The sequence below is a fragment of the Vombatus ursinus genome, unplaced genomic scaffold (genome assembly GCF_900497805.2).
Source record: "Vombatus ursinus unplaced genomic scaffold, bare-nosed wombat genome assembly UNPS02014807.1, whole genome shotgun sequence".
In the NCBI taxonomy this organism is placed as follows: Eukaryota; Metazoa; Chordata; class Mammalia; order Diprotodontia; family Vombatidae; genus Vombatus; species Vombatus ursinus.
Window position 1 is genome coordinate 22,948,367 of NW_020954585.1, and position 72,089 is coordinate 23,020,455.

The following is a 72,089-nucleotide window of genomic DNA, read 5'->3' on the forward strand; positions in this document are numbered from 1 at the left end:
TAGAAGCAAAGTCTTAAAGGAGAGGATCAAAGAATAAGCCACAGGAAAAAATACACAACTTTATCAAATAAAATTACAATAAGAGGAAAACATTGATTTTCTTTAAAACTGTGAAGTGACCAATTAAACTATGTACTCTTTTTTAAAAAAAGCTAATAAAACAAGTCATTAGCTAACTTCATTTTTTTTTAAAGAAAAGCATTATTACCAAAATGAAAAAGAATTTACAACAGATGAAGAGGAAGTAAAAGAAATTGTTAGAAACTACTCTGTCCAGTTACATGCTGACAAAACTGATAACCTGTTGAAATGAACAAATACTTAGCAAAAAGAAGATGCCAAGATTAACAAAACAACATATGGAACATTTAAATAATCTGAACTCATAAAAAGAAATTGAACAAGGTAGGAAAGAACTCTTAAAGAAAAAAATCCAGGTCCAGGTGAACTTAAAAGCAAATTCCATGAAACATTAATAATTAACTCTAATATTACCTAAATTGTTTGTAAAAACAGAGAAAAATGACATCCTATCAAATTCCTATGTGACAAATATGGTGCGGATACCCAAAGCAGGGAGAAAGAAAGCAGAGAAAACTATAGACCAGTATCTCTAACGAACAGTAATGCAAAAATATTGAATAAAATATTAGCAAAGAGGCTACAGTAACACATTTTTTAAAAAAATTATTCCCTATGACCAGTTCGAATTTCTACAAGGAACGCAGTATTGGTTCAACATTAAGAAAACTATAAACAGAGTAGACAAAATTAATTTTTAAGAATAACAATAAAATCCAAATTATTTTTGCTTCTTGCAAAAATGAGAAATCATAACTTCGGTAAAATAGCAGTACTTAAATCCATAAAAATGGCCAGCCTTTCTGCATATTATTAACAAAACTAGGAATAATAGAAAAAGAAACTTCATTCAAAACAACTACAGATGCTCTAAATCACTATTGATTAGAGAAATGCAAATCAAAACAACTCTGAGGTACCACATCATACCCATCAGATTGGCCAACATGACAAAACAGGAAAATGATAAATGTTGGAGAAGATGTGGGAAAATTAGAACACTAATGCACTGTTGGTGGAGTTGTGAAATGATCCAACCATTTTGGAGAGCAATTTGGAACTATGCCCAAAGGGCTATAAAAATGTCCACACGCTTTGACCCAGCAATAGCACTTCTAGGGCTATATCCCAGAGAGATCATACAAATGGGAAAAGGACCCACATGTACAAAAATACTTATAGCATCTCTTTTTGTGGTGGCAAAGAATTGGAAATTGAGAAGATGCCCATCAATTGGGGAATGGATGAACAAGTTGTGGTATATGAATGTAATGGAACACTATTGTGCTATAAGAAATGATGAACAGGCTGACTTCAGAAAAACCTCGAAAGACTTGCATGGTCTGACACTGAGTGAAGTGAGCAGAACCAGGAGAATGTTGTGCAATGACTAATACTGATAGACTTTGCCCTTCTCAGCAATACAAGGATCTAAAACATGATGGAAAATGCTATCCACAGCCAAAGAAAGAACTATGGAGTTTGAATACAGATTGAAACATACTATTTGCCATTTTTTTTCTTCTGATGTGTTTTGTTTCCTCTTTCTGGTGGTTCCTCCTATTGGTTCTAATTCTTCCTTACAACATCACTAATGTGAAAATATGTTTAATAGGAATGTATATGTACAGCCTATATCAGATTGCATGCCCTCTTGGGGAGGAAGGTAAGGAGAGAAAAATTTAAAACTCAAAAGCTTATGGAAATGATTGTTGATAATTCAAAATAATTTAAAAAATAAATAAAAAAAAAAACTACAGAAGGTATAAATATCTGGGATTCAACCTATAAAGCCACACTCAGGACTTCTATGAATATAACTATATAACATCTTTCAGAGAAATAAAGGAAGACTAAGCTTTTTTTAAAGATATTAATTGTTCACAGTTGGGCCATCAAATTAAATTATAGTTTTAGAACTGTAACAACTAAACTACTAACGGTTTCTTCTTTAATAGAACTAGAAAAATAATATAAAAATTCATATAGAAGAACAAAAGATCAAGAATTTCAAGAGAAATAATGAAAAAAAAGAAGACATGAAGGGTATAAAACAGTAATTATCAAAACTATTTGGTACTGGTTTAAAGAGTTGATCAGCAGAACAGATTAGGTACTTAAGACCCCAGTAGCAATTGAACATAGCAGCACAGTATTTGATAAACCCAAGAGCAACAATTCTTGTGGTAAGTTTGAAAATATACTGGCAAACTGGAAGCAGGCCAGCTAAAATTAGGTTTAGACCAACATCTCATACCATATATCACAATAAGCTCCACATGGATATGACCTAAATGTAAAAGGCCACATCACAAACAAATTAGAGGAGGACATAACCTTTCACAACTATGGATAGGAAGAGAACTGTTAAGTAAACAACGAACACAGGTGATTAAAGAAGATAAAAATGGACAATTTAAGATTACACAGAACCAAAAACCTTTTGCATAAGCAAAATCAATACAGTAAGAAATAGAAGAGGAATGAGGAAACTGGCAAATTTCTCTGATAAAGAACTGATATCCAAGATACATGTGGAAATGATTAAAATATTTAACAACCCAGGACATTTCCTAATAGATTACTGGCTATTGTATATGAAAAGGCAGTTTGAAGAATGAAGAAATGAGACCTAGCAAACCCTATATGAAAAAAAGCTTCAAATCACTAGTAAGAGAAACATAAAGTAAAACAATTCTGTGATTCTGACTCATACTCATTAGCTGGCAAAGACTGCAAAGGTTAACAGCAATTGTTGGTGGGTCAAGGAGGATAGGTACACTTATGAACTGTTGTTAGAACTGTAACCTGGTCTAGCCATTTTAGGAAGCAACACGGAAATATAATCAAAAAGTTACTGAACTGTGCATGACCCGTGACATAGCTATATCACTATTTGTCATAGACCCAAAGGAGGTCAAAAGCAGAGGGAAAGGTCTAATATGTACAAAAATCTTTCTAGCAGCACTTTTTGTTAAAGAAAAAAGAAAATGTAAATAAATTGCTTACCCATCAACTGGGGAATGGCATAACAACTTGTAGTGTACATATGTAATGGAATATTTATTATGTCATAAGAAATGATGAATATCATTCTGAAAATCAGAGATTTGCGAAGACTTACATGATCAAATGTATCATGAAATGAGAACCAGGAAAAGAATTTGCATAAAGCCCATACAAAGGAAAACAACACTGAAAAGACTTCAGAACTCTGTCCAATACTGTGACCAATAATGACTTCAGAGAACTGATGATAATGTTTACCTCCCACCTCCTGGCAGAAATGTGATAGGTGATGGCTAGAGGGGCAGAATGGTAAAGTACATTTTCAGACACTGTACGTTAATTTGTTTTGCTTAGCATTACATATTTGTGAAAACGGAGGGCTTCAATTTGTGAAAGTGGGAGGAATCAGTGGGTAGTGGTAGAGATGCAAAAAGAAAGAGTTGCAATAAAAATTTTTTAAATACACAGAAGAGTTCAGATGAGGACAGAAATGACAGTTATTACTATTCTATTAAAATAAAAATACTTTAAAAAAAACTGCATGAACATGACTAACATGGAAATGTTTTGCATGATTGCACACATATAAACCTATGTCAAATTACTTACCCTCTCAGGAAGAGGAAAAGGAGGAAGAAAGAGAATTTGGAACTCAAAATTAAAAAAAAAATGTTAAGAATTGTTTTTACATGTAATTGGGAAAAATAATATGTTCTAATTTTTAAAATACATAAAATAAAATCTTAAAAGCTCTCCATCATACAAGTCCCCAGTTTCCTGTGTAATCTTGTTTTTTAATATATTGTTGTGATTCCATTAAATGATATACGTTCACAATTAAAAAAAAAAATTCCCTGAAAGAGAACTGGTTAATCCTTTCCAGTGATGTGCCTTAAAAGAAAAGGATGGAGAATCTGCTAAGACTTCACCCCCAATCCTCATAGCAGTAAAAGAAAAGGTGGTGAGGTGAAAGATCTCTGGCTGCAGAAAGGCCACGACTCTGCAATGGAGTAAGGTCATTTGGTTCCCCCACCCTGACACCAAAGTCAGTTCAAGCAACCTCTTTATCTCACTCCCTCCAAATCACTATCTCTTATCTGCTCTCTGTTCCTCCCGGTCCCTAACCTCCCCAAACTCTCCTTTCAGGCTCTGACTCATCCATCCTCCCTCCAACACCCTTTAGTTCAACCCTCACCGATCAATGCCCATCCTCAGCACCCCCACTGCTCAGCACCCCAATCCTGATGCCCTTAGGGAAGCACTTTTGGCTGCGGCAAAAGACTGGAAACAAAGTGGGGTCCCAACAATCAGGGTTCTCAGACCCTAATCCTGCTTCCCCTTATGACCTCCCCTTCACAATCCCCCCTTAACCCCCTTCGCCCAATGACCCCTTCAGGCCCGTCCCTAGTGACTCCCCCATCCGATGACCTTTACCCTCAGTCGCCTCCATTCACCGACCCCTCCCCTTGTTCCCACCATCGGATGACCCTTGCCTACTCAATCGCCCTTCCAGCCGACGACCCCTCCCCTTGTCCCCCCACTCGATGATCCTTGCCCTCGGTCGCCCCATCCGATGACCCTTGCCCCAGGTTACTCCCATCTGATGACCCTCCCTAGTCTTCCCCCCCATCCAGCGACCTCCCCCCTTAAACACAATCTCCTCCACACACACTCAAACACGCCCACCCGAACCTGCACTCCAGCACAGCCTCCGATCCGGCCTCCAGGCCCTGGCTTGCCAGAGGCCCGGTCCAGCCCCGCCTCGCCCCCACCCCCGCCGCCCCCCTGCTCACCAGCTCGCTTCCTCTCCGACAGCAAAGATCGCCCCCGCCCGCGACCCCCCAACGCTCACCTCCGGCCACAACAGCAGCTGTGCTGGGGGAGCCCGGGCCAGGAGCGCCTGACACGAGTGAGACACACCATTCGCCAACCCGCGGGCGTAGGGAGAGACGGCTTATCGAGGGAAGGGAAACTGCCCTCACAAAGGAGTCCCACGACGCAGAGGCACCCAGCCCCCTTTTATGAAACTTCTAAAACCTAGAGAGTCAAGACATCTGGCGGAAGCAAATTTCTGTTGTTATCTTCAATGTCTTAGCCTTTTGAGCACCCCCCCCCAAAGAAAATGCCAAAATGGTTCAGGCCACCCATTCCTGGCAAAAATAGCAAGAGGAAACCGTTTCGAGTCCGAGGGGAGAACAGGCTTTAAGAAGAAAAAAAAGGGGGGGCGGCCGAAAATTAAAAGTCCGTCCGTATATCTACCCCAGTTTTAAAAAGATAGGCAAAAGGAAAACGTTTCTAACTGAGACGTGCACTCCCACTTCTTTTACTTGTGGAATTTGACTTGCACTGAATACCGAAGAGCCTATTTCCCCAGAGTGGTGAAATGGTATGATCCGAAAGGGAGGCGATGTCGGAGGCGGGGAGGCGGCCGTCATGTGATGCTGCTTAGAGTTTCCACTCTGCCAGATTCTGTAACTCGTGGCTGGGCGGGGTGAATGGGCTTGTGGGTGTGGGCACAGCTGTTCAGCCTTCCAGCATCCCTTCACGATAGCTTGAAGGAAAGATGTAGTCATCATCTTTCAGCCTATGCTGTCAAATCAACAAGCACTTATTAAGTGCGCTCTATGTTCCAGGCACTGTGCTAAGGCTGTGCAAATGCTTTTTAAAAAAATAAAATGTCATTTATCCTGGCTTCCCGAGTCACAGAAGTCAAAAAAAGGAAGTTCACCACCTGGGGTGGGAATAGGGGGGAGAGAAGGGGCAACCTTGTGTTGAAAAGCCTCTGCAACATCTCGGGGCTGGTTCACCGTCTGCAAATAGAACTGCAAACACTAGCGCGGCTTTTGAAATTCCAGAGTCCCCCATATGCCAAATGAAAGCACGCGGAGTAGGACTCTCATTTAGTCAGAATTTAAACCACTTATCCAGAATCGCGAAACTAACAATTTAAATAAATACTTGTAGAACTGAGCGCTCCCGGGAAAGGCCTGGGGTGGAGTCAAATTTCACCTAATGTCTAAGAATCTGGATTACGCTGCCACCCACTGTCCACAGCGGAATTGTGAATCCTGTCTCATCTTCAGCCATATGCTCTTTAATAGCAAATTTTGCCTTGATATTTGAATGCATGGATTATTAACATTTTTGTGGGTGTGTGTTATGTGCCCCTCTGGCGGACTTAAGCCTATGGACTCCTCAGAATAATGTTTTAAAATGCATTAGATTACAAAGGAAAACAATCATATCGACATAGCTATGTTTTAAAAAAATTCACAGACCTCAGGTTAATAACCTTCTTGCTTTAAAGTTTCGTTAGCTACTAGTTTAGAATTCCTTTACCTCCTTGCACATGCATGGTCCGCTACTTGCGAATCCTCTTCTCCGGGAAACATTCACTACTCAATTTCTACACTATTGCTTCAGGGCTGATAGATATTAAGACGATTATGTTAAAATCAAATTGATTCCTTGTTTGCTCCACAATATCTTGCTGCTGCTTAAAGATTCTCTTATCCTTTTTTCCCCCATGCTTCACCAGTGTTCCAAAACTTCCCTTCTCCCCTCTTGCCACCAAGCCTCTTTTTTATCACTGATGGAGAGGTCGTCTAGCCTGAACTTCCCCAGCTACTTTCTTCCAATCCTCAAGCATCCTTACCAGAAGTAGAACTTACCATTAGTCATCCAAGTGTCTTACCTGTGTTGATTCCATCTACCATCTCCTCCAGTACCTTAATCCACTGGTTCCTTCTCGTCCACCTACAAATATACTTTGGTTTCTCCAAACTTCAAAAAGCAAAACAAAACCACCACCACCACCTTAACAAAAAACACCTTGCCATAATCCTCAGTTACTGCTAAACTTCTCCCACTTTTTCACTAATTTGTCTTCTCAATCCTTCGAAATTTGCCTTCTGGATTGATTGATCACTTGATTAATCGCCTAAATTAAATCTGATGACTTTTTTTCAGTCCTCGACTTCTTTGAAGACTTGGACATTGTTGACCACCCCATCCTGAAGAACCAGGAAAGGAGACAAAAGGTGAAGTTGGAGATTTCATTCCCTTTTTTATTCCCAGAGCAGTCATTCTAGCATATAGTATATACTAGTATGTAATCTCTTTAAAGGTCTTCTTTATCTTCATTCATTCTACTATCCAATTCATACTATTGGCAGTTAATCTTTCTTATGTATTATTTCTGGTCTGTCTTTCTATTTAGATATTTTTCAGGCCTACTGTTTCCTGAGTAAAATTCACACTTCTGTTGGCCATTCAAGTTTTCCACAAGTTGAAGCACCTTACTTCTTGAGCTTGATTTCATATTTCTATTAATTTCCATACACTTTACACACCAACAGGAAAATTCTGCATCTCAAACAGACATGCCCTTGGCTTTGCTCAGGTGAGGCTGTCCCCTGTGTCCAAGATGACTTCTCCCTCTCTTTACTTACTGAATTCCTACCCATTGTTTAAATGACAAATTAAAAACCACATCTCACCAGTAGCCTTACCTCTCCTTTCCCTCTTTCACTTTTTTAGTGATCTTCCTTAGACATTACACATTTTGTTTTATAATAGCTGGAGTGTATGTAATGCTTTAAGGTCTGTAAAACATTTTACAAAGATTATCCCATTTTATCCTCACAACAACCCTGGGAGGCAGATATTATTCCTATTTTACAGATGAGGTAACTGAGGCAGACAGAGGTTATGACTTGCCTGAGGTTGTATACAGCTAGAGTCTAAAGTTGTATTTGAATTCAGGTCTTCCTGATTTCAAGTCCAATGTTCTATCCACTTAGCTGCCTCTATAAATAATGTGCCTATCCTTTCACATTGTGTATTAATCTCTATTGGTATCTTACCCCCTACTAGCTCCTTAAGGGTATGAACCATTTACTTAAATTTTATCTCCTCCAGTTCTGCATCTAGTCTCCCCTTAATATGTTCCCATTGAGCTTTCCTGGGCAAAGATTTGCTTCAAAATCAATTAATGTTAAATAAGTGCATATTATACTTTTCTCATAACAGTTTGGACAGTGCCAAGTCCTTAGGGTGATTAATTACTGAATTCGAAAACGTAAGATCCTTGAGAATAGGGATTGTTTCATTCTTTGTATTCATATTCCAAGTGCCCAGCCCATAATAAATACTTAATAAATGCTTATTGATTGATCTCCTAACCATTTAATCTAATGACAAGGTTTCCCTGGCATACTGAACTTGAAATAAGATATAGTTTGTGTTGTACAGGACTATAAAATGATGTTTACTCTTGAACTACCAGATGCAGGATTAGCAAAAAGTGTATCACACAAAGGGACACAAAGAGGGACATATTACTTTTTAAAATGCATGTTTTAATGCCTAAATTCTTTTTCAATGGTTCATAGATTTTGCAGTGTCAAATGCAGTAGAAACTCAATGTCCTACACTTGGCCCAAAGTGCACAAATGCCTTCTTTTGGCTCCAAAATCTATTAACCAGAAAGAGGATTTTTCTGTGGAGGAATTATCCAAGGCAAGATTCTTCTTTTCCTTTTGCTTTCTTTTTATCCATTTCATTGCATTTTTCTTCATGGGCAAGAGAAACAAAAAGAACCCCTTCAACTTTTAAGACAAGAAAATCAGGGCCCAGAGAAATTCAGTGACTTGATTAAGGTCACACAGCTAGGGCAGAATTCAGACTAAAACTCAAATCTTAACTCCTGGTTAGTGTTCTAAAACATCTAAGAAACATATTGTTATTTTGTTACTTAATAGCTCTAGTAAATGATTTAGAAGTTTGAAGTAAGCTCCTTGAAGGACGATATTATTTCCAATGCTTAACAAATGCCTGTTGAAGTAAACGGAATTGAAGGAAGATTGAAAAATTTTAAATGAGGTCTGGAGTTAGTGATTTCAATTATTCTTACTATTTTCTATTCCTATCCTTCCTGGCCTTGATTTTTGGTGAACAAAAACAAAAAATAAATGTAGATCTCTAAAAAGATACTTTTTTGGAAAAAGCATAAAAATAAAAATTCTAAATGTTAATAAGTGCTAAACCTAGTCACCAACCTTTATTGCTATGAGGACCTTATTAAAAACTCAGAGTACAGTGAGACTTAAGGGTTTGTAAAGTGCTTTGAGATCCTCAGAGTCTCATTTTATGAGACAAGCAACCTATCTGTATTTTCTTGCATCTTTCCAACAGATTGTATCTCTCAGTAAAAGTGAAAGTGTGTTGTGCCTAAAATTATATTGGGTAGATACGTCAAACCTAAGAAGGGCTTTTAGAGATCTAGTTCAGTTGCCTCATTGTACAGATGACTTGTCACCCAGGGAGGGTGACATACTCACGGTCACAAACTGAGCTAGAACAGTGGAAAACTAAGAACCCAGGTCTTCTGAATCTCATGCACAGAAATTCTGATAAAACAGATTTCTACTCTTATAAGCAAAACAATACATCTTAGAATTCAAAAATCCACAATTTTCAATTAGTACGTGTTCCTATGGAGTTTAACAAGTTGATAGAGGCATGTAAAAAACTCAATCCTACATCATATTGTCTTCAACAAGTAAAACATTCCATCAAATTCTAGACAGATAAAAGCTTCACTTACTATGATACCAATATGCGGAGCAAATTCCATATAGTACAATAGGTAGTCTTTAAAAAAAATATTTTCTAATAAATTTTTTTAAAAGAAGCAAAGGTTGGCAATTATGTATCTTTTTGCATTTCATTTTTATTTTCCAAGGTTACAATTAGATTTTTCTTTCTTTTTCTTTTTTTTAATCTCAGGACTGACTATCCCTGTCTGTTTGCCCATGCAGGTCACCATTCCTAAGCTAAACTATTTTCTAAGAACAAGCTATGAGGGCACAGGTTAAGGTTTAGTTAGTCACTGCCAGTTATAGTAAAACCCAACAGTATGCATACCACAGATGGATTAAATTGACAAATCATACTTCTTGAGATGGCACGTTAACTGTCATCAGTTATTTCTTATAGATCCCTTCTTTTTATTAATCTAGCTACTCTGGATGTATTCTCTTAAATATGCTGTTAAAATACAATGGTATGTTGACCATTTAATCAATGGTTAAACATGGGGTTTTGTTACATGAAATTCCAAAAGTGCACAATAATGTGGACACTTTCCAGACAACCTAAAAGTTTGAAAAAACCAAAAAACTATACAAATGATTAGTGCAAATTAAGATTTAAAGACACTCCCAACTCCAACATTCATAACACGAAGTTAATGACGTTCACTAACACACACATTGAATTCTATTTTGAAATACCCTTAAATGCCAAGAGCTTTTGAACTGCATTAGGGATTTGTTGAAACATTAAACACAGAAAGAGCATCAAAAAAACTACCACCTTGCATTTATTTTATTACACTTTTCCTTCAGTGATGAACCCAAAGTGTTTGGAAATGGACACTACATTCAATAACTGCTTGGAACTGAGATTGTTTTCAGCTAAACCATCCTTTCAAAGTATTGCATTGCTATAATACCAAGTGGGGCTCAAGTGAATGAAGACCCATTTTTGAAGTCTTCATATTGAGAACAAGCGTTTTAGGAATATATGGATCTGTTGTCAAGACTGACATGAGGGCAAGGTGAAAAGCAAAGAGGAATTACACCCTAAACTATCAGGGGTATTAATATGGATCTTTGGTTATTTCTTTATTCAGTCAATAGCCCACAAGCACCAGTACTTATATTTCAGACCAAAACCCTATAGCCCTGGATTACAACTCCCAAATTAGGAAGGGGGATATCCTGTTGTATGAAATAGTAACAAAGCTTCTAGAAGTTCCTTTATTTCACACTAATTTTCCCAGAAGTATTCTGATCGGCTTTGTAAAATTTTTCTCTGATATGACTAAGTTTTGATGGCTGTCACCCATGAAAATGTCTCCTTATAAGGTTTTATTTATTTTGGGGGGAAGGAGGGGGCAAGGCAATCATGGTTAAGTGATTTGCCCAGGGTCACACAGCTAAGTGACTATCATGTGTCTGAGGTCGAATTTGAACTCAGGTCCTCCTGACTCCAGGGAGCCAGTGCTCTATATACTGTGTCATCTAGCTGCCCCTTTCCTTGTAAGGTTTTAAAAACAGACTGACAGGTTTAAGTCAGCTGATGGATGGATATCAGAAACAAAAGCAATAAACTTTGTTTCACAAAGCAAAAAGAATTTCTGACCCAAGCTGTTTTCAATATGATCAATCAATCAACTATTCCTATCTAGAGGAGTTTCCACAAACACAATTCTGGAAATAGTAGACTGATAATTTTCTTCAAAAACAAACACACCTAAATAAAACAAGGAACAATGAATACATTCTTCTTTTTTGGTCCAGATTTGTGATTTCATTAGCATCAGGACTCTCTACCACTGGAGATCTGCAATTGCTTGGCAACATCGAGTATTAGAGAGTTGTTTGTTGAGTGGCTTGGCCAACAACATAGGCAGTTATCTTTCAAGACAAAACTTGAAGCCAGGTCTTTCCGACTCTGAGGCCACGTTTCTAAGTACCAAACACCAAGCTATCTTTCAAAGTATTCAACCAAAGCAATTTCAGAAAGCTATTTTTTCAGTTACTTGGCTTTCATATTTTTGTTTTTTGGGGGAAGGTCCCAATGCAATTGATTCTCACCTAACACCATGTGGTCTGTCTTTCACTGTAATATTATTTATAAGATGAGTTTATTGTATCCCTAGAGCCAGCAGCTAACAAAAAATATATATTCTGATTTTAGCTGTTAGTTTGACATAGGTAGGTATTTTTGTTTATCATCAATCCATCTATCTTAAATGCATTTGTCATATAGGTGCAAATACTCTCATGTACAGAAATAGCTGATCTTTTCTAGTCTTTTTAAAAAATAAACGTTCAGTTGTTCAAATTTATGTATATGTAGCTTTTTTTCTTACAATCTAATGTTCAAGCTGCAACACAGACATAATTCTTTGTTTATAATACAATGATATCTTTGAGAATTAAAGGAAATTCAGAATTACAACTTTACCGTAGGACCTAACAGAAAGAGAAGGGAACCTGGACATATCAGGGCAATTGGAGTACTGACAAGACTAAATAAGCAAGCAAGCAAAGTTTTAAAAGCAAAGATTTAGGGAATTTCCCCACTATAAAACCCCCTATTGAAGCAGATTCTTTTCTTTAGAACACTGGTTCCCAACCTTGGGGTCCATGGTATACTAATTGATCAAAAGGGGTTTCTATGACTCCATATGTGCAGAAAGCATTATCATTCTGATCTCTACAAAGTATGCAACATGAATAATATTTCCAGTGACTATTTTTGTTATCATGTGTCTGAGTGGAATTTTTTTCAACTTTTGGAATGAAATATGTTTTCTTTTGCTATTGTGACTAATAAAATACAAAATCATCCAAAGTAGCTTTTTGCCATTCAGCCTTTTCACAATCAACAGGTAGTAAAAAGACAAATACTATCATGTGGGGAAGCTTTGAAAGTTTTAGATGTAAAGAGGGTGCTTATATGTGAAAAGGCTGGGAACTACTGCTCTATTACAAAGGCTATTTCTTAGTATCCTTCATGGGAATGCTCAATTCCAATAGCTTTAGAGCAATATTTAATCAATGAAAAACATAATTATTTTAAATGATGCCATCAACATGGGACAGAAAATTCCCACTATTTTATTGCTCTGTGATGACATTCTCTGGCTTAAAAACATCTTCCCATTGTCATTCCTAGAACGTTTACCTAAAAATTCTTTAAGTAGTACCTGAAACACCATGGCTGTATATATGCTTAGTTCTGGCTCACATAAAATTCTACAGGTGTTAGATAGGCAAGAGTTTTCACAAAAGTATCTTACTGCTGAGCTTTAAACCAATCAAGAGGTTACTGTGGCATAGTTAAAAGAGTGCTAGACTTAAGAGTAAGGAGACCTGGGTTCAAGTTCTGCCACCCACTAGCTATTTGAGAATGGGCAACTCACTTAAAACTTCTTAGAGCTGATTTCCCCAAATGTAAAATGGGGAAGACAATACTTGCACTAACTACCTACTGTTATGAGGAAAGTGCTTTGCAAACCTTAAAGTGCTATGTAGATGTGAATTATTATTAATGAAATAACATGCATAACTCATGCTATTTCAACCACCATGTTGGAAGATTTGTTGGTTAAAAAATTGCACATACTAATAGCTCGAACAATATACTTCTTAGACAGGCACCAATGTCCTTTAAGTTCAATGATCATTTCCTCTACAAGACTTAAAAGATAACCCCAAATAGATGACATATCATTAACTAATTCAGAAGATGGCAGGATAAAACAGGGAAAAGGCAACAAGGGTGAAATGGCATTTTTTTTTATTGGACCCACTGTAGAAAAGAATGAATAATCTCCACAATAAGGAGAGTTATTCTATCAAAATTCTGACCTGTCTACCATCATGTTTCAGATGGCTTTTACTGTAGATCCTGGTAATTCAGATACAGTTAATTTTGGATTAAAAAAAGACATCAAGGGTCATTGCTTCATACTGAAGAACAAAAATATATTTCAATAGTTTATTTTTCTCTCATCACTGGAAGAAGCCAAAGACCATACTGAGCCAAGGCATAAGTAGCTCCTATAGGCAGGAATGAAACACCGCAAACTGTTAAGAGTGATACTTGTTTCACATCTGAGCAGGTATTTTTTTTTCTTTACTTTTGTTTCCAAAAACTGAGTCTTGGATTATGAGAGTGCTAATCTTATAAAGTCATAGAATTCAGAGTTGTAAGGGATCTTAGAGATTTAATCCAACCTCCTCAATTTACAGATGAGAAAAAAAAGGCCCGGGGAATTGATGCCTTGTCCAAAGCCACAAAACTGGTTAGGGTCAGAACCTGGACTAGACCCCAGATCTCCTAAAAACCAGTCCAGTGCTCTACAACAATGAAAAGTTTCTCTAAGATGTAGAGTGTTTCACTACTAATTGCTTAATTTTACTTATGTTTAGGCGTTCCAAACACACAAAGAAAATACTTTAGATTATGTCCCTTCTCAATAACTGACTTTCAACAACAGGGCATCATTATTTCCATCACAAAAAGGTCAGTAATTTAAGTCCATTTCAGAACTATAAATTTAAGACACTTCAGCTAAAGGAGCACAAAAGCACAACCTGGTTAAAAAACAATGAAGCAAAAGTAGAAATGAGAAATACTAAAAAAGGGCTATGATGCTTTACAAAATCCTTCATCGCAAGCAACGGCCTACATTTAATCTATAATATGGGTAATGACAATGAGGCTCTTGAGTTTTAAAAAATGAAAACCTGATTTGCTAACATCTTACACTAAAAAAGGCACACGAAAGCATGTCAACATTTTAAAAAACTGAATGTTGTTAGAAAAAACATATATCTTTTAGTTTGAGATCAAACCAATTTTGATGTTTTTTTATCTGAAACTTTTCATTATAGCAAAATTCAAAAGTTATAATTTATATAGGCCCTAAAACATTGTAGGGTGAACTCAGAGAAACTGATAGCCAAGTTAATCTCAGAACTCTGTGAATGAGATTCACTGAGTAATCAAAACAAAATCATGCTAATTGCAACCTAATTAAAAATGCTACTAACAAGGAGTAAGAACATAAAACAAATCTGGTGCATACCAAACGAAGAGACTAAAATGGGCAGAGAAAAAAAAAAAGCTATGTTCAAGACTATAAAAGGGTATTGCATGCACCATTATTCTGGAAAGTGCTTAAAAACTTTTGATAGCCTCCCTTTAATTCTCAATTCTACACCAGTACCAGCAGACTGTGTAAATATTTTGGTTCCTCTGAAAACTAAACACTAATTTTGCCAAATCTAATAGGCAATGTCCAAGTCTACAAACTCCATAAAGTCTTAAATAGCTCTTGTCCTTCAAGTAATCTCCCTTCCACCAACACACCCCCTGCCTTTTTTTTGTAAAACCAAACTATCACTGACTTTAAGGAGCCAAAAAAGCTTTCAAATAGTAACTAGTACTCTTATGTCCCTGTTTCTCACAGAAGAAAATTGTTTCCAGAAGGGGAAAAAAGTGCTACAGGAACACAGCAACATTCAAGCTATTTAAAACAAAAGGTAGATTATTTAATGCATTAACGATGTTAATCTGAAGATAAATAAATCCACAAGAGACTTTAAAAGTTTGAGATCTTTTCCTTTCTTTGCAGAGAGAAAACTTTTGAAAGTATATAGGACTGTAGATGTCAAAACAAAATTTAATTTCTTAATGTCCAGATAAAACAGTCTCAGTCCTCCCTGCCATTCTCAAATTTTCCAATGGCAAAAGTGGTGGTTCTTTCAGTTTAAAGCACAGAAAATGTTAATTTCAAGAATAACTGGATGGCTTGCTTCCTGAATCATCTTCTTGTGAGCCCATACTCTGCAGAACAGGAAAAGAAAGGTTATTTTTTCATTATTTCCATTGATTTTTGTCATCTATACAAAGTTACAATAATCTTTCTCATATAGTAATCTCACTTGTACAAAAACTTCATTTCAAGGAATCAATCTTCAATCTTTCCTAAATAAAACTAATAGTCATGATGTCAAGAACTGAAAGCCCTACTACAAAGCTACAAGAATATTTCTCTTTCACAATACATAATAGGATGGTTTGGTATTTAAATATTATAATAATCTGAAATCCTAATTATATTCCAGATGTAGCAATTTATATACCTTTCGCCTCCAGCCTCCCATTCCCCACTTTAAATAAAGAGAAAAAGTAACCACCTTTTGCACAAACTGAGGATTCACTGTGATTTCTTGATCCATGGCCTTGAGCCGCTCATCAAGCTCTATACATTTCAGCATCTGAGATATATGAATTTATACTTAATATGATAAAAGTAAAACTGGCTTACAGTTTGCTCAAAATATAAAGACAAAACGTGTATTTGCCAAAACTACATTGCAATTAGGATCTCAAGTCTCAAAACAAATCTTTTTTCTTACACAAATAAACATAGAATACACACTTTCGTCCTCCCATCATCATCACTTCCACATCTAATAATGTCTACAATTTCAAATTCACTATGAAATTTTGCTAGGAAGATGGTAGAGAAAAGCCAGGAAATTGCCTGAGCTCTCTCTAGTTTCCCAAGGAAACAACATTAAATCAAGCCTCTAAACGGATTCTGGAACAACAGAACCTACAAAAAGATGAGGTGAAACAATTTTCCAGCTTAAGATACCTTAGAAGGACTTCAGGAAAAGTCTGTCTCACTTGGATAAAAGGGGAGGACAGCTCAGCACAGGCAGTGTCTGGGATAAAATAGCAGAGGCTCTTAGCCACGGCACAGATCAGCAACCAAGGCTCCTCGATCTTGGCTCAGCGGGCGAGCTGAGGCCTCCAGCCCCAGAATCCAGGCACAACAGGCACAAGTAGGCCAGGCTACCCCAGTACAGTGGGCAAGCTGCCAGTACCTGAGGCCCCAGAGCAGTAAGCCAGTAAGCAGGTCCCCAGGCCCCAGCACAAGAAGCTTCAGAGAGTGTCCCCTGTGCCCCAAGAGCAGAGCTCAACTTTAAAAGACACAAAATAGGTTAAAAAATAAGCAAAGATCAGAAAAGAGGTCTGACCATAGAAGGTTATTATTGTCACAGGGAAGATCAAAACACAAACTCATGGGGGCAGCTAGGTGGCGCAGTGGATAGAGCACCGGCCCTGGATTTAGTAGGACCTGAGTTCAAATCTGACCTCAGACACATAACACTTACTAGCTGTGTGACCCTGGGCAAGTCACTTAACCCCATTACCTAGCCCCCAAAAAAGCAAAAACACAAATTCAGAAGAGGACAACAGTGTCAAAATGCCGACATGCAAAGCCTCAAAGAGGAGTATGAATTAGTCTCAATCCCAAAAAGCCTTCTTGGAAGAGCTCAAAAAGGATTTTAAAAATCAAATAAGAGAGGTAGAAGAAAAAGTGGAAAAAGAAACGAGAGTTATGCAAGAGAAAGTCAATGGCTTGGAAAAGGAACGACAAAAATTGACTGAAGAAAACAATTTCTTAAAAAATACAGCTGGCTAAATGGGAAAAAAAAAATCCACTGAAGAAAACAACTCCTTAAAAAGTAGAATTGGCCAAATGGAAAAAGTGGTACAAAAGCTAATTGAAGAAAATAATTCCTTAAAAATTTGAACAGGGCAAGTGGAAGCTAATATCTCTATGAGACATCAAGAATCAGCCAAACAAAATCAAAAGAATGAAAAAACAGAAAAAAATGGAAACTTTGCTAGGCTTATATTTAACATTTGTATCAGCTTCCCAAGCACCTCTAAGATTAAAGTGTTTATAATTTTAATGCATTCAAAGACTTGAATGAGTGGTGGTAAAGAACTGGAAATTGAGAGGATGCCCATCAATTAGGAAATGGCTGAACAAGTTGTGGTATATGAATGTAATGGAATACTATTGTGCTATAAGAAATGATGAGCAGACAGACTTCAGAAAAACCTGGAAAGACTTGTGTGATCTGATGCTGAGCAAAACCAGGAGAACATTGTACACAGTAACAGCCACACTGTGCGATGACTAATACTGATAGACTTAGCCCTTCTCAGCCATACAAGGTTCTAAGACATCTCCAAAGGCCTCATGATGGAAAATGCTATCCACATCCAAAGAAAGAACTATGAAGTTTGAATGCAGATCGAAACATACTATTTGCTATTTTTTTCTTCTGTTTCCTCTTTCTGGTGGTTCCTCCTATTGGCTCTAATTCTTCCTTACAACATCACTAATGTGAAAATATGTTTAATAGGAATGTATAAGCACAGCCTATATCAGATTGCATGCCCTCTTGGGGAGAGAGGTGGGGAGAGAGGGGAGAAAAATTTAAAACTCAAAAGCTTATGGAAGTGATTGTTGATAAATCAGAATAAATTAATTAAAAAAAAAGACTTAAATGAATGAAAAAGCAATTTGTACAAGAAGCTCCCTCTGTTTCCTACTCCCTCTAACTACAGGTAGTCCTCAGCTAATGAAGATTAGTACATATGAAAGGAAATAGGGAAGTTGCTATGAAGTCAATTGCCCCTTGTTTCCTAATTCAAAGCATACAAGATATTAGTAATTAATCTAATATACTTTATCCTGGGTAGATTCAGTGAGCTATTAAGTTACTCATGCTCAGGAATGCTGCCACTTAAGAGTTCCTGCTCCTGGGGAAGATACTGACGACAATGTCACCACACATATCAACTCCAGCCTTTAACAATGCCACCCCCATAGGAGGTGCTCCTGTTAGGAGCAGGGAGAGAAGAATGGGAAGGATAGAAGTTTATGTGTTCCTAACATTCTGAGTTAGAATATAAAATGCATTTTTGCCACTGAAACACTATAAATGATATTTAGTTATAGTTATAAACGGTACCAAGCACGATGTGAAATGAATAGGCAGGCATGGGAACCTAAACACCATTTTTATAAGCCTAGCATCTATGAGAAAATGTATGCTGAACTACACATTTATAAACAAACTTTTGGAACGCAACCCATTAATAATCTGGGAAGTGCCTGCATTTGGTTCTAAGAATGAGTTCTTAAGGTATAGAAATACTGAAGTCTTCTAACCCCTGAAACTCTCAATAACCAAACTAGAATATTTTACATTAATATTTACCTCCTGATCAATGTTATGAAGCATAGCCGGATTGTTATATTTTTCAGGATTATCATGGAAACTGACCATACCATCCTTTTGATTAATACTTGCAAAAATTTCACCATCTTCTATCTATAGATAAGAGGAATCACAGAGAACAGAGTTTTATTAAACATACAATACCTGCCATCAAGGTAAAAATCAGTGACTCTTCAATTACAAGCCTGCTCATAATAGCTGGACTGTTAATTTTGACTGTGTTTTTTAGAGGAAAAAAATCTTAAACACCTTTGCTAAATGTATTGCCAGGGTTAAATGTTCCAATTTGACAGGAGAAGGTAGCAAATTTCAGTAACTATAATTCCATTAGGGACTGTGATGGATGGCAGAAAAAAATTTGGGAATACTAAAATTTCTATGTTTACATGTGAACACATTTAGAGTATGACTTTAATGGAAGCAAATCTATAGGTACAGGTGTACATACATACAAAGCTGGAAAGGCTTCACTTATGGGCCTACTGATGGATGCCATGTGTTGTGGAAAGGCTAATTTAGCTTAATTTGGAGAAGTTCATCTCCAAAAAGCTGTCAAACAGATTATGAATTTTTTGGGTCACAAGACATAAAATTGTCTGGGACTGCAATCTGTTATCAGTGTAGGGAGTCCTCTGCTCTCCCTTCCTCTCCTAGATTCCTTCAAAACTCACCTAAAGTCCAACCTTTTACAAGAAACCTTTCTTGCCCTGCTCTTAATGCTCTCTCTGTGTTGATTTTCTCCAGTTTATTCAGTATATATTTTGTTTGTTCAGTTATTTGCTTGTTATCTCCCCCATTATACTGTGAGCTCTTTGAGAGCAGAGAGTGTTTCTGACCTTTGTTTGTATCCCCAGTGATGACCACCAGGCCTGGCACGGAGTGCTTAATAAGGGCTAGTTGACTGACTGACGCTGATGAAATCTTTTGAAGTACTATGGTTCATATGTAAACACATGAATTTTTGCCTATTATTTAGGCAGCATGAATATTTTTAGTAAGAAGTAGCCAAATTTCATCTACACAATTATCTCAAGAATGATCTTGCTTACCATGTGAAGGACATATTTTTCTGCCTCCTGAGGTCCTGACAACTGTACACGACTTGCCATATCTTGTAATGACAATGTTAAAAATGTCTGAAATTGAGAAGCAGAATTTGGACATAAGTAGATACAACAGCTATGAGGAATGTATTTATCAGATAAACAATTTCACTTATCTTAATAGAAAAACTATTCTACTTTCTACTAATATATTAAATTATTTCAAAATGAAATCTGTGTATAGTGGGATTAGAAACTGAAAAATCCATACCCCCCAGTGGACAAAGGCATATGGGAGAGTAGAAATTTCAAAGAAAAAAAAGCAATAGGTCATTTATTTTTGGTGATGCACAAGAAACCAACATCCCCACTTTCTCTCCCTTGAAATTAATGAACTATCTCCTTCTGATGTCTAACATTGATAAAATGGATGTTGGAAAACTCCTTTTACCACTGGCTAGATTTCTAACATTTGCACTTTTAGAGTTGGGTATACATACATATAAGTCAAGGTTCTCTCCAAGTCACTCACCAAAACGTCTATTCATTTATTCTATGGCACTGCAACCATTTGAGTTAACAAAATCAAGAACTACACTTGACAAAATGGGGTTATTTTTGGTCCAGAACAGTGCTTTTATCAGTGTAAAGAGCTGCATGGTAAGGGAACTCCTTCTACCAATTACAGATCTATAATAGTCCTGTAATTTTTAGTCTCAGAGAGCTGTGTTGAGGCACTAGAGTTTAAGTGACTTGCCCACGATCGTAAAAACAGTAGAAAGACTGACATAAAGTCAGAGTCAGTACATAAACCTAGGTTGTCCAGGTTCCAGGCCATCTTTCTATCTTCTCTATGTCACAATGTTTCTCTTAAAAAAAAAAACAGAAAAGTAATTAAAGGATTAAAAGTGAGCACACTTCAAAACAGCTAGCAGGGAAAATTTTTTTTTCATTATTTATCCATGTACCACAATTTAGTCCCACAGTACTAATGACCTCATCTCACATAACAGAAAAGCTTGTTTCAATGACAAACATTAGAGCAGTGTCTCTTATACCAAAGGTCAGCAAACTTACAAATTTCAAGGGAGTAAAATATGGAAACTGGTCCTAGTTCATTAAAACATCTATTGATACACCTCCATCTTCAACGCACTGTCACTTGATTTATTCCTCAGTCCTTCCAGTCATTCTGTACCTGCTTTTCTCTCTTCTCCTGGCTACCCAAATCCAATCCTAAAAAAGTGAAAATCCAACTATTTTCCTAACAAATAAACTCCTACCACACTACTTTGGAGAAGAGATTTTGTAGAAGCCTCAGAAAAATCATGAGACAAAGTATGAGAATTCATCTTACCTTTGTTAGCCTTTGAATATTCTTCTTATAAAGAGAAGACAAACACTGCTTAACCAGCCCCATATTGTTATCTCTAGTGAAAGTTTCACTATGTTTGTTTACCAGATTTCGGAGTTCTGATGGATTATTGGTTGAATAAACTTGTGCTAATTCATGGTAAGCATTGCTAAGGGGCTATAGTTTTAAAAGGAGAAAACAAATCAATACACAAAGTTAGGTACATAGAAAGCAAACAAGTGGTGATGTTTTGTAAGTACAAGTAATGTATAAGAAAAAAATCATTAAAAATACAAAAATGAGGACAAAAGACTATCTAAATAATGCACCAAGTTGTTACTAGTAATAAAGCAAATGGCTTAGATATTACAGATAGGTAAGGTAATACAATCTTTTTTTCAAAATGAAACTTAGTGTCAACAAAATTTTCCGGCTATCTTCTGATAAAATGGAACATATAATTAATTAACAAGGCAGTATTCTGGCTTTTCTTATACTGTTAGGACTCAACCTTTTTCTAGTTGTTGATCATCCAATAGAAGAAAAACAAAAGATGACATAAGATGAACCACATCAACCTCACTCACTAGAATTAACAGGATAAATGGTTTTGCTATGGATGTCATATTAATATTATAACTAAATTGTTAATTTATGCAGAAACAAGAAGTATAGGCATTGTCATTAGGAAACTATGGCGCATTATAAAAGATTAGCCCCTGGGTCACCTGAAGGACTCCAGTGGTCCCCAAACCATTTCTTGAGAATGGCTGCTATGTGCTCTCTCATTGCTCTTTCATTCCTTGTTAAGAATGCTGCTTCAACTAATGCAGAACTTGATCTGGATGCTTTTATGTCTGCCTTGTTATCTCCAACAAGCTAACTTGAAAACCTACCATCGAGAATCCTAACCACTCAAAATGCTGTGCTCTGTATATGACTGGATCATGGAGGGAACAAGGGATCTATTAAACAGCTATGGAAGGACTTCCCCACCAAGGAAGAATTTCCTCAAGTGGAACTTAAAGCATTATAAATTCATTAAGTAGAGGCTAACCTAAATTTGATTCTTCATAGAACATAAGATTTTTTTAAATACAAAACACACTATGCAAATAATATTTAATGAAACAATTCTCCTTTATATTAACTTTACAATGATACTAAATTTATTTTTATCTTAACAATTTTCCTAAGTAGAATAGTTATTTTTCTTTAGAACACTCACCTTAATGAATCTACCAACAATCTGAGACGTGTACTTTGGCAGCTGTTGAACTTTGCCCAGTAATATCAAAGAAACTAGAATATACTTCTTATAAGATTCCAACATAATATGACTGACTGCCATGGCAGGAGTAGTTATGGCCTGAGCAAGAAAAAGATGTTAGATTTAGTAATAACTAATAATAAAAGCTAACTTAAGGTTTGCAGATCTCTTTACATACATCTTCTCATTTGATCCTCACAACATTCCTGTGAAGTAGGTGCTATTTTCAACATCCTCATTTTACAAATAAGGAAACTGAGGCTGAGAGAGGTTAAGTGATCTGCCGAGGGTTCAGATTCTTAACAATAGTTTCGAGGGCAGGATTTAAACCCAAGTCTTCTTAACTCCAAGTTTAGTGTTCTATCACTGCTCCGTGGTGCCTCTACAGTAGTAGATATAGATATGCTCTAGCAAGAAGTGGTAAATTACTGGGCAAAGGATTCTTCTTACATAAGACTCAACACTCACATGAAAGGTACATGCCTCATTTATCTGGTACTGTCATTCTGCAGTTTTTAGATAACTGAAATTTCCCTTTCAAGTTCTAAATTTTGAACTATGATGAATAGTTATGGTAAAAAAAGACTACCTATTTCCCTACTTTCTTAAACAAAGATATACTTTAAACAGAGGATAATGAACATAATAATAACATTTTCCTGATGACTCAGGCACATCATAATGTATTTGAAAGCACATGGGACTTCAAGACAAAAGACCTATGTTCAAAGCCCAATTCTGCTGAAAGATCTTGAGTAAGTGATTTAAACTGTTTGTATCTCAGTTTCCTCATTCCTAAAATGCAGACACCATTACTTCTTATTTATAAAAATAAGAGCTATTCTCCAATTGATAAATGGTCAAAGGATACAAACAGGCAGTTTTCAGAAGAAGAAATCAAAGCTATCAGTAGTCATATGAAGAAATGCTCTAAATCACTAATAATTAGAGAAATACAAATTAAAAGAACTCAATGGTACCAATGCACACCCATCAAATTGGCTAACATGACAAAAAAAAGGACAATGACAAATGCTGGGGAAGATGTGTAAAACAGGTATACTAATATACTGTTGGTGGAGTTGTGAACTGGTCCAAGGATTCTGGAGAACAATTTGGAACTATATCCAAAAGGCCATAAAACTTTACATACCCTTTGACTCAGCAATACCACTACTAGGTCTCTATAGATCCCAAAGAGATAAAAGAAAAAGGAAAACCCACATGTACCAAAAATATTTAGAGTGGCTCTTTTTGTGGTGGCAAAGAACTGAAAATTGAGGGGATGTACCTCAGTTGGGGAATGGCTGAATAAGTTGTCATATATCATTGTGATGGAATACTACTGTGCTGTACAAAATGATGAAAGGGATGGTTTCACAAAAAAACTTGGGAAGATTTACATGAACTGATGCAATGTGAAGTGAACAGAACTAGGAAAACCTTGTATATAATAACAACAATATTGTAACAATAATCAACTGTGAAAGACTTAGCTACTCTAATCAATACAATGATCCATGACAATTCTAAAGGACTCATGATGAAAAATTCTATCCACAGCAGAGATAAAACTGATGAATTCTCTGTGCAGACTGAAGTATATTTTTTTCACTTTTTCTTCCCTTATTTTTTTTTGGGGCAATATGACTAATGTGAAAATGTTTTAAATGACTTCATATATGTAATGGGTATCATATGGGTGGAGGGAGGAAGAGAATTTGGAACTGAAAATAAAAAAATTTTTTAGAATTATCATTACAAAAAAAAGTAATATTAATAGCTAACATGTATATAGCACTTACTACGTACCAGGCACTGTGATAAGCACTTTACAATTATTACTTTCATTTTATCATCATAACAATCATAGGAGGTGTTACTACCACCTCCGTTTTGCAGGTGAGGAAACTGAGGTATATAGAGGTTAAGTGACACAGCTAATAAACATCTGGGGCCAAATCTGAACTCAGGTCTTCCTGATTCCAGGCCTGGTATTCTACCCACTGTGCCATATAACTGCCTTCTCTATCTACATTATTAGTCTTCCATTTTGGTCTGGACCTGTGATTTTGTAAGTAAAGTTTTTAGTGAAGAAATAACCTCTACCAACATATATCTACAACTGTTCTGCAATTCACAATCTCAGACCTGGGGCATTAAGAGATTAAATTACTTGCCCTGGGTCACACCAATATGTGTCAGAGGAGACCTGAACATAAGTCTTCCTGACTGAGGTCAGCACTTTCTATCCCCTATACTTCCTCTCACCAGTTTTTCATTACAAGGACCATATCTACTTAGATTACTTACAGTTTGTTTATTAGAATCACAAGATCTTAGAATTGGAAAAGGCTAGTAAGAAATCATTTAATCCAACCTCCTTATTTTATGGATGAGGAAACAGAGATGAAATGATTTTTGCGCAACAGTTACTTATGGTTGAGCTTCAATGTCTTGACTGTAATTCAGTGGTCATTGTGTAGCTATGTCACATGAGGTACAAGGGGGCCAGCTTGTCAATTTCAAAGTACTATATAAATATAATTATCACTACTAGTATTATTACAACATCCCGGCTTCCTTAATTAGGACTATGACCCTTTGGGTATTCTTTAAGTTATGGTATTCTAATTCACAAATATATTGTTTGTTTATCCTTAAGAACTAAAGAGTCAAAAAGATTATCCATATTTCACCAAAAAATTTAGATTACTATTAAAACAATGTTTAATGATAATCTTTTTTTTAAAGAAAAGGAATATCTACCCTCAAAACTAGAACCTCTTAGAACAATCTGATATATAAAACTGTGTTCCTTTGGTCATAAAAGTTAAGAAATAGTTACCTGTTCATAAAAGTAGAGTGCTCTTTCAAAGTTCTTTAGCCCCGTGTAGATCATTCCACCATAGTAGTAGTAACATAAAAAGTGCTTTGCATCATAAGCCCCATTCTCTTTACAAATGTCCATCATATCCACATCCAGATAGGGTAGGGCAGGCTTAAAGCATTTTGCCAACAAACAAAGCTATAAGAAAAGAACAAAGCATTAAATTAACTTGAATAAAAGCAGCAATTTCACAGACAAGGAAATTTTTGGAGGAGAAATGGTATTAATATGTTTAAGCCTACATTCATTATATTTTAAAAAGCTTAACTTGAAGAGAAAGCACATTACTCTTTTAACTATTCACAAGGAATTGACATTACTGAATTACTCAATCAATTCGTTATCAAGATGGATAATTAAAATGATTTCAGATCTCCAGTTATAAGTATTCTATCATCTCTTGGATCAGTCTATTCTACTTTTGGACAATTCTAAGATTCCCTCCCAACCAATCAAGCCCATTTCTACCATTTTGCAACTACTTACTATATATAGTTCTACCCTCTGAAATAAAGTAAAAAAAAATTCTTCTTCTATATTAAAGACCTTCAAATACCTGAAGTCTCAAATTTTGAACAGATGGCTTGTCTTAGAGTCAAGAAGACCTGAGTTCCAATCTTGCCTCTGACATACCAGTGATATGAGCCAGGGAGAGTCACAAACCTCTAAGGGCCCCTAGCCAATTCTTTAAGAATATAATTACAAATGACCTGCGTGTTTGCACTGGGAGAAGCAGTTTCCATACCAAGAATTCTCTACACCACCACTGACAAAAACAGTACTGCCAATGCTCACCACCAGCTCCAGCTCATTGAGCACTCCTGACACTACTTATAGGACCATGCCACTTTTCTTCATTCACCCTCAGTTACCTGCTTTTGAGTCCCTACATATAGTTTTTAAAGTCCAAATTGGCTGAGTTTCCTATGTATCTACATCTATTTCTTTTGAGAGCTCTCTCTTTTCTTACTCATCCAAATAATTTGTAATCAAAATTTCATGTCTGAGAGCTTTTCATCCCCATTGGGTTGATTTCCCTGTAAGATTTTGGGCCATGGGATTCTTAGCATTCCCACTCTCTGAGGCTGAAGTAAATCCTCCCCAAAATTTAAGGTACGTGTTAGACTACACCTTACTGTCCTCTATTCTTCTAGCAGCACCTTTGAGATGGAGTAGACACTTCCTCTGAAGATTCCCATTTCTACTTCAGCAACTAGAAAATCAGGTCTAGAATAGCATTCCCCCTTGCTACTTTCTCCATCTTTTGAAGAATTAAAATATTGGTAAGGCAAGCCATAAATATATTAGCTATTCAGATTTGGAAAAGAAAGTATTCCAGCATATGTGGGATAACAGAATTTTTTTTATCACAACTGTAGCACATCTGTGCTACATTTTTTATAATGTTTTTCTTCTTTCTGGATAGATGATCTACAGCATCACAATAATACCTCTATTTCTTTTTTTCAATTTATTCTATCCCAAATATTTTCCCATCACACTTCTTGATTTCCTCATAGGAATATAACTTCTTAATACACAATGCTAGTTTGCTGACTATTTTATCCATTTTCTTTCCTTTAGAATAAAGTATACAACTCCACAGTTACATTCTGGTCAAGTCTCATCCTGCCAAAAGTGTCACTGATAACCTATAAGAAACCAAATTTATTTCATTATATTAAAATTCCTACTTCACCTGAACTTTATGTATAGACATATAAGACCATGGTTTTAATTGCTGGCTCTATTTTTTGATAGTTTCCTATGAATTATCGGTCCTTATTATTAATATTCTTCTTCCTGTGTTTTGCCTGTTACCCTCCTTTGGTATATTTTTTGGTAGATAATTGCGAGCAATTTTCTTCTGTGCCTTTAATTTTCAGTTAAAAGATGAAATCTGCAAGTCTCCATGAAAATAATGGCTACCAAAAATAATTTTATCAGCCCTAGGTAGGTGGGTGATAAAAATCCTATGTCTGGTTCTTTGGTCCAGAAATCCAAATTCCAATCTCAGTTTAATTCAATAAACAACTATTAAGCACATGTTACGTGCAAGGAACTGAGCACAATACAGGGAATTAACACAAATCTATAAGACCAAGAAATGTTCCCCAATGAATAAATGGACAAAGGATATGAATCTCGTAACCACCACATGAAATTTGGAACAATTGTTCCAAATCACTCATTGTAAGATCAATGCAAATCAAAATAACTGTGAGATTCTACCTCAAACCAGTTAGACTGGCAAAAAGGAAAACAGCAACTGTTGGGAGGGGCTACGGAAGGACAAGATCATAAATAAATAATGCATTGGTAGATCTATGAATTAATCCAACCATTCTGGAAAACAATTTGCAACTATACCCCAAAAGTCACTAGACAGTGCATACATTAAGAGGAAAGAGGTTGAGAACAAAGAGAAAAATTACTCAATCAACAAGCATTTATCAAACTCTCACTATGAGCAAACACTGTGAAAGGAAAAAAAAAATATATAGCATTTTATGTTGAACCAAAGCAGGTGAATGTCCATCAGCTAAAGAAAGGAAAAATTAATTGTAGTTTATGAACATGATAGAATATTGTTGTACCATAAGAATCTACGAATACGACGCAATAAGAGAAATCTGGAAAGACTTGTACAAACAGATCGAGAATGAAATGGATAGAACTACAAGTATAATTTAAACAATTACCACAATAATGCAAAGGAAAAACTCTGAAAGACCTCAAAGCTATGATCAATCATGACTTCAGTAGAGTAAGGATGAAGCATGCTTCCCACTTCTTGTCAGAGAGGTGATGGTTTAAAAGTACAAAATGAGGCATAGATCTTCAGACACGATCAGTGTGTTGACTTGTTTTGCTTGACTATACTTATATGCATAAATGTGAGTTTCTACTTGGGGGGAATAGTGAAGTGAATAAGTAGATAATGACAGAGGCAAAAAAGAAGAATTAAGAAAAACAAGAAAACAGCATCAACAAAGTATTAAAAATACAAAGATATATATTATTTATATCAAAGTTCATGGTTTTATATACACTCATTTTTTCTGTTCTTCTTTGTATAGCGAAATGTTTATGGGATCAAAGGCCTAGACCTGGAAAGTTCCTTGGAGGCTCCATCATTTGACAGTTCAAGGAACCTAAGTGACCTACCCAAGGTGACTCGAATAATGTCAGAGGCCGAATTTGAACTCCACTTGGCTCTTAATCCAAGGCCAGTGCTCTTGACACTATGCTGCTCTGCTTCATGTGGATGACTTTAAAGTTCATAATGAAAAAGAATATTTTTTAAAATGTAAAACACATTCTTGAACTAAAGTGAGAGCTCCCATCCCCCCTCCCCTAAGTGCCAGGTACTACATCCAGGGCCATCACAGCCATGGGTCCCTTCCTGCCTACATCTTCCTAGAGAAGTGAGTCAATTTGGATTCTAACACTCCCCACAATGGAAAAGAGGCATTGGGTGTGGCAATGCAAAGGAAGTATAACTAGGGGCTGGGTAGAAGAAGAAACATAGAGGAACAGGTTTCCAAACTAGAGGACAAGAGCACTAGAAACCTAGACTGGGTCTGTCTTCTACCTTGGGCAGTTAGGGGCAAAGCAGGGAGAAAGCTGGGCTTCCCACTTATTATCCAAATCCAGCCTCAGATACTTAACAGCTGTATAACCCAGGCAAGTCACTTCACCTCTTTCTGCCTCAGTTTCCTCAACTTTAAAATGGGGATAATAAGAGCACCTACTTCTCAGGGTTTCTGTGAGGATTAAATGAGATATTAATCCTAAAGTGCCTAAAAGGCACAATGCCTGGTATATGTACATATATATAGTAAGCACTGTATATAGTAAACACTATATAAATGTTAGTTATGATTATTATTACCCCCAAGGAGTTTATTCTAGACCAGAAGTTTGTAAACTTTTGGTAATATGTTTGGATAGTCTGATAAAGTTTCCTCAGAATAATTTATTTAAATGAATATAATAAAATACATAGCATTACAAAGGAAATAAATTATAATGAAATTCAATCATCAAAATATTAAGTAAGTTTGTGGACTCCAGATTAGGAACAGTGGTTCTAGACAAAGAGGTGGCCAAACCCCAGTAACTCTTCCCTGAACCCCTAAACAACCAAAGGAGGCTAAGAATACACAAGGCAGGAGAAAAGGCCCATGTCACATCAGTAGTTGGAGAAGAGACCACGAGTAAGGAGGGAAGCCAGAGATGAGCTACTAAGAAAATAAGAAAATAAATAGAAATATAAGATATAAAATATATAAAAATATAAAAAGAAATAGAAATATAAGAAAAAAAGGAGGCCAAAAGACAAAACTCCAAAGAGAAAGGCTGGGTAGAAGCCTAACTCCTAAATAGTTAAAAAAGACTCGTAAACAGAAGCAAAAACAAGCAAAGGCTCAAAGAAGGGTCATAATATGTTGAACAAATATTATACCATGAAGGAAAGTTAATAAAAAATGTCCAGTGAAAAAGAAAAATCTCCAGAGATCATGGGGAATCAGCAAGAAATTCCCAAATGGTTCAAAAGAAGATTTTAATGAAATTATTAGGATAGAAATGACATTGGAAAGTAAAACTCTCAAGAGAATAAACAACCAACCAAGTAGACCACTTAAAATTCACCAGAGAATCATGCCAAAGTAATAGAGAACTTGAAAAGAAAAGTGCCATATTTGGAACAAGAAAAAAACAAACCATAAGCTGAAGAAAATTTGAGAAAAGAAAGGCAAAACAGTAATTCTGAAAGATTACATGAATCCTACGCAAGCCTAAGTGAATGCCCTTGAAAGACAACATGTACCAAGATAGCTTAAGGATCACAGGTTCCCAGAACAAGATAAATTTAAAGTACTTGACACATAGCTCATTTATAATGGAGGAAATACAAACTTAATAGCCAAAGGAAGAGACTTACAAGTCCCTAAAAATCAGAGAAATGTAAAAGACCACCATATATCTACCAGAATAGCAAACATACTTTAAAAAGATAAAAATCTAAGGCAGGTAGGGATATGGAGAAACAAGAACATTTTATGTTAGCAGTGAGATTACAGACTAGTTCAAATATTTTGGAGAAGAATATGCAATAGTAGTCATAAGACTGATTACACCCTTTGACCAAAGCTAAGTGGCACAGTAGATCACGTACTGGGCCTGGAATCAGGAAGATCTGACTTCAAATCTGCCCTCAGGCACTCCCTAGTATGTGACCTTGGGCAAGTCACTTAACCTTTTCTGCCTTAGTTTCCTCAACTGTAAAATAAGGATCATAATAGCCCAGGGTTACTATGAAAATGAAATGAGATAATATTTGTAAAAATGCTTAGCACTATATAAATGCTTATTCCCTTTCCTTATACTCTATTGAAAAAAGAAGAGCTAAACTGAAAGGAATAATTTAGACATTACCTGTGCCCCTACGGTCTCTTGCCCAGGATTTCATCATCCTCAGCAATACATTCTATAAGTATCATTTGTCTCTATGTGAATCATTAAAAATGAATAGCTATCCGTTTTGAAGTCTCAAAAGGCTATCATTTCCCAGCCTATGAAAACAGTAATATTTCCATATTGATCACAACACTGAGTATGATACGAAATATACAAATACTAAAAACCTTAAATCTTTAAATTTATTGATGATACTACTTCTTACCTGGCAGAGATCTGCATGTATTGAGGTCAGCTGGTTTGTATTCATCTGCATCTTGTCTATGGCTTGTCTGAGAACACCAATTCCTCGCAGGGGCTGTCAGAAATGACATCTCTTTCAGATAAGTTCTCATAGATGGCAGCACATTGGATCTTATGTTGTCACTTACAAATAAAAAAAATACTAATTGATAGGTTCCTTTAAACAACAATCTGAGGTTTCCATATCCTTTCAGGACACTGTTGTTTTCATGTAATAGGAAAAATTGGCCTTAATGTTTAAAAGAATTTCTTATGACACAATACAACTTCAGCACTGACTTTGAAAACCAGAAAATTATTTACAATGAAAGTCAAGTCTCTCAAAGCACTAAGACTTCTTCAATTTTTAATGAAGAAATTTTAATTTTTAATTAACTTTAAACAAACAAAATACAGAAATTCTGTGTATATATAAATATAAAGAAGTTCTGGCATATCACCAACCTCTTAACATTATAGGAAACATCATTAAAGGCTTTATCCAGAATACGTCTAACAAAGTAAAGTGAGCTGGGTCATGTACCAAATACAAGAAAAAACAGAAGAACAGTCAGTTATACATTAATATTACCAAGATATTAAAAGAACAAGAAAAAGGTTTCCAACAAGCTATGCTGATCCTCTTTGGGTGACTTATGGGATAAGAATCACTTTAAGACAAGCAGATGTGGAAAAGCGATTTGCATTAGTTAAGGGAGTATACTGAAATCACAGATATCACAAAGTACTATTTTTGATACATAAACTAGATTAAGTAAATTAGGAAACTTTAAATTCTTGTTAAAAGTGCTAGCATTTGCTCTTTGGGAAAGCCAATTAGAACAGTATAAACCCTCCTCCCAAGAACATTATCTCATACTTGAATTTAAGAATGAAACAAAATATATCAAATGTAAGACCTTACACTATGAGGTGTGACTAAAGGAAGGACTGATTTTTCTGGGTAACATCATTTTATAGTCATATTTTAAATATACTGAAGAAATCACATGGCAAGAGACTGGTTGGTTACTACGAGTCTTTCTTTCAAAAGTACTCTTAATAAGAGCTAAAGCATAGTTCGTATTTTCAGTCTCTCTCAGAACAACACGTTGAAAACTATTTTAAATTCAAACAGATAGAAAGGTAATATTCTATAATAAAATAAATATTAGATTGAGTCCTAAGACTAGTGTCTTAAACTTGAGGCACTGCTGACTAGTTTGATCACCTAAGGAAAGTCAGCTAATCCCTTTATGCCTATTTTTTCTACACAAAATGGTGAAATTAAATGATATAGGAAAAGTATTCTGAGTTGCTTAGGAGGTTCTATGTACAAAGTAGTAATACTATTAGCTTTAATCTTCAATCTAAACAAGTTAAGTTAGACAAACAGTACTGTATAGTGGGCTTATAATGACTAAATAAAATTTCTTACCTGTTTTCTTTCCACGAGAGCATTTGTTAACTGGTGGCAAAGACCAGCAACTAGATAAAACAATAAATAATTTAAAAATTCAAGTAACTATAGTAAATATAAAACATATTCGATCAAAAATAATAAATTAATATATAGCTTACAAGTGTCTGTTGCATATCTAATATGTTCCCCATTACAAGTGCTGATAAAAAGCTGAACCTGTGAGAATAACGTTTCGAAGTCAGGTACACTGGGCATAGAAAACTTCACAAACCTAAAATAGACAAAGATTCAATTACTTTCAGTTTTGGGGAGAGGAAACAAGCAGAGATACCTAGAAAAAATAATTTACAGGTATGAATGCCAAATATACACAAATCTTCTACTCAATATACACAAATCTTCTACTCTTTCCTTGAAATGTACTTTAGTTTAAAGTTTATTTCTAAAAAACCCTTCCCTTCTTCTCAAGATTGAACCCTCCCTTATAACAAAGAAAAACAATTAAGCAAAAGTCCCAGAAACAGTTACCACATCTGACAGGGTATACAATATCATGCCCCACAAATCTCTTGCCTCTTTGCTGAAAGGAGAGCAGTATGCTTCATTATCTCTGATTACCTCTGTATAATCAATGGATTTTCACTTACTAAAAGTCTGGCTTCCATTAGGTAACCTTTTCATTTATATTGCCATAGTCATTGTGCATACTCATTTAGCTCTGCTTATTTTACTCTATATCAGTTCATAAAATTCTTCAAATGCTTCTCTGAATTTTTCATTCTTACTCAAAATATTTAATTACATTTTTAATTGGAGCAATGTCCTAAGGCTCTACCTCATGAAGATTACAGTAGTTGTTCCTTAATAGATATTGAAACTGTTCTCAAGATTTAATTGGCTCAGGGCTGTTGACATGGCTTCCTGTTCACCTGAGTGAAAAACAGACAAGACACAAGAGGGTGGAGCTCCTTGGTTAGGCTTCTAAGGGAGGAAGGTGACCAACACTGCCACGGGAACGCTGTGCTCCACCCAATCAAGAATATCTTCAATTAACATTTCTTCCCTGTTCGGAATATTCTTTCCCTGGTATGCTTCCCACCTCACATGAAAAGGCCTTCCTGTCTGTAAAGGCAAACTCCTCTACAAGCACGCATAGTAGTATTTATCTGGTCTTCTCTGGCAGACTGCCCCTTTATCCACCCCACCTCACCCCACCCCCATCTCTCACAAATCTTTAATTTCTCTCAGTCTACTGGCTGCTTTCTTGCCATCCATAAAAAACAAAACAAAACAAAACAAAAAAATGCCACACATACAACAAAAAACACTCACTTGATCCATCTATCACTGCTAGTTATCATCCTTTAAATCTCCTTTTAATGCCCTTGATAACCTGGCTCCTTCCTACTTTTCCATTCTTCTTATACCTTACTCTACTCCTCCCACTTCTCCACCCCCACCTTCACTCCACCATGTCCTCAATATCTCCTTCCATATATTCTATGATTTAGTGACACTGGCCTTGCTGTTCCTTGCATAAGACACTACATCTCCTAATTCTTGGCTTTTTAGAGGCTATCCCTCATGCCTAGAATTCTCTCCTTCTCTTTCCTAATCTCTCTTAAGGTTAGTGCTTTCTCTCTGAGATAATCTCCACTATATCATAAATATATTTTGTTTATATGTTATCTCCCCCATTAAGATTGTGGGCTCCTTGAAGGCTGACTCTTTTTGCCTTCCTTTGTTTGCATCCCCAGCACTCAGCATAGTGTCTGGTACAGAGCAGGCACTTAACATATGCTTGTTAATTTGAATTGACTTCTCCTGCTATGACTACATAAAGTTTACATGTCACTCTTGAACCTAAAGTACCAACCCAGCCTGAGTCAGGTTTGACCAATTACAACAGTTATATAAGCAGCGTTTTTTTTTCCCCAGCCATTCATCAAAGAGCACCCACTCTTACCAAAGAGTGCTGTTATAAATATCTGGATCTGCATGCTGACTCTCAAAAGGTACAGAAGCAAAATGAATACAGCGCCAGCCACAAATCCCGGAAGACTTGGGTTCAAGTACTGCTTTTAACACATATTGGCCATGTGACCATAAGCAAATCACTTTTAAGCACTCCTGATGCTCAAGGTAATTAAGACTGTAAGTTGAAGAGAAAGTGTTGACTTGGGAGTTCCCCATACCAGTGAAATATCTACCACTATACTGGGTCTTAAAATGTAACTCCTGGGGCAGGTAGGTGGCGCAGTGGATAGAGCACCGGTCCTGAAGTCAGGAGGACCTGAGTTCAAATGCGGCCTTGGACTTGAAGCTTGCTAGCTGTGTGACCCTGGGCAAGTCACTTAACCCCAATTGCCTAAAAAAAAAAATGTAACTCCTTGGGAGTAGGGGTTATTTCATTCTTTGTATTTGTAATCCTAGTGCTTAAAAACGCAATGCCTACTTGTACAGGGAGATAGGGATAAGCACAGGATAGGCACTTAAATGCTTGTTGACTGACTGCTTCTGTCTCTAATTTTAGAATAGAACTGTTGGTTCCAGGGTATGGATAGTTGGTTCACTCTTCTTTCATAATTCCAAATTACATTCAGAACAGTTGGACCAATTCACTAATTCAGAGTATTAATGCTTTAATTAGTCTTCACACAGCCCCTCCAACTTTGACAGGTTGCATATTTCAATCTTTGTTAGTTTGCAAACACAGCAGTTGTTTTTAATTTGTTGAACTGGAGATGCAAACATTTTCCCACTTAGTTTCTTTTTTTATTCTTTTTTCAATGATTTTATTACAGCAGAAACTTTTTAATTTAATTTTAATTTAATTTCTTGTTTAAGATTCTTCCCATAGCTATGGTTGTGAAAGGTACTTCCTCCACTCTGTTCTAATTTATTTATGATGTACCTTAATTCATAGGTTGTATATCCATTTTTAGATTTTGATATTATGTCTAAGATAGTATGTCAACTCAATTTCTACAAAATTATTTTCAAGTTTTTCCATCATTTCTTGTAAAAAGGGAATTCTAATGCCCAGAATTTATGTACCTGAGTTTATCAAACACTGGACTATTATTTTCATTTGCTTCTGTTTCCTGCTTATCACTGATCTACTTTTTCTGTTCTTGAACCACTTCCAAATAGTTTTGATGACTATTGTTTATAACGTATTTCAAGGACAGATAAAGTTCTACGTGTCCCTTCCATTTGTACTTTATTTTATACTTTTTTGTACTTTTCATTATTTCTTTTGAGATTCTAGACCTATTATTCCTATAAATGAACTGTTATTTTGTTACATTCTATAAAGTATCCCCTTTGTAACTTGATGGGTATAGCATCAAATTCATAAAACAATTGTGATAGCAACTTTTTTGTTATATTGGGACCACCCAATCATGACCATGAAATATCTACCCATTTGTATTTTCCTTTATTTTTGCAAGTGTTTTTTTGTAGTTGCATTTATATTGGTCTTCTGTCTTGGTCAGTTAGCTTCCAGATATTTTATGTAATTTAGCAGATATTTGAGGGAAATTTCTCGAAAATTATCATGGTTTCTTCCTGGTTTTTGTTAGTCCTTTAGAGAAATACTAATGATGTTTCTGGTATACCTATTTGAATTTGAATTCACAAACTTTACTGAAGCGGTTAATCATTTCAAGTAGTTTCTTCCCTGCTTCTCTAGGTTTTTCCCTCTAGTCACTCATTTACAGCTTGCAGGATTGCTTTTTCTGAGAATGAGTTGTTTAAGATCTTTTTCCTGTTTAGGTATTTGGCATTTTTGTAGATACTCTCTGCTTCCTTTGGACTTTTAGGGTTTGGGGGCCTGTAATCAAATATGGTATTTTTGTTGTTGTTGTTTGACTAGTCCAGTTATTTTTCTGGTACAGAGAACTTGTTTTACCAACGCAAAGAGGCATCTGCTCTGCAAGTCAGAGGAGGGACTAGAATCCAGGTATTTTTCACTCTGAGGCCAGCTTCTATCTACTATTCCATACTGCTTAACTTCTGTGTATATTAGTTGCGTACAGTAGTTTCTGATACTTCTCTTTATTTACTTTTTATTAGTTGTGATTTTTACCTAGTTCGCTCATTTTTCTTTGATTTTCCTCTTTGTTTTTCTTGATCAGTTTAGCCAATGGCTTATCAAAAATGTAGCTCTTTTACATATGTTTTATAGTCTTTTTATTCTCAAGTTTCTTTATTTTTCCTCTGACTTTTAAGATTTCTTCTTCTGAACTTGTTTTAGGATCATAAACTGAAAGTTGGAAGGGATGTTAGAAGTCATTTTACAGATGAAGAAACTGAAGCCCATAGAAATGATAATGATAATGAGAGCTAGCATTCACATAGCTCTTTAAGGTTTGCTAAGGACTTTACATCTTTCATCTGCTTTGATTTGATTTTATCTCATAACAGCCCTGTAAGGTATATACTATTATCATCCGCATTTTATTATAGATAGGGAAAATAAGGCTGAGAAAGGTTAAGTGACTTCCTCAGGGTCATCAAGACAGTAAGTATGGGAGGCAGGACTCAAATTCAGGTTTTCCTGACTCCAAGTCCAAGACTTTACGCACTATACCATCTAGCTTCTCTATGTCAAAGAAATCTCAGTTTCCGGTCCCATGCCTAAGAAATGACTTGGAGCACAAGGTAGGATTGCTAATTTACTTTCTAGGCTCCCTAATTGTACATCTGATTCACTGATTCTCCCTTTTTTATTTTATTCACCTAAGTTTTCAGAGATAAAATTCCTGACTACTTTTTTTTAACCTAATCCCATAAGTTTTAGTATTAATAATATTTGATATACTTATTTGTTTCTAGGGGGCTGTTAGGTGGCACAGTGGAGACAGACAGCTGGGCCTCGAGTCAGGAAGACTCATCTTCCAGAGTTCAAATACAACCTCAGACATTTAATAGCTATATGATCCTGGGTAAGTCATTTAACTGTTTCCTCAGCTTCCGCATTCGTAAAATGATTTGGAGAAGGAAATGGCAAACCAGTCTAGTATCTTTGCCAAGAAAACCCCAGATGGGATCATAGAAAGTCGGACACAACTGAAACACTGAACAACAACTTGATTTGTTCTTTGATCTACTCATTATTCAGGATGTCATTATATAGTCTTTCTATTTAGAGCTATATCTTTTATTTATATTTCCTTTATTACATTATGATCTATAAAGGTTGTATTTATTATTTCCACCTTTTTTATTTAAGATTCTTTTATGCCCTAAACTGCACAATCGCTTTTTGTAAAGGTCCCATGGGAAGCTAAGAAATGTGTATTCCTCAATGTTCCCATTAAGCAAATGCCGTGGGTCAAACAAATCTAATTTTTCTAACAATTCATATGACTCCATGTTTTCTATCCTGTTCATATTTCTTTCATATTTACATTTGTATTTCATATTTATCCAGCACTAAGAGAATATAAGAGTCTCCTACCGTTATTGTGTTACTATCAATGCTATTTTGCAATTCTAGGTTTAAAAAAAAACTGACACTATGCCACCTGGCATATATACATATACGTATGTATGTATGTATGTATACGTATATATTTATTTAATTGTATTCCATTATGTATGGTGTCTTTAAGTCTCTCAACATCAACTTTGTTCTCATATCTGAAATTATGGTTGAACTCTTGCTTTTTTAGTTACTTGATAAATGATAAGATTTTGTCCTATTCCTTCATTTTTACTCTGTATTTATCTATATATGTTAAGGGTTTTTTTCTTTATACATTATGGCAAAGTGGATAAAGAGTTAGATTCAGAGACAGGCTTCATCCTGGTTTCAAGTTCTCCCTCTGAACAGGGAGCCTACATGACCAGACAAGTCACTTATCCTTCCAGTTCTCTAGGCAAAGGGTCAGCAAACTACTGCCAGAGGGCCTCTCGCTGCCAGCTTTTGTACTCAGGAGCTACAATTTTGTTTATGTTTTAAAATACAATAAAATCTTATTTTTAAAATGGTAGCTTGGTGGCATAGTGGACAGAGTGCTGGACCTGGAGTCTGGAAGACCTGAGTTCAAATATGGTCTCAGATATTTACTAGCTCTGTGATCCTGGACAAGTCATTTAACCTCTGCCTACCTCAGTTTCCTCACATATAAAATGGAAATGATAATTGTTGTTATTAAAAAGGATAGAGCACCGGCTCTGAAGTCAGGAGGACCTGAGTTCAAATCCGGCCTCAGACCAAACACTTGACACTTACTAGCTGTGTGACCATGGGCAACCCCCCAATTGCCTAAAAATTAAAAAAAAAAATTAAAAAAAAAAAAACCCTGTCTCTACGACTAAATTGGAGAGAAAAATCTGTACTGGCAGTTTCCTCATCTGAGTTCCCAATATCGATGAAATCACAGGTCTAGGACCTAGGCCTATAGCTTGTATGCAGCAAATTGTTGGGGTTCTTAAATCCATTTTTTTTCACCTTTCTCTTTCCTTTTATTAGGGAATTTAATCCTTTCACATTTCAGATCACAATTGTTAAGGTTGTTTAATTTTTCCTTATTGAATATTTTTATATATTCTTTTCTTTCACTGAAGTTGGTACTTATAGTCTCTTTCCTTACAATAATTTGGTTTTGATGTCTTTCCTTCAAATTAATTTTTTCTTCTGTTCCTAGATTTTTATGTACTAAAAAAAAATCTATTGCTACGGAATGTTTATATTTTGTTCTAAATTCCTGTCATTAGACTCGCTGATTTATTTCCTTCAAAGATCTACTTTCCTTTCTTATTCATTTATACTTTTATTTAATTCATCAATTATTCTCTAGAACTATTCCAGTTTCTTGGTGTTTTTGAGTGGAGATTGCTGAATTTGTTATAATATCCTCCAAATCTTCATCTTCCAAATCTTAGAATTTGGACCTAATCTCATTAGTTGCAAAATAAATGTTCAGTGAGATGATACTTTCATTGAATGTTTTATTTCTCCCCCTCAGTAAGTTTTTATCTGATTTTGTCATCCTGCCGGCTTTTCTATGGTGTCCTTGCTGTAGGCATGCTTCTTCCCACCAATTTTTTCCCTTGTGTCATGGCAGTGTGAAGAAGGTAAAGAAAAGGAATATGATCAACTCTAGTGATCTATGACTTTAGTGGTCTGTTCCTAGTCCTGTTCCTCCTCTCCTCACCAACTGGAACCCAACTGCTGGTTCTTACACTTTCTTTCTCATTGTCTCTCTTTCTCTTTCCCTTTATGATTCGCTTTGGAGCTGATTTTGTTTGACCAAGATTATTTACAACTCAAATCTCCTGCACTTCTTACATCCTTTTCACCATCTCTCAACCTATTCCCTACTTCCTACTTGAATTTAATGCATTTTTTTACACAAAATTTTTATTGATCTTTTGTTTTTACGTAACCTATATATTTCCCAGTATGTCCCTAACCCACACCCTCCCAGACAGAGCTACCACTTATAATAAAGAATTTTAAAAGAGGAAGAAAAAACAATGTTCCATAAAACTAACCAATATATTTTAAAAGTGAGGCTTTATACAGAGTATTTCATACTCATGGACTCTTAACTTCTGCAAAAATAATAGAGGTAGGCTTCTTCTTAGGATGCAAGTTTGGTCATTATAATTTTATAATAATCAAATTCTATTATTTTTAGTTTAATGTATTTCTAACTGTTGAAAGTTATTTTTCTACGGTAAAGAGTTATGCTAACAAGGACACATTCTTTCCTTTGTAACAATTTAAGCATCCTCCTTTGTTTTAAGTACCCTTTACCTGCTCAAAGCAAAACTGCTTTGTAAGAAGCAAATCATTTCTCATTTGTTACACTCGAGCCAAATAGCTTAGGAGAGAATGTAGCTACATATACTCATATACACACACATACACATGGGTATATGTGTATGTGTGTGTGTGTATATATACATAAAAATATATATAATAGTATGTTATTTGAATTGTCAACACACACCCATGTTCACCACCCACTGACAGTGTGTGTGTCATACATAAACTTCAGTATACCTGTCTGTATCCTGTACTGCCTTATTTGAGTAGCTATTAAGGACCTTGAAAATTCTAGATGCACTGTCTTATGTGTACGTCTGTGTGTGCAATCCTTTTTCTGCCTCTGAAACTCAGTTAAGAGTGAAGTAAATGAGATGCCCAGTCCCTCTAACCCTTTCTTTGATGTTTGTATACTCTTTTCACCTACTCCATTTATGTGAAATAGCAAGGTCTCCTCCTTCCTCCTAGTTTCTAAATACTAAAGTATTCCTTTTTTCCTCCTATTTCCCCCCTCTCTAAAACCCAACAAAACAGGACAGAACTATACTCATAGCCAGTATTTTTTATTTAACTTTCTCTGATCCTTAATGAAACAATATCACTTCTCTCCCAATTTGAATAAATACTTCATCAGCATTTAGCCCCTTCTAACAGAACAAATGCATTTACATTTCTGGGTTTGTCTCCGTGCCAGTGTTTGAATTTCAAAGTTTCTATTCAGTTCTAATCTTTACATTAGGAAAGCTTAAAAGTCCTTTATTCTATTATAACTCTATTTCCCGTGACAAATGGTAGAAGGGATGTGGAAAAACTGGGATACAAATGAATTGTTGGTGGAGCAGTGAACTAGTCTAACAATCGGGAGAACAATTTGGAACTAAGCCCAAAGAGCTAAAAAACTGTGCATAGTCTTTGACCCAGCAATACCACTACTAGGTCTATATCCCAAAGAGATCAAATAAAAGGGGAAAAGACCTATTTGTACAAAAATATTTACAACAGCTCTTTTTGTGGTGGCAAAAAATTGCAAATCAAGGGGTGGCCCATCAATAGGGGAACGGCTGAACAAGCTGTGGAATATCACTGTGATAGAACACTACTGTACTTTAAGAAATGACAAACAGGATGGTTTCAGAAAAACCCAGGAAGATTTCTACAAACTAATGCAAAGTGAAGTGCGCAGAAGCAGGAGAACATTGTACACAGTAACAGCAATATTGTAAGGATGTTCAACTGAGAAAGAATTAGCTATTCTGATCAAGACAATGATCCAAGACAATTCCAAAGGATTCATGATGAAAAATGTTATCCACCTCCAGAAAAATTATGAACTCTGAAGGCAGACTGCAGCATACTTTTAAAAAAATTTCTTTATTTTTCTTGAGGTTTTTTGGTCTCTTTTCTTTTACTATATGGTTAATATGGAAATGTTTTGCATTACATTGCACATATAACTGAAACCAAATTGCTAGACTTCTCAAGGAGGGGGAGGCATGAGAGGGAGGAAGAGAATTTGGTACTCAAAATTTTTAAAAATGATTGCTAAAAAAATTTCATATGTAATTGGGATATATTTAATTAAATTTTAAAAAACTGTAAAGTCCTTTTGCCCTCCTGTAAGATTATACTAAGTTTTTCAGGCTAAGTTATTCTTGGTTGCTGCTCTTTTGTCTTTAAGAATTATCATACTCCATGATTTTCTCTCCTATAAAGTAGTTACTACACAGTGCCCTCAGCCAACAACTTGAGAAAAAAAATCTCTTTTGCGTGTTGCTCTGGAGGTGACTTAAGGCCATAAAATATAGCCCTCTCTTCATTTCCCACCCACCTGCATTCCTTTGGACTTCTTTATCAAGCCCCTTTAAGGGGCTTTAATCCTTTAAGATCAGCCTTGGTACTCAAATTACCTTCTGCCCCTCTGACTGGAGGGTAGAATGATGAACTCCTCCCAGAACCTTCATTTGAGGAAGGCACCCAGGCCAGACATCTCTTCATATCCCACTGGGCTCTACTCCTTTGAACTTCTCTATCAAATCTCTTGCGCTAGGATACCCTCCCCATCTTAACTCCTTAGTTTCTGTTTGTGTATAATTCTTCTTCCTTTTTTTTTTCCTGAGGCAACTGGAATTAAGTGACTTGCCCAGAGTCACACAGCTAGTGAGTGTTATGTGTCTGAGGCCAGATTTGAACTCAGGTTCTCCTGACTCCAGGGCCAGTGCTCTATCCGCTGCACCACCTAGCTGCCCCTGTGTGTAATTCTTCCCCATTACATTGCAAGCTCCTTGGGGGCAGAGACAATCTTTCTTTTTCTTATTTTTATCCCAGTGTTTAGCATAATGCCTGGCATTTAAGGTTTACTGACTAACTCACTGGAAAGGCAATCTGTCACCTGGTTCTGCAGGTGCTACAGCCACATCTATTTAAAGACTCAGAAAAGAGACTTTTTGTCTCCAATTGTCTTCAGCACCATCAAAAAGATTCAACGTTAGAAACGGATATGATTTTAGTAGACGAAATGACAAAGAACAGGCATTATCATTTGCTTTCCTGCTGCATCCTGAGGACCATGAATCTTTTTCATCTGGCTTGCAGTTGAAAACTTCCATCTATGCAGTCTCCTCTATTTAGACCATGAGCTCTCTGAGAGCAAGGACTGTTGTCCATGTCCATTTGTAGCACTAATGCTCAGCACATAGTATGTACTTAATAAATGCTTCTTTAATTCATTATTGTGCCATCTTGACTGTAGTTCCTAGGTCCATGTACCTCTTTCTAGCTGTTTATGGTATTTTTTTTTTGACTTGCAAACTAAATTTTGAATACATGATTCCTGACTCAATTTGGGATTTCTTTCAAGAGATGATCAGTGGATTCTATTTTGACTTAGTCCTCTGGTTCTAATAGTTCTGGATAATTTTAAACACTGATTTCCTGAATTACATTATCCAAGTCTTTTGTTTGTTCATGATTTTCAGAGAATCCAATAATGCTAAAATTATGTCTCCTCAATCAGTTATTTTTGATAGTAGGTATCTTACATTTTTTTTTCTATTTGATCCTGTTTTGACCTTTTTTTCTATTTCTTGTAGTCTTATGGAGTCATTGAGTTCTAATTCCTCCATTTGACTTTTCAGGGAGTTTACTACTTGAATAAGGTTTTCCATTTTCTATTTGAAGTCATTTATTCTATTCCCCTTAGAATTCTCCCTCCCCTCAAGAACTCCTATTTCAATTCTAATTTCATTTTTTCCCTTCTTCATTTCCTCTAGCTATTCTTATATTCCTTGCAGCCAAGTAATTTTTTTCCTCTGTCTTGTTAGATTATTCTTCCCTCTGACTCCATACTTGTTCTGAGATTACTCCCTTCTTTTAAGTTTGCTTCTTGGGCTTCTCTTAACTGATAGAATTTCTTCATTTTTTGTTGTTTTCTTATGTTAACTCATTTAGTGCTAATAAATAATTTTCCATTTATTTATTAATGAAAATAAATATCATTACTTGCTATAATGACCTATCACATCATACCAAAATACCATTGATTAAAGAAACCCCATTGTCCACACCAGATCACACATAGTGTTACTGGGAATACTGTTTAAAATAAGTTCTACTTGATTAGGTTTTAAATGAAGTTTATTGTAATTGACTGAGCCTAAAGCTGCATATGAATTCAAAGTAATTTTGCTTAAGATCAATAGTAATTTTATTAATATTCTCCATTTCTGCCACATCTAACTTGATCATTCTGAATTTTTATTTCCCCAGTTAGAAATCTTTGAATAAAGTACTGAAAAATAATGACTAAAATACTCTGAGGTGCTAGAAACTTAGCCTGCCAGAGGTAACTGGTAACACAAAGAACAGAGTGATGGGTCTGAAGTCAAGAAAGCCCAAGTTCAAATTCAGCCTCAGATATTTACTAGCTGTGTAATCCTGAGCAAGTCACTTAACATCTGCTTCATTTTCCTCAACTGTAACATGGGGATAATAATAGCACCTATCTTGCAAAGTTATTGTGTTAAAAAAAAAAGTACTTAGTACAGTGCCTGACAATAGTAGGTACTATATAAATGCTTATTCCTTCCTTCTACTTCAGCACTTCACCAGTCCCATTCACTTTCCATTTTTTTTTTTTGGGTGAGGCAATTGGGTTAAGTGACTTGCCTATGGTCACAGCTAGTAAGTATCATGTGTCTGAGGCTAAATTTGAACTCAGGTCCTCCTGACTCCAGGGTCAGTACTCTATCCACTGAGTCACCTAGCTACCCCTCACCTTCCATTATGAAAAATAATTTTAATACTAAAAAAATCTCACTTTATCAACCCAAATGAAAAATTTTAAAACCTGATGAAACTGAATACAGCAATAAGCACAATTGGTAAAACCAGGTGTTAGGTGACCTGGGTTCAAGGACTTGTAGAATCTTGAGGAAATCACTCACCTCTCTCTGGCCCAACTTCTTCATTTGTAAAATTACAAAATAGAACTAAGTGATTTCAAAAGTCTCACCCTGCACTAGCATTCTAGAGTTTCAATAAATTCTAACATTACTAAGTTACTATAATACTATAGTAACATTGCTATGACAGTTTCAGTTTTATAGAAAAATTGAATTTTCTCCAGATAATCTACTTCCTTTCTCATATAAAAACAATCTATAAAACTGATTCATAAAGTTTTTAAGTTATCTTAGGGGTTTAGGGTAAGTTTATATCTATCATAATAAAACAGCACTTACAGAACTGCAAGGACCCCCAAGGAATGCTCTTGTACATCCAAAGCACCAAGCACTGTATCAAGATGGGATAAATTTTTTGCTAGAAGTTCTCCACTTTTGTTTATCAATTCACAAAGTTGAGTCATTTGCCCTAGAAAACATCAAATAACGGTATCATTCACTCATGGCACAGTAAACTGACATGAAGGGGTAAAGACAACACTAAAAATATGAGAAAATAAAGAATAAACTGTAAGAGTATATAATACTAAGTTGTAATAATTGAGGCTAATACTATAAACAAAGGTCCTTCATACAAGGGAAGAATTTATAACTAAATATGAGATAGAGAGCATTACAATATATAAAATGGATGAGTTTGATTAATTAATTTAAAAAAGTTTTGCATAAACAAAACCAATGCAACCAAGATTAGAAGGAAAGCAGAAAAACAGGAAACAATTGTTACATCAAATATCCCTGATAACAGCCTCATTTCTCACTTATATAAAGAACTGAGTCAAATTTATAAGAATACAAGTCATTCCCCAATTGATAGATGGTTTAAAGATATGAATAGGCAGTTTTCAGATGAAGAAATCAAAGCTATCTATAGTTTTATGAAAATATGCTCTAAGTCACTATTGATTAGAGAAATTCAAATTAAAACAACCCTGAGGTACCACTTCATATCTATCAGATTGGCTAATAAGGAAAATAATAAATGTTAGAGGGGATGTGGGAAAATCGGGACACTAGAGGTAGAGGTTGTTGTCTTTCATTCTCAAAGAAGACCAAAAGGACATCACTATGTTGGAGTCAAGGTACAGTATGTCCAACTGTGGCTGATCAGATCAATATGAGCTCAGAAGGCTCTACCATAGATCGGGCACAAATAGTTCAAATGAACATTTGGAGAGGAGATGTCTCTAAATTTGCTCAGCAAACTATGCCCAAAGGGCAATCAAACTGTGCACACCCCTTGATGCAATACCACTTTGTATTCCAAAGAGATTTTTTAAAAAAGGAAAAGGACCTACTGTACCAAAAATATTTATAGCAGCTCTTTTTATGGTGGCAAAAAACTGGAAATTGAGAGGATGCCCATCAATTGGGAAATGGTTGAACAAGTTATGGTATATGAATTAATGGAATACTATTGTGCTATAAGAAATGATGATGAGGGTGATTTCAAAAAAATCTCGAAAGACTTACATTAATTGATGCAAAGTGAAATAAGCAGAACCAGGAGAACATTGTACACAGTAACAGCAACATTGTGTAATGATCAAATATGAATGACTTAGCTATTCTCAGCAACACAATGATACATGACAATTCCAAAGGACTCATGATGAAAAATGCTATCCACATCCAGAGAAAGAACTAATGGAGTCTGAATGCAGGTCAAAGCATTCTGTTTTCACGTTCTTCATTTTTTCCACAATTTTTTTCTTTTGGTCTCTTTCTTTTTTCACAACATGACTAATATGGATACATGTTTTACAAGATTGTACATACATATAATCTATATCAAATTATTTACCATCTTAGGGAGGGAAGAGGTGAGAGAGAGAAGGAGAAAATTTGGAACTCAAAATTCTTTTTAAAATGAATGTTAAAATTTGTCTTTACATGTAATTGGAAAAAAATACTCTAAATAAACAAACAAATGAACAAATAAACAAATAGATTGATATCTGTCATTTTCAAATACTTCAGGAAATCACTAACAGTCAGGGTTGTTCATTTAATTCTGTCAGCTTTCACAATTATCATGGCTAACACTACATACCATTTTCTCAGTGTCAGCTGTCTATAAAATACAGGCTATAGTCATAAATGTATGTTAATACTTTCAAACAAATACTGAGTTTGTGCAGTACATGTTTCAAAACAGATAAGGTCTGAAATTAATCTTTGGAAGACTCCTTTTAAGTTTTCTTTCCAGATATTCTAACTTACAGTTTAAACTTCAAAACATCAACACTGACTAAAGATTCTAAGATTTGTGAACTATTACACATGTATATGTCTTTTCTGTCTCCCTGTTAAATTAAAAGCTCCTTGAAAATAGGGATTGTTGGGGATACAAAGAAACTACTTAGTAATTCATTTGTCCACTTATCATTTTGTAGACATTTTCTTTATTAAAGTGATGCCTGGATGACATAATGATAAAGTGGCAATTAAAACAAATGTAAGATTTTATCTAGAAAAAATTTTAAAATGCATCACTGCTACAAAAAAAAAAAAAGATTGCAGCTACATCATAACCATAAACCAATTCTCAGCTAGCCATAATACAGGCTATGTTGGCATTTAACTGATCAATATCTAATTTGATCTCTTACAAAAAATAAGGAAAATGTTCCATGATAGGCAAGGTATGACATAAGAATAAGCAAGTTCCATATTCTTAATATCAGTTATATATACTTTCACAACAGGACCACAAGTTTAACTGAAAAACACATTGCCTTTCTTTATCAAAGATCTTACGCATGGAAGTCAACTGGATAGTTTCTTCTAGTTTGTAACACCTTAACTTTTTTTTCTATACTCTCCTTTTAGGTAAAAAAAGTTTCAAACCAATAAATACCAAAGAACAGCTAAACAAGAAAATGATGTTTAGGAACAATTAGCTTTTCGCCAATTAGGAAGCCAAAGCAGAACTTAGGTGTATAATAAGATATACTCTATAACTGGTGATAGAGAATCAGTCAATACTGGACTAAGTAGATAAACTAATTTTGAAAACACATCCATTGGTAAAGTATATTGATAGATGGCAAAAGACACAAACTTTCTATTAATCATTGAACATGAGAAATTCCATTCCCCTCATTTAATTGCATTTAATCATTAAGGAACATGATGGATAGATTCAAATTTAATCACAATAACTAAATACAACAAATGAGTCTGATATAATATGCTTCTTCATATATGCTAAAGGCCCTCTGTCAGAAAGCTGGGCATTTGGGAGGTTAAAGAAATAGTAACATTTAAGTGTTTTAAGGTAAATGAGTTTCTGATGATTAAATCAAGACATAAAATATGACTAAGTATTTCAAGTTTGAACTTTTGCTTCTCTACTTTTTGTCATAATATTATGATTAGCAGCAATAATCAAATTCAAACAAAAGTCATGGTAAAGAACTAGAAAGAAATAAAGACCCTGGCATGTTAAGGAAATTTGCCTTATTGCTACTCCCTTCAATACTTCAGACACAGAATCACTAAAAGGGATCAAGTAGCAAAGTATTCTACAGTAGGGTCAAAAATGGAAAGCCTTAAAAGTTAGAGAAATAAAAACATGAGATCTCATCAAAGATGCTTCTCCTCTTTGAGCAAAGTACTTATTTAAGAACTGATGCCACACAGTATCAGTTAAGAGAGGATGACAATCAACCAACCAATCAAAAAGCAAAATAAAGGTTCCTCTGTACCAGGCACTGTTGTAGGTCTTGAGGATACAAATAAAAGGAGGAAATATTCCTTATTTTCAAGCTTTTAATCTAGCAGGGAGACAAAAAAGACACATGTATGTGTGTAACAGTTCGAAAATCTTAGTGACAATTCAGTTAGACCATCACCATTTATTTTGGAATGAACTGTCACTTGTTAATTTGAACAAGTCAATTAGCCTCTCTAAGACTTCATTTATTCATCTGCAAAATGAAGGTTGGAAGAGATGATAAATATGATTCCTTCCAATTACAAATTCTTTGATCCTTTTAAGTACAGATAAATTAAGCTATTTGCCCAACATTAGAATACATATCTACAGCTGAACTGACATAACAATTAACATATGTATGAAGCTTTACTGTTATAAAGTACCTAACCTTCATTATCTCATTTGACTCCAAACAATGCTATGAGGTAGATACTACAACTACTATCCCTATTTTACATCTGAGAAAACTGAAGTCCAAAGAGATGAAATTACTTAAGGCCACATAGGTAAGAAACATGAAAATGGAACTTAAATCTAAGTCTCCTGATTCCAAGTCTAGTGTTTTTACTATTGAATCATGATCCCTTTACCCTCGATCCCCTATATAGTGCTGGGTCCTGAATGCCTTACCTAAGATATGAAATTGAGGATATGAAGCAAAAATTGCCTCTCACAGAATCACAATCTTAATACTGAAAGAGATTTTGAGATATCTTGTCCACTTCCTACACAAATCAAGGATTTAATTTACAGTTATGTCTGATATGTAGTCACTTCCAGGGATACAGCACTCACTACATTCAAAGGCAGTCTAGTCCAGGTTTGGGCCAGTTCTAATCAATAGGAAATTATTCTTTAGATTTCACTGGAATATGCCTCCCTGAGTCTTCTTTTGCCCAGAGGTCTTCGTTCTAGCCTTCAAGACAAGCAGAAAAAGCCTAATCATTCCACATGACAATTCTTCACTAGCTCAAAGAAGCTGTCACGTCCCCCTATATCTTCTCATCTTTAGCCTAAACATCACTAGTTCCTTCGATCTGTCTTCTTATGATAAGTCCCCTTACCTTCCTGATCACTCTCTTCCAGGCACATTCTAGCTAGTCAATATGTGTTTTAAATTATGACATATGAAACTTGGCACAATAACGTCATGATGATCTGAATAGGGCATAGTGTAGTGGGATGTTATACTAGTATATTATGTCCCACACCATGGACATTATCTTCTTTTTAGTGATGCCTAAGATCATATCAGCTCTAACATTAAGCTCACAGTTCATTAAAAGTCCTAAATCTTCACACTGCTTTCTCATTCTGTACTTGTCCAGTTGATTTTTTGAACCCAGGTCCAAGACCCTATATTTATTTCTATTTCATTTCATCCTATTCATTTGGCCACTAAACCAGGCTATCAATAGCTTTTTAGTCTCAGCTTCTGTCATCCAATGTATTAGCTAGTATCAACAACAATTTGATCTAAGTTACTTCATTCAAGTAATTGATCAGAAAACTTAACAGAATTTGGACCAAAGGCAAGCAAGACAATGGGATGTGTCACTATGGACCTCTTTCCAACACATAAATCAATACTTTAGGCCCATTTAAACTGTTCTGTCATTTAGTTCACTTAATCTATGAGGATGTGGTCAGAGACCTTGTCAAATTATTCCCTTGATGTACTTACTAGTCTAAACCCTGTTAAGAGAGGAAATTAGATTAGTCCAGTATGATTTGTTCTTAGAGTTTACACTTAGCTCTCCAAGGTTTGCAAAGAGCTTTACACACAATATCTCATTTAAGCCTCACAACCACCCTTTTAGGAAGGGTTACAGATGCTATTATCATTATTTTAGTGATTATCACTATTTTATCACTATTATTTTAATCACTATTTTAAGGATGAAAAAATTAAGTCAGGGATTTGAATTCAGGTCTTCTGGATTCCAAACCTAGTACTTTAACCAAAGTACATCTCCTTAATGAACCCAGGCTGATTCATAATAACCACCTCTTCCCTAAGTGCTTAAAAAAAAAAAAAAAGCTCTCCCTTTAATAATTTTTTTCTAGAATTCTAACAGGAATTCTCTTCATTACACTTAAAAAGTGAACTCCATGAAGAAGGGTTTTCCAATCTGTTCGCTTACTAGGATGGGACCAAGGCACACAGTTGTAGATTCTGAAAAGGGGGCAGGAGACACAACATTCCATCTCCCGCAGCCATGCTTTTGCATAGGCTGTGTCCAGTGCCTAGAACTCACTCTACCCACCTCCACCTCTTGTAAACCTTAGCTCTCTTTAAGGCTCTGCTCAAGCGTCTGTAAAGACAGAGAAGTCGCTGGTGCACAAGCCCTTTAGTAATCGCAGGGAAAGGCAGATAGTCTAGGTATGGCCACGGGGAGCAGGAGCCCATAATTCAAATTATATTGTGAGCCCTCTTCCCCGAGAAGCTCCCAAAGGGGCATCGGTAAGACTGACAGGCGTTCGGCCAATCATGGGAAGGGAAGGGAAGGGGGGGCCCCCTCGCCAATCGCTGTGCGGAATAAAGCGAGGGCGGAAGTCACCGCCCAGCAAACTGTCAAGCAAAGCGACTCTCTCTCCGAGGGGGACCCAGCCTGCGTGCCAAGAGGGGATGGGAGCTGGGTTCGGGAATGGAAGAAGAGGAGGAGATCGTTCTCTCCTCTCCTCCCTCCACAAACGGCTGCTGGAGGCGGGGCCCGGGGAGGGCTTAAGGGGGAGGGGAAGCCTCCCCGGGCAGACCAGCCTGCGGAGCCACCAGCTGGGCCCCTGCCGGAGGAGGCGGCTGCGCCGCAGCTCGGCGCGGGAGCCAGACGGGAGGTGGGAGGGCTGGGCCTAGGGGAATGAATGAGGCTCGAGCGAGACGGCGCCTCCCCTACCCGGGGCCCCCCGTGCCTGCCGAGGAGAGTGAGCGACGGCCCCGGTGAAGGAGTGTGGGCCGGGCCGGACCGGGCCGGGCCCGGCGGCCTGGAGACTGACCTTGAGCGGAGAGCTGCCGGACGCTGTTCACGAACTGCTCCAGGGCGGACGCCATGTTCATCCCGGGGAGGAAGGGAACGGGGAGACGGGGGGAAAGGGCAAAGGGAAGCCCAGGCGGCGGCAGCTCCACGGGCGGGAAAAGGTTGGAGCTCTGTGGACTAGCAACGATTGACCGTGGTGGGGGAGCCCCTCAGGAACTCCCGCTTGCCGTCACTTCCGCTGAGGTCGGTATCGCGAGATTACCACCGCGCGGAGCCTGGTTACTGTTGCCATAGAAACCGTTGTCCACCTTCTCGGGAAGCGGGTGGTTATTCTATGGTCTGAGGAAGAGGAGTTGAGAGAAATTCTAAAAACGGGCACCTGCAGTAACATCATCGTGGGATGCTCCTAGATGTAGAGCAGGAAAGGACCTTGGGGGTCATCTAGTCCAACCCTCACCCACCTTCTTATTTTACAGAAGGGGAAACTGAGGGTCAGAGCCACGAAAATGGAACCCAGGAGCTGTTCTCTTCCCGCAGCAAAGTTGTCGTGACTCGTGTTACTCTGAGGTACCTTGTTGACATGGAAACGGCCAATTCGTGATCGAAGACCTTGAGAATTTCTGTTGTTGGTTTATATATATGTGTATACGTGTGTGTGTGTGTGTATTTTGTCCCTATTAGGCAGCTGGGTGTGGAAGTGGTTAAAGCACTGGGCCTGGAGTCTAATCCGACCTCAGACACTTCCTTAGCTGTATGATCATGGGTAAGTCACTTAACCCTCTCAAAGGCTCAGATGGGGATAATACTAGCCCTTACATCCCATGGTCGTTGTGAGGATAAAGTAAGATATTTGTAAAACACTTGGCAAACTTTTAAAACACTATATAAATACTATTATTATTCTCCAGGACACCACCAAACTTCTAGTCACCCAGGCTCAAAACCTAGGTGCCATCCTTGCCTCCATACTCTCATGCCCTATATCTAATCTGTTGCCAACTCTTTTCAATTCTACTTTCATAACCTTTTGGAGCTGCAGCTTCCTTATCTGTAAAGCAGAGATCTTAATTGCGCCTACCTCCCAGGGTTGTTGTGAGGATCAAATGGGATAATTGTAAAATGCATAGCACAGTGCCTGACACATAGTAAGTGCTATTTAATTTTGTCGTCATCATCATCATCATTAATACATTTAACATTGCAAACTCCCATTTCTCCTGTTACACTACCACAACCCTGGCATACGCCCTCATTAGCTTATCCTTGTAATACTGCAATAGCCTTTGGTTGATCTCCTTGCCTTTCTGTCCACTCCAGTCTCTGTGTCAAACTGATGTTCCTAAATTGCAGATCTGACCATGTTACCACCCTACTCTTCATTCAATAAACTACAGTAATCCCTATTCCCTCCAGGATCAAATATAAAAATCATTTCTTTGACTTTTAAAGCCTTTCATAACCTGACCCAAACCTACCTTTACAGTTTTCTTTTTTAAAATAAAGTTTAATTTTTTTTGTATTATCAAGCATTTATTTTTTTTCTCCCACTTCTCACCTACTGAAAAAGAAAGGAAGAAGGAAAGAAAGGAACAAGGAAGGAAGGAAGGAAAGAAAGGAACAAGGAAGGAAGGAAGGAAAGAAAGAAAAAGAAATCGAGAAAGAAAAAACATCTCACATCATATAAGTATATTCAAGCAAAACAAATTTCCAAGTTGACCATATCCAAAAATGCATTTGTTGTTCTGCATGTATGTCCATCATCTCTCTGTCTTCTTAAACCCTTTACCTCTCCACATACTGTGTGATACTGGGAAATTGGCTTCTGTGTGTTCCTCCCACAGGACATTTGAGCTCCCTATTCTTTGCATTTTTGAAGTCTTTCTCCAAGGCCTAGAATTCTCTCCCTAGTTTCCTGATTCCTGGCTTCCCTGTTTTCCTCCAACTTCCAGCTAAAATCCTGTCTTGTACAAGAATCCTTTCCTGGTCCACCCCCCACCCCCCCCAAGCTAGTACCTTTTACCCTGTGATTATCTCTAATTCATCCAGTCTATAGCTCATTTGTAATTGTTTGCTTTTTGTCTCCCTCTCTAGAAGGTGAGCTCCTTGAGGGCAGGGACCATGTTTGTGTAAACACTAGTTGTTGAATGAATGAATGACTTCCAAAATCTGATTCCAGCCTGTCTTTCCAGGCTGATTACACATTAGTAATAACTAACCCTTTCCATTTCAGATTTAGCTTCACTAGCATACTTGCTATTCTTCAAACAATACATCCTTTCTCCCTTTCTGGCCCTTTCCACTGGCTGTTCTCTATGCCTGGAACACTTTGCCTCTTTACCTCCTCCTCTTAGTTCCTTGGCTTCCTTTAATCCTCAGCTGAGTCTACTGCCTGCAAAAGGCCTTCCCTCCTGCCCCCCCAAAAAAGACCTTTCCCAGCCCCTAAACTATTCGTTCCTTCTCTCTCAGATTTCTTCCCATCTACTTTGTATATATTTTGTATGTACCCAGTGATTTGTATGTTGTCCCTGACATCATAATTTATTCTGACTGGGTTTTGGTTTTTTTTTTTCCTTTCCTGACCCAGCTCTTAATAAATGCTTGTTGATTAACTGACTGACATACTCACCTTTACATATGACATTCTAGCCAAACTAGCCTACTTGCTGTTTCCTCTACACAACATTCCATCTCCTGAAGCCATGCTTTTTCATAGGCTGTGCCCAGTGCCTAGAACTCCGTCTCTACCCACCTCCACCTCTTACAAACCTTAGTTCTCTTCAAGGTTCAGCTCAAGCATCAGCCCTTTAGAGCCTTTTCCTGATTCCCTCAATTGTTAGTGTCACAGTGATTTTGTATTTATTTTGTATCCTGCTTATATTTGTTTATCTGTAAACATACTGTAACCCTCAGTAGAATATAATCTCCTTAATGGCAAATTTTGTGTTTGTATCTCAGTGCCTGGCATTCAAGGATGCTTAATAAATGTTTGCTGATTGATGGTGAACAGGAAGAGTATATGTAGAGTATACTGAAGTACATTACAAAGAAAGCAAATACAAAGCAGAAGCAATTCAAAGAAAGTAAAAAAAAATATGTAAGATTGAAAAAGAAAATAGGCTGATCACATGTCAAAAATGAGGGATAACTGATAGCATGCTCCTCTCCTCCAGCTGTATCCTCCAGATGTTAGGAGAATTCAAGGAAGACCCCCAGCATGTTGGGTGGACTCCTTGTGTTGCATTTACAGGAAAACTTGGATAAGATTTGTATTGGATGGGCAGACATAAATGAGTTGCCATATGTGTTGCTGAAGGGCAGCCTACAATCAATGAAATCATTGGCTCATTGGAATATTTGAACTAAAAGCTTAACTGACACAGAAATAAATAATAATCCTTATTCCATTTGGCTGCCCCCCCCCCATCTCCATGGTGGTGCTACAGAAAGGTTTCCTGAACTCAGTGGGAAGTTAGGATAGTTAATATCTAAATAATTCTCCCAATGCAAAGATTCTGTGAAAATAAAACTGGGTTGGTTGAAGAGACTGGTTCAGAAAGAAAGATAAGGAGAAATTATAATAAAAATAACTAAAGGTGTGAGTCTGAGTGGTTTGAAGAATGAGGATGACATTACAGAAATAGCTAGTCAGGGGGAAGAGCTTTTGGATAAGGGGCAAAAAAGATTCAAGACTGAAAGCTGCTCTGGGGAAAAAAAGGCCAGGAGGGATTCCAGAACCACTAGGTCAGCTGTTCCCTCTACACAACGATCCAAATCTGAATCCAAACAAGTTTGGTCAAAGGGCAGCACTTGAGGATCGAGAAGGCTGCATCTGCCCTCCAAGCCAAAGGTTGCCCACCCCCTGCGCTAGGTCAGTCACCTTTTTTATACCTCAGTTTCCTTGTCTGAAAAATAAGGGTATTGGGCTAGATCACACGTGTCAAACCCAAACCAGATTAAAATGTAATTTGGGAATATTTGGAAAAATAAAATGCAATAAAACATAGAGCGTATTAACATGTTTTTCTAAGTCAATATGCAATCTGAATGGATGCTTATATATGATTTAGTGAGTTTGACCACTGGACCAAGTTATCTTTAAAGTCTCTTCCAACTCTAAACACACGATGCTAGTCAGAGGTTATTTTTTCAGAGCTGAAAAGCATCTGTTTTGGATGTACTGTGCTCTTGCTCAACAGTTCCGAAGAAGAGTCTGAAGTCCTTACTTGACCATTTACCCTTCCCAATATACAAATGAAAAGATAACCAACCACTTAAGGTAATTTGTAAGTTCCAAAGGAGTACTAAGAATTGTAAACATTTAAATGAGTAGTAAGAATGGAATTAATTCCATGCTTGTAAATGAAAAATATAGTCTATATAGTTCGCACTAGCTGTTGTGGTTGGTTTTCACCCAAGAATATTATGCTTCTTCCAGTATAAACTAATCAGAAATCTCATCTTGGAGACTGCGCTTGTTTTGATACTCAACACCTACTTTGTACCTTCCCTTGCTTCTCCCCTCTGATTGCAAGGTGGAAAAAGTCCTCCCAAAGTCTCTCTTTATGGAGGGCTCAGATTTTCCAACTAACTCAATTTCCCTGAGCGACTCCACTTGGTTTTCACTCTACAGACATGTTGCGCTGAAGCCCACATAGCCTCTGACAACTCCCCTTACTTTTCCTCTTCCTTTTGTGTATTATCTTTTCCCATTAGCTTCTAAGGTCCTTGAGGGCTTATTTGTATTCCTAACATTTAGCACAGTACCTGGCATATCATAGGCATTTGATACACTGATACCTATAAGAAATCTCGAGTTAATGATCTGTATGAAGGCTAGCTTGCTCTAAGAGAGTACTTTAAAAGACATTGAACCAGGATCTCCATATTTAAAGCAACTAGGTGTTGAAGTGAATAGAGTGCTGGGCCTAGAGTCAGGAAGACTCATCTTCCTGAGTTCCAATCCAACCCTAGACACTTCCTGGCTCTGTGACCCTGCGCAAGTCACCTAACCCTGTCTGCCTCAATTCCTCATCAGTAAAATGAGCTGGAGAAGGAAATGGCAAACCACTCCGGTATCTTTGCCAAAGAAAACCCCAAATAGGGTCAGGGAGAGTCAGACAAGAAAGGACTAAAGAACCACAACAATTAAACAACAACAACAACAACAAAAAAAAACCAATTGAAAGACTTTAGCATTTCCTCTGTAATATTTATCTTTATAATTCGCTTAAGCACTCTACATTCCCAAACTCATATTCATTATTTTGAAGTTTAATGGTTGCCATTTCCTACCCACAATTAAGTAAATAATTGGACATGTTTCTGTTTTGGTTTTGGAATCATAAAATGTTCAAACTAGAGGAAATATTTCAAACCCCTCATTTTTCAGACAAGAAAACTGAGGCCCAAATATGGGAGGGGACTCACTCAAAGTCACACAGCTAGGAAGCTAGGCTTCTTATGTTCTTCAACTTTCTCAGTTGCTATTTTCTCTCTCTTCAAGTTACCTTGTATTTATACTAATCCGTATACATGCAACATCCTCCTTAAAGAGTGTAACCTCTTTGAAGTCAGGGAGTGTTTCATTTTTGTTTCTGTATCTCCAGCCCTTAACACGAGACCTTGCACATAGTAGGCAACTGAAAAAAGTTTTGTTAATTGAATTAACAATTCTTTCCCACATTGCCTTCACAATCAATTAAAAACATTTAAATCTGCCTCAACAGTCTTTTATAACAATACAATAGCTCTTGGTCATCCAGGTTTTCAATCTTAGTTCCCTTTGCAGGCTGTTTACTCAAATTCAATCCAACCACTGTGCTAAATCCCTAGAGTGAGACACTGCCCCATCTTCATTGTCAAAAAAAAAAAAAAAAGCACAGGGGAAGATCTAGGAAGAATCCAAGGGGACAAAACAGGCTCTTGGAATTAAAAAAAAAAAAGTTCTCTACTTGAATATTTACCTTTTTTTTTTTTTTTTTAGGCAATTGGGGTTAAGTGACTTGGCCAAGGTCACACAGCTAGTAAGTGTCAAGTGTTTGGTCTGAGGCTGTATTTGAACTCAGGTCCTCCTGACTTCAGGGCCTGTGCTGTATCCACTGCACAACCTAACTGCCCTTACCCGAATATTTACTGAAGAATACAAATTCAAAACTTAATAACTACCTTAAACCTTAAGAACTTTTAATTTAGCAAAACACTCAGATTGGACCAAAAAAGTGAGGGGGCATTCCTATTATTCTTTGAAGCTTTGAACATTTCATAAAAGCCTAAATTATGGAGTACTTCCTGTAGGGGGTTGGTTGGCAATGGGCCAAACTCATAGTAACATCACCTTATAAGTTTAAGAACAAAGAAGTGAAGGTGACTGTCCCACTCTAATCTTAGCAGCCTGAGGAGCTAGGAAAATTGCCTAAATTGGAATTGGATTAGGATGGTGATAGAGAAGGATAATTACCCCCAAGGACTCTGTGTCCACTATTTTATTGTCATTATGCTATGCAATTTTACATTTAGAATTGTAACTTTATTAATCATCTAGTTCTAATATCCATCCCACCTCCCACCTTTCCAAAATTTTTAGATGAGGAAAGTGAAAGGAGATGCCAGATTTAAAGAAACAACACCTGCAGGCTGGGGCCTTCAGTAGGAGAAGAAGATAATTCTCTGAATCGTCTACCATAATTTTCTGAATATGCTTGGCTACAGTCAACAAGATTTTTTTCCTGAGAACCTACATTCTATGCTTTTGAGAGAATTCAATTCAGCAAACATTATGTACTTACTCTATTCAAAGCAATCCTGGATGCTAGAGATACAAATACTAAGATACATTTTCTGATTTTAAAGAACTTGCAAGACAATGAGTCAAATACACAACCATCTATGGTACAAGGCAAAAATGCAGTAAATGCATATGAGTTCCAGGCAGGTGTGGGCTGTAGTCAGCTCATATTGATGAGCAGAGGGAACTGACTGTTAAATTTTCAGTGTAAGTATTTACATTTCTAAAGTGGCAGATAGCAGAGATAATGAATTGTTAATGAAAGAATCTTAAAGGCAGTATAAAGAAATGTCTATTTTTGTTGTTGTTTAGTCATTTTCCCTCATGTCCTATTCTTTATGACCCCTTTTAGGTTTTTCTTGGCAAAGATAACAGGAATAGTTTACCATTTCCTTCTCCAGTTCATTTTATAGATGAGGAAACTAAGGCAAACAGGGTTAAGTGACTTGCCCAGCAAACACAGCTAGTAAGTGTCTAAAGCCAGATTTGAACTCAAAGTCCATATACTATTACCTCTTTATGAGGCAGGAAGAAATTCTTCCTTCAAGCTTGAGGGAATTAGCCATTGGCTAGTCCCAAGGCCCTTTATTTTATTTTATAAATTGTATTTTATTTTTTTCCAATTACATATAAAGACAATTTTAACATTCATTTTTATAAGATTCTGAGATCCAAATTTTTCTCCCTGCTTCTTTCCCCTCCATTCTCCCTAAGACTGTAAGCAATTTGATATAGGTTATGTGCAATAATGTAAAACATAGGGGCAGCTAGGTGGCACAGTGGATAGAGCACGGCCCTGAAGTCAGGAGAACCTGAGTTCAAATACAGCCTCAGACCAAACACTTGACACTTACTAGCTGTGTGACCCTGGGCAAGTCACTTAACCCCAATTGCCTAAAAACAACAAAATAATGTAAAACATATTTCCACATTAGTCATGTTGTAAAAGAAGAAACAGAAAAGAAGGAAAAAACTATGAAAAAATAAAGAAGTGAAAATAGCATGCTTTTCCATCTGCATGCAGACTCCATGCAGTTCTTTCTCTGGATGTGGATAGCATTTCCATTATATGTCTTTTGAGCTTGTCTTGGATCATTGTATTGCTGAGAAGTGCTAAGTCATTCATTATAGGTCCTTTTTCCTTTTTTAATGATTTCTTTGGGATACAGACCTGGTAGTGGTATTGTTGGATCAAAGGATCAGCATGGTTTGGTTGCCCTTTGGGCATAGTTCCAAATTACTCTTCAGAATTGTTGGATCAGTTCACAACTCCACCAATAGTGCATTAGCACCCCAATTTTCCCACATCCTCTCCAACATTTATCATTTTCCTTTTCTGTCATATTAGCCACTCTGATAGGTGTGAGGTGGTACCTTAGAGTTGTAATTTGCATTTCCCTAATCAATAGTGATTTAGAGCATTTTTAAATATGACTATAGGTGGCTTTGATTTCTTCATCAGAAAACTGCTTGTTCATATCACTTGACCATTTATTATTTGAGGAATGACTTGTACTCTTATAAAATTGACTCAGTTCTCTATATATTTGAGAAGTGAGGCTTTCATCAGAGACACTTGCTGTAAAAATTGTTTCCTTGTTTTTCTACTTTCCTTCTAATCTTGATTGCATTGGTTTTGTTTATGCAAACACTTACTAATTTAATACAATCAAAATTATCCATTTTGCATCTTGTTATGCTCTTTATGTCTTGTTTGGTCGCAAATTCTTCCCTTCTCCATAGATCTGACAGGTAAACTATTCCTTGTTCTCCTAATTTGCTTATGGTATCACCCTTTATGTTTAAATCATGTAACTATTTTGACCTTATTTTGGTATACAGTGTGAGATGTTGGTCTATAGCTAGTTTCTGCCACACTGTTTTCCAGTTTTACCAGTAGTTTTTGTCAGATAGTGAGTTCTTTTCCCAGAAGCTGAAGTCTTTGAGTTTATCAAATAGGAGATTACTATAGTCATTTACTACTGTGTCTTGGGTACACTGATCCACCACTACATTTCTTATCCAGTACCAAATACCCAGGGCCCTTTAAAAAGCAAAATCAGTCCCTAGGGAAGAAATCAAGGCAGTAATACAGATACAAAAACAAAGACTCCCTGCCATCAAGGAGTTTACAATCCAATAAGGGGAGACACTTGTTATAGGTTAATGATGGTGTGGAAGGATCACTTTGAATCAGAAATTTACTGGGATTGTGAGACTCCAATGGGAGTAGACTGACACACCCCTTCTGGGAACAATGTTTTATCTAAAATAGTGATCTTAGTGAAGCAGGATAGTGGGCCACCATGACAGAATTTCAGTAGATAAAAGGGTTAATACTTCCGGAACATGGTCTCTGGTCCTGGTAGCAAGGTGGCTGCCAAGAAGATGGTGAGGGAATAGTAAATGTGGAGAGTGAGATCTGTGAGTTGAGAAAAGAGCCAGCTCTGGCTGTTGGGTACTAATTTGCCAAGGGTAGCAAGCCCAGGGACCCCAGCTGAGTAACCTGCTTAGTAGACAATGCATACTGGGGGAGCAGCATAAGGGAAAGGAATGGCCATCCAGTCCCTGCAGTGCAGGAAGTGTGACTTGGCTTGGTTACATGAGTTCACTGTGGGTTCTTTTCTACTACTGTACTCTGTATATGCCTACTCTTCATACTGTCCATGTGTTTAGTTCTGGGAGAGTACACCCCTGGTTTATGGGGATAGGGGGTTCCTATGTTTGTTCTCAGGCTGTTGTCTCTGTAAGTGCCTTTGCTTTGAGCTAATCATGTCTACTGACTTACTATTAAAAAGTTAGTGCACCTGTAGGGGCTCATAAACTATAGTTTTATGAATGTGACTCACAAAGTCCTTGAACTTGGGGGTAGTTATCCCCTACCTCACCTCTCCCCCAGACCAGAGGGGTGCAATACAAGCTTGTGGAATTGACTGTACTTCCTCCGGTGCCTTTGGTGGGTGCATTCTGACAAAATCTTAGTAAGGACAGTAATGCACAAATTTAGTTACAAGTGAATGTTTGTTAAGCTCAATAGACCCGGGCCAAAGGGACCTTCTGATACACCAGCAAATGCAGGTTTTTTGAGCTCTAAGGCTTTATTATGTGTGTGTATACATACATTTTTAATACATACAATTTTAAACTTTTTTTTTATAATTTTGAGTTCCCAATTATCTGCCTCCTTCCCACCCCTCCCCCCTCCTTGAGAAGGTAAGCAATTTTATATAGATTATATTTGTTCAGTCGTGCAAAACACTTCCATATTAGCCATCTTGCAAAAGAAAACACAGACCTTGTATCCCAAAGAGATTATGAAAAGGGAAAAAGATCCACATGTACAAAAATATTTATAGCAGCTCTTTTTGTGGTGGCAAAGAATTGGAAATTGAGGGGATGCCCATCAAGTGGTGAATTGCTGAACAAGTTATGGTATATGAATGTAATGGAATAAGAAATGATGAGCAGGGGGATTTCAGAAAAACCTGGAAACACTTACATGAACTGATGCAAAGTGAAGTGAGCAGAAACCAGGAAAACATTATACACAGTAACAATAACATTGTTCAATGATCAACTATGAATGACCTAAGTCCTCTCAGTAATACAAGACAAGCAAAGACAAGCAAAAAAGACTCATGATGGAAAATGCTATCCACATCCAGAGAAAGAACTGATACTGTCTGAATACAGACTGAATGGTTTTATTTTCACTCCCCCTCCTATACCCCCCCTTTTGTTCTGTTTCTTCTTTCACAACCTGACTAATGAAATTTGTTTTACATTATTGCACATGTATAACCTTCATCAGATTGCTTGCCATCTTGGGGAGGGTAGAGGGGAAAGAAGTAGGAAGAAAAATTTGGAACTCAAAATCTTTCAAAAAATGGATGTTGTAAATTGAATGTACATGTAATTGGAAAAATTAAATGCTACTTAAAATTTTTAAAAAGAAAATACAGACCTCCCAAAAAAAACAAAAACAAGAAAAATAAATAATATTTAAAAAGTATGCTTCCATCTGCATTTAGACTCTACCAGTTCTTTCTCTGGTGGTGGATAGCATTTTTCATCGTAGATCCCTCAGAATTGTCTTGGATCATTGCATTGCTGAGAATAGCTAAGTCTCCCACATTTGATCATCCTTACAATATTGCTGTTACTGTATACAGTATTGTCCCAGTTCTCCTCACTTCACTTTGCATCAGTTCATACAAGTCTTCACAGATTTTTCTGAAACCATCCTTTCTGAATCCATAACCATTTCTTATAATAAAATAGTATTCCATCCCAATCATATACTGCTACTTGTTCAGCCATTCCCCAGTTGATGGGCATCCCCTCGATTTCCAATACTTTGCCATGCCACCCCAAAGAGAGCTATGTTTTTGTACAAATAGGTCCTTTTACTTTTTCTTTGATCTCTTTGGGAAACAGACGTAGTAGTGATAGTGCTGGGTATGCACAGTTTTTATTTAGCCCTTTGGACATACATAGTTCCAAACTGCTCTCGGAAATGGTCTCCAAAAGTGTATTAGTGTCCCAGTTTTTCCACATCAAGGGACTCTACTTTGACAGACAGAGGGAAGAAGCGAGGGGGGCGAGAGGAGGAAGCTTGAATGTCAGGCTCACTCTTAAAGGTACATACGCCCTTCCTGCTGGGCTTCCAACTAGCTCCGCCCCCCCCCCCCCAAGACGGTCGTACAGCTTTAAGTCTTCTCCTGGCTACGAGAACAGGAACTCCAAGGTGAACACTGCCGGGTCATGGCGGTTTCCCGTTGCTGGGCTGCGGCGCTCCTTGACGTCCGCCGGGTTTCTGGGGACTAGCGGCCGCCGCCGCCGCCGCTGCCTGCGCCCCCCCGTCCCCCAGCTTCCTTGCGGATTCTCCGTCTCCGCCCAGCCCGAGGGTCTTTCCCCCTCCCCCTTCACCTCCAGCCAGCGCCGGGGGTCAGCCGGAGCCGGGCCGGGGCCGGGGCCGGGCCGCGCGGGGAGCGGGCGGGAGCGGCTCGGGGCCGGGGGCAGTCCCCAGATGTTCGCCCGCTGACGCCCGCCCTCGAGGCTCGGGATCGCCGTGGGGCAGTAGCGGCAGCGCCCTGGGGGCTTCCCTCGGCTCCGGCTCCGGCTCCGGCTGCGGCGGCTCCCAGGCGCTCCCAGCGGGGATCATGCACTTGAGTGGGCCCAGGAAGGGAGGGGCAGCTGAGAGAGAGAAAAGGGAAGGAGGAGGAGAAGGAGAAGAAAAGCTCGGGAAGCCGGGGGGACGGGGAGCAGGAAGCCTTCCCCTTCGCGCCCCAGCCCCGGGGCCCGAGCTGCCGGCCGGGCCGCGGGCCTATGCTGCCGAGCGGGGGCTCTCCGGCGTCTCGTGGGGGCCATGATCCGGTTGGGATGGTCGCTCGGCCGGTCCAAGGGCCGTGGCACCTGCGGGAGCCCCGGGGCCCTGGTCCGGTCCTCCTCGTCCGGCGGCCCGGCGCGGGGCAGGCCCCTGCGGGTGCTCGTGGACATGGACGGGGTGCTGGCTGATTTCGAGGGCGGCTTCCTGAAGAAGTTCAGGGCCAGGTACCCCGACAAGCCGTACATCGCCCTGGAGGACCGGAGAGGCTTCTGGGTTTCGGACCAATATGGACAGCTGAGACCCGAGCTGAGTGTGAGTCCCCCTGCCCTTCTTCTGCATCCCTCCCTCTCCTGTGCAGGAAGGGGCCAGTCCTGACTAACCTAGTGGTGTTGATAATAACAACAACAATAATAATAATTCCATGCTGAGTGTGAGTCCCCCTGCCCTTCTGCATCCCTCCCACTCCTGGGCAGGAAGGGCCAGGCCTGACTAACCTAATAGTGTTGATAATAACGAATAACAACAACAACAACAATAATAATTCCATGCTGAGTGTGAGTCCCCCTGCCTTTCTCTTGCATCCCTGTCCTGTGCGGGAAGGGCTCAATGCTGACATAACAATAATGATAATAAACCTGAGCTGAATGAGACCCCTTGCCTTTCTGAAACATTCCTTTTTGTGTGTAGGAAGGGATCAGTTCTAACTCATGGTGATGATGATGATGACGATGATGATGATGATGATAGACACTTATTGGCTTTAAAGTTTACAAAAGTTTTACATACATTGTCTCATTTGATCCTTCCAGCAACTCTGTGAAGTATTATTCACATTTTGTAGATAGGGAAACAGGCTCACAGAAGTCACACAACTAATAATAATAGTGAAGGGGAACCCGCTGCTTCCTGAGACAGTCCAGTGTACTTTTGGACAGCTCCCCTTGTTTGGAATTTTTCCTTACAGCTAGCCTAAATTGGCTTTTTCCCCTACAAATTCTACCCATTTCTCCTAGTTTGGGCCTTTTGTGTAAGTCTAATTCATATTCTATTTGTCGGTTCTTCAGATTCTTGTAGACAGCTATCATTTTACCCCAGCTAAGCATTCCTGGTTCCTTCAGCCAGCAGTCATATATAGTATGATCTCAATGACTCTTTTGGCCTTCTTCTGGATATTCTCTAGCACATCACTGCCCTTCCTAGAAATGTGATGCCCAGAACTGAAAATACCAGATGTAGTCTAAACAGGGCAGAGTAGAATGCAACCTAGAACGTGTGGCCTTGAATTCTAGGTCCTAAAGTGTGGCCCTTTGACTGAGTCCAAGTTTTATAGAACAAATCCTTTTATTAAGGGGATTTGTTCTGTGAAGTTTGGATTCAAAGGGCCGAACTTAAGGATCTAGAGGGCCACATGTGGTCTCAAGGCCTCAGGTTCCCCACTTCTGATCAAGATACGAAGAATCTTTTAATGCAGCCTAAGATTGCATTGGAGAGGATCATTGCTTAATGACAGGAGGAGACGTTTGCCTGGGAATTAGGAAGACCTAGGTTCAAGCCCTGCTTCTGACACATACCAGCTATCCGACCACGAACAAATAACTTCACTTCTCGATGCCCCAGCAAGTTCTCTAAGACTTTAAGGTACAGACAGATTGCTAATCTGTACCAATGGAGGGGATTTCTATATTGAGAGTAACCTGCATGGATGAAATCATGAGTTTACACCTAAAACCAGGATTGCATTAGCTTTTTTGACTGTCATGTTACACAGTTGTCTCCTTTTGAGCTTATAGTTCACCAAAACCCAGATCGTTTATCTGATGAATTTCTTTCTAGCCATACCTACTCCATCACTTGTATTTGTAAAGTAGGCTTTGGAATCAACATGAAGGCTTTACATTTATTGCTATTACATTTCATATGATTAGGTTCAGCCCAGTGTCCTTAGCCTATCAAGAATTTTTTTTTGAACCTGACTCTTATATTTGGTGTATTAGCTGTTTCACCCAGCTTTGTGACATTTGCAGATTCAAGAAGCATATAATCAATGACTATCCAAGTCATTAACAAAAATGTTAAATAGTACAGGGACCTGCACAAATTCCTGGGTCTTTCTAACAGAAACCTCCTTCCACTTTGACTAATGACAATTCATTAATGACTCTTTTTTGGGTTGGGCTATTTAGTTCTACATTTACCTAATTGTAATACTGTCTATCTCTGGGGCTAGCTGGGAGGAGTAGCCAGAGTTAGGAATGGCTTTTCCTTTTTAGAATAAGATTTTGGGGCAGCCAGTTGGTGAAGTGGATAGAGCACTGGCCCTGAATTCAGGAAGACCTGAGTTCAAATCAGGTCTCAGACACATAACACTCATTAGCTGTGTGACTCTGGGCAAGTCACTTAACTCCAATTACCTCACCAAAAAAAAAAAAGATTTTATTGTATTTAAAATGTAAAAGCAAGCATACAAAAACAGTCCTTTGGGTTTTAGTTTGCTGATCTCTGGTCTAGCTCTAATCTCTACAGCCAGCTCTGCAACTTAGTACCTACATCATCTTTTGACAAGTCACTTTCCTTTCTCTGGGCTTCAGTTTCTTCTTTTATAAAATGAAAGGGTAAACTTTCTTTCTTTTTTCATTTTTTTTATACTTTGTTATAAGAGATGACTCTCTGTCTCTCTATGACATTTTATAACTTTGAGACCATTTTTAGTGCTGCAGTATAGAAGTAATGCTATTCAGACAGCTTAAGCTGGGGAAAGAAAAATGTTGAGTGGTGTTTAAAATTTAATGAGTACACATAACAAACATAATCTGCTGTTTTTCGCATGGAATATGTTATTTTTGGTGAATATCATTCAAGGTCATATAACCCTGTATACCAGACAGAACACAAAATAGGATCACACTGAAATTGTGATTTGGTCAATCCTGTTCAGAAATAAAAGGATAGTACTCTTTCTACAGATGGGTAGACTCAAGCATGTTGAGATAAATAGATTTGCCCCAGTGAACAGTGAACAGTGAAGAAGAAGACCATAGAAATGAGTTGGGAGATGACCCATGACAGTTCAATACTGGTTCCCTGGGAGCCTGGGAACTTAAGAGAAGTAATTATTCTACCTATAGTTGATTACTTCAGGATGGGCCTTGTGAGTGGTAGAACAGATGTTGGTAGAATTTTGGTGGTATCCACCTGGTTCTGTCTGATTCCTAGAATACTTTTCCCACCTGACTTACTGGAAAATGACAAAATTTTACAAATAAATATGAAATAGTCCCTGCCCCCAAGGAGCTAAAATTCTGTCAGGAAAAACAGCCTTTAAGGATCTAAGTAAATACAAAATATACACAGAGTACCTACCAGATAACATCAGGCAGGGATGAGAAGGCAGTAACTCCGGTGGGTATCAGAGAAAGGCTGTGTCGTAGATCATGGTTATGTTGAGCTTTGATAGAAGTCAGGGGTTATAAGAGGCAGAGGGGAGAAGACATTGTGTGCATTTCAGGTTTGGAGGGCAGTTTTTGCGGAAGCACAGAGATAGAAGTGGAGAACAGTGAACGTGCTAAACAGAGGAGTTCATATCTCATGCTACCTGCAGTTGGGGCTGCCATTGGAACATTTTTGAACAAGAAGATGGCATGCTCAGACTTTAGACAGTTTTGACACATGGTTGAAAGATTGATTGGAGAGGAAACCAAGTTAATGACTAATGTAGTAATCCCCATTATCAAATGCAGTAGAGGGATCTAGCAGAATGAGAACTGAAAAAAAGGCCATTAGATTTGTAAATTACGAAAACAGCTTCTGGTTAAGATGGAAAGGAAAGGAAGTATGCATTTACTAAGCTCCTACCATGTGCCAGACACTGTGTTAAGCGCTTTATAAATATCTCATTTGATCCTCATGGTACCCTCATGATAAAATTATTATCTCCATTTTACAATTGAGAAAACCATGGATGGCAGCCAGAGGTTAAGTGACTTGCCCAGAGTCACATAGCTAATAAATATCTGAGGCAGGATTTTAACTCAGATCTACTTGAAGCTAGGCCTAGCACTCTATGCACTGCATCACCTACCTGCCTCTGCAGATGGAGAGATGAAAAGACATAGAGAAGCTCATCTCTCTCACATAAACCCCAGCAAATATCTGAAGAGGACCCCAGGAAGATCAAAGATAAAGAAATCTGAAAATAATCAGAAGTAACCTCTTCCATTCTGTCCAGAACTGTAGAAAAAAAAATGAGGTGAAGAGAGGGGATGTCAAGGTTAACTGACACAAGTACAGGTAAATTCAGAAGCTTTCAGAGGCAGGGTTGCATGAGGTAAGCCAGTGCAAACTCTGAGAAATGAATTAGAAGCTAGAGGAAGCAGGGAGAGGAGTGCCAGGGAAGCCAGCACAAGTTTCTTTGAATTGATGTAAAACCTCCAATACTCTGAAATGAGAGGGCAGAGTTGCAAGCCGGTACAATCTGTAGTAATTAGGGGCCTGAAGCCAGAATCTTGCCCCAGCCTATAAGAACAGAAGTTGGACACAGAACCAACCTATGGAGATCTCTGTCCAAGGAGACAGAGCCCAGCTGTGCAATCCTTGGAGTAGGAGTCAAGACCAGTGCAGAGTCCTGGACATTATACCAGGTGGACCATACAGGAGGCCTGAGAATAGCACAATCTCTAACATCCCCTTGGGTCCTATCAAGACACAGATGGAGATTAGAACCAATATATAGTTTGGAATTATGCCAGGAGGAGTTAAAGTGGCCAGTGCCAGAATCTGTTGTTAACTGCCTAGAAACTGAGATGTAAGACAAGGATTGGGTCAAAGAGAGGTCTCTGATTATAGTAATATAATACTTCTATATCAGATTAACCAAAGCATCCTGGACTACATAGAGGACAGAACCAAACAAGGAGATGTAATGCATCTAATAGTGCCAGAGAGGACTGGTCAGAGCTCATGTGTCCAAACTAAGAATCAAGGCTGGAAATGCAAGTGAATAGAAGAAAACACCAAACAGTGAAGAAATACTTCTCTTAGCAGAGAAGCCCAAGGGATAAACTCTGAAAAAGAGTAACACCACAACTACTATGTAAGCCAAACCTCAGAGGAAAGAAAATTGGTTTGGCCACAAGTACTAGAGGTACTAGCCTCTAAGGGCTAGAGGAAATGAAGCAAGACATTTTAAAAATGGAATTTTAGTTCTGAAGGAGAAAAACAGAAAGAAGAACAAATGGCTTAGAACATAAAATTGGAAACCTTATCTAAGTAGTGTACTCTTTGCAAAATCAAATGGAGCAATCAGTACTCAATTACTCTATGAGAAAACAATAAATATTAGAAGAAGGTCAAGTGGAAGAAAATGTAAGGTATCTGCTATCAAAAAGAACTCACCTGGAAAACAGGTCTAGTAGAGATACTTTAAAAATCATTGAAAACCAATGACTTCTTGAAAACCATAACCAAACAAAAAACCTTGAATACCATATGTCAAGAAATCATAAAAGAAAACTGCCCAGACCTATTAGAACGAAAGGAAAAGTGAGAATAAAAAGAATCTACTGGTCATCTCCTGAAACTCCGAACTGAAAAATACCAGTAATATCGTAGCCAAAAGCCAGAACTTTCAAGTCAAAGAAAAAATATACTGTAAGAAAGCATAAAGGAGTTCAAGTACCAGCCATACTCAGAATCACACAAAATTGTGCTGTATATACTAAAAAGAAGAGAAAACCTTGGAATATGATAATCCAAAAACAAAGGTAAAAGGTAACAATAAATAGTAGCTCACCCTGCAATAATGTTACCTATAAGGGGAAAAAATGTGTTGTTACTAGAATAGAGGGCTTTCAAGCATTCCTGGTGAAAAGACGAGAGTTAAATAGAATCTTTGAAGTTCACACACTGGAGTCAAGAGAAATCTAGAAAGGGAAATATATTTGAGCAATTAGAAGAGGTCATTAAACCATGATGAAGTGCTTATATTCTAATGGAGAGAAGAGACAAGTGTCCCTTCAGAATCCTGATATCTTTAAGGGTCACAAAATTGTTAAAGAAGACAAATACAGGGGCCTGGGTGTGCTTTTGTGTTTTGTTCTGTTGGTTTTAAGAGAAGAAACAAAAGGGAGGGGCAGGAAGGAATATTATAGGAAAGAAGTTAGGAAGAAATGGAAAGAACTTGCCATTTTACACAAATGGTGTATGTGATAAGAGTGTACTTACATGAAGGAAAACATGGAGGAAGTGTACATCTTATGACCTTACTTTTATCAGAACCAGATAAAGAGAGGAAGGGAATAAGTATTTATATAGCATCAGGTTATAAAATGTGCCAGGCATTGTGCCAAGCACTTTACAAATATTATTTCATTTGATCCTCACAACAACTTTACCAGGTAGGTACTATTATTATTCTCATTTTACAGTTGAGGAAAACTGAGGCAAACAAGTTAAGTGACTTTGCCAAGATCACATAACCAGTAAGTGTCTAAGGCTGGATGTGAACTCAGGTTTTCCTGACTCTAGGCCCAGTACTCTCTCCACTGTGCCACCTAGTTGCTTCTTAAAGGAGGATTGAACACACACACACACACATACACACACACACACACGTTATTCAGTATAGAAATACATTATACTCAGGGGTGTATGGATGTTCAAGGAAGACTAGCATCTCTGGTGTAAGGGCTTGCCGAGCCCTTTTCAGGACTACTTATCCACCTTTGTTGTCCACTTGGCACTCAACTTTCACCTGTGGCTCCAAGAAGCTGTAGCATGCACAGTGTTCCTCCCCAGCAAGGTGGGCTAAACTAGGTGAACAAACAAGATTATACTCAATAGGAATATAAGTGGGTCAGGGAAAGGGAAGGCAGGGCATAAGAGGAAGTTTAATAGTCACGAGTAAAACAAACTTCAACTTTAGATGCTTGATCATAAAGGGGTTTTTAAAAAGAGAGAAAGAAAATATAAGGGGGTCTAAGTTTGGTGAAGAAATGAGGGACAGGGGAGTAGGAGCAGACTATTTCAATTACAGAGTACTAGTGTTCATCAATTTTGTTTTTTTGCTTTTTCCCCATTCCCTTCTTCATAAAGACAAGAAGGAAAAATTATGAGAGGGTAGATTGATACAAAATTTAGAAGCCATGATAGTGAATATGAATGGCATGGACTCATGAGAGGTGGGTAGGAGAAAGCAGAATCAAACAATATATTGAATTCTTGAAACATAAAGATTCATTCAATATTCAAATGGGTATTTGATCTCATCGATTTGAGAGTTCCCCTCCAAATCTTCACAGCTCAACCAACCGCTGCCTGAGTTAGAATCTGTGTCCTCTCCAAAGCTTGACCACAGAGTCCCCAGCATGCTAGAGGCCTTCCTTGTATTCTGTTGACATCCAGGGGGTAGCAGTGGAACATTCTGACTGTCTACCTGTCCTTCCTCACTCTTGCCACATGACCAGCCCATCTTCTCTTTCTGTCATGGTGTTTCTTGATTATATCCTTTACATCTGTACTTCAGAATTTCATGTTGGTTATATGTTCTGCCCTGCTCAGATCCTCTGTGTAAGTTTTCATTGACCTCTGTGTGATGCTTATCTTTAGTTCTTTAGATGAAGTTGTGTGTACTGTTATGGGGATCTTGAGGGTCAGTAAGAGTGCTCTGTAGTTTCTCCAAAGCAATCCAGCACTCTTTCCTCTTCCTTTTCAGCCATGGGCCCACCTCATCATCCATTTGTACTATCTCAGATAAACGTGCTGTTGAACAAACTCTATAGAGGGTCCATTCAGATGCCTATTGAAATGTGGGCAATAGACCTCTATTTGGTCTTTCTCATGTGGATGAACATACCAAACTCCATTGAGTGATTATAGATCTTTTTCAGGAAGCTCTTCAACATCTTGGGATTTGATGCAATCAATACAATATCATCCACAAATAGGAGCATCTGGAGGACCTTTCTACCCACAGGAAATCTTTCTACTACCTGGATCTCCCCCATCACTCTGGCAAATACTTTTGGTGAGCAATTATCGCCGTTTTATGCCTCACCTGATGTTTATTATCAGACGATTAATGAACGTTATTACATCTTCTAAGGAGTCCTGAATGATTTTGTTCTATGATGGGAGACGTTGTAAAAGAGGCTGTCAGACAGTGTTTTTGTCTTGACAGGTTGGATGTTTGTTGTTGAAATCAACAAACAATAAACACAGTGGGATTTTATCTTCTCTACATCTTTCAGTCAGTTGTGAAATGGTAAATATGTGGATCATTGTTCAGTATGACTTGTGAAAGCCTGCTTATTCTATACTAATACCCCCACTGAAGATGCCCTCGCTTTATTTATAGATGATCTGCATAGAGATTTTGTATAGGCAAGAGAGTAGGCATATTGGTTGATAGTTATTGCTGTTCTCTTAGTCACCTTTATAGGGGCATTAACAAGGTTTGAGTTTGTTCTATATCTTTGATATCTTCCTCTCCTTCAGATTCCTTGCTTATCAGTGCCCTCACAATTATGTATTCCTACCAACAAGCTCCTATCTGCATATCTGATACAAT

The 72,089-nt window shown here is 37.5% G+C and overlaps 2 protein-coding genes across 3 annotated transcripts in view; one reads left to right on the forward strand and one right to left on the reverse strand.

Moving 5' to 3' along the window:
* Nucleotides 1–13,447: 13,447 nt before the first annotated feature.
* On the reverse strand, nt 13,448–52,114 carry COPS3 (COP9 signalosome subunit 3). 2 transcript variants are annotated; one of them, XM_027875001.1, is made up of 12 exons: nt 51,433–52,114; nt 44,997–45,126; nt 32,630–32,742; nt 32,487–32,536; nt 31,032–31,124; nt 25,301–25,480; nt 22,411–22,551; nt 21,186–21,359; nt 19,835–19,921; nt 18,765–18,878; nt 15,873–15,953; nt 13,448–15,519 (listed from the first exon to the last, which is right to left on the reverse strand). In XM_027875001.1, exons 1-12 carry the CDS (start codon nt 51,491–51,493, stop codon nt 15,466–15,468), a joined length of 1,278 nt encoding a protein of 425 aa, XP_027730802.1. In that variant the 5' UTR covers nt 51,494–52,114; the 3' UTR covers nt 13,448–15,465. The 2 variants fall into 2 exon arrangements, with proteins under 2 accessions (XP_027730802.1, XP_027730803.1); XM_027875002.1 differs by lacking the exons at nt 32,630–32,742; nt 44,997–45,126; nt 51,433–52,114 and having other exon boundaries at nt 31,032–31,192; nt 32,487–32,534.
* An 11,451-nt stretch (nt 52,115–63,565) lies between these two features.
* NT5M (5',3'-nucleotidase, mitochondrial) overlaps nt 63,566–72,089 on the forward strand; it is a 17,927-nt gene continuing 9,403 nt past the window's right edge. The window contains exon 1 of the mRNA XM_027874993.1: nt 63,566–63,838. Within this exon, the coding sequence (XP_027730794.1) occupies nt 63,566–63,838 (273 nt within the window). The remainder of the gene's footprint in view (nt 63,839–72,089) is intronic.

Bases quoted from the DNA above. Each gene is read 5' to 3' on its own strand.
- COPS3 (XM_027875001.1), bottom strand. From the start codon at position 51,493: ATGAACATGGCGTCCGCCCTGGAGCAGTTCGTGAACAGCGTCCGGCAG. The intron at 31,125-32,486 runs GTAAGAAATTTT...CATTTCTGACAG, and splicing joins CTCTCGTGGAAAGAAAACAG to CCCCTGCGAGGAATTGGTGT. The intron at 15,520-15,872 runs GTGGTTACTTTT...CCTGTTCTGCAG, and splicing joins ATCCTCAGTTTGTGCAAAAG to AGTATGGGCTCACAAGAAGA.